Source organism: Micrasema longulum, unplaced genomic scaffold (genome assembly GCF_059751315.1).
Source record: "Micrasema longulum isolate JH-2025_06_02 unplaced genomic scaffold, ASM5975131v1 h1tg000982l, whole genome shotgun sequence".
Taxonomy (NCBI): domain Eukaryota; kingdom Metazoa; phylum Arthropoda; class Insecta; order Trichoptera; family Brachycentridae; genus Micrasema; species Micrasema longulum.
The window spans coordinates 455,117-518,072 of NW_028278172.1; the positions used below are offsets into that span (position 1 = coordinate 455,117).

The 62,956-nt window shown below is 36.0% G+C and overlaps 1 protein-coding gene across 1 annotated transcript; it reads left to right on the plus strand.

Moving 5' to 3' along the window:
* The first annotated feature begins 1,096 nt into the window (after positions 1-1,096).
* Positions 1,097-36,740, plus strand: Vmat (Vesicular monoamine transporter). Its single transcript, XM_088232402.1, has 13 exons — positions 1,097-1,210; positions 19,811-19,918; positions 26,784-26,948; positions 27,311-27,443; positions 27,524-27,582; positions 29,350-29,471; positions 30,737-30,881; positions 30,968-31,069; positions 31,993-32,127; positions 33,635-33,726; positions 34,965-35,148; positions 35,766-35,899; positions 36,496-36,740. Exons 2-13 carry the CDS (start codon positions 19,813-19,815, stop codon positions 36,559-36,561), a joined length of 1,443 nt encoding a protein of 480 aa, XP_088088528.1. The 5' UTR covers positions 1,097-1,210; positions 19,811-19,812; the 3' UTR covers positions 36,562-36,740.
* Positions 36,741-62,956: the final 26,216 nt, after the last annotated feature.

Consider the following 62,956-nt stretch of genomic DNA (forward strand, 5'->3'; position numbering starts at 1 on the left):
TCAATTTATAGTATGCATTACTTACATTATATCATGTACCTCCTGTGTAGGCACAAATATATGATTTTTTTTTATAGCTTACCTGTAAATAAAATCACCATTCGCCACTGATGGATGGTTAGGATTCTATTTAATTTACGTAATAAAAAAGGTAATATTACCACCGTCTTGCAGCCACAAAACGTATGGACAATTAAAATTCTAAAAAATAAAATCAAGAAAGGGATCCAGCGAGGGTTTGGACATAGCAATATAGGTATAAAGGATAAAGTGAATGGGCGGCGAAAGAATGGCCGAAAAGATTGATTCAGAAAACGGGGAAGACTGAGGAAGACAATGTGGCATCACCAAATCCAATATTTTTTTTAATATGGACATGTCATGGTATAATCGACGTGCATGTATGAGAAGATTCATATAAATAGAGGAAGCGACGTATGTATGCAAAGACAGGGTGATATGGCATTCTATCGTCTCTATCTACCACAGTTTGTAAAGTTTTATCACGCGTTCGCCCGAAATATGGTAATTCGACAGCATGCAGCCTTGTTTTTCCGAACCCATAACTCGTTTCCACACACAAGGGTCGTATCCATCTTTCAAATATAATTTATCTGGGTCCTGCCGGATGCAAATTACAGTTCTGTGTGTGAAAAAGCACCAAAACCCCGGACAAGTGTTTTTGACTCGATGGCTGCCCTCGGGTAAAAATCTCAAATAATCGAGTGGAGATGAGTTTGCTTCGTTGCATAGTGGTTGATGCGCTCACCTATCATTATTCAGATCCCCGGTTTGATCCTGACAGGGTTGAAATAAAATATTGACTTAAAAGGTTGTTTGAACTGCAATATTTCATTGTTCCTGGACTTGCAACTGAAGCGTAATGTTAATCATCCTACGTTCACGTAAACGCTGCATTTGGTTTATCAAGGGCTCAATGCACCACTGAAATTATGATGGTTTAAATATATTTTATAAAACTTTTAATTTTCTCATTTTTTCTAGGCCGAATAATATTACAAATACATTTGCATTCGACGCAATAACTGGTTCTCGAAATTGATCGACGTATTCGATTGTCGCGAACAGGTCGCGCATTACTAGAGCGAGCGTGTGGATCCTCAGTCTAGAAGAGCGCCTCCAAGCGCTCAGAACACCGCGAACCCCGTCCTTCGTGCCGAAGAATACACCTGCCAACATCATTTTCAAGGTAAATCTGTCATTTTATCTAGCCAACGTGTAGGGGACATATTTTTACTACTAATATTCGGCTGAACGAATTTCTCATCATTTTCAGAGGTCGTGTAGAGCGACCGCTTTATGCTCCGTGTAACATTCACATAAAATTAAGTATATTTATGCGTAAAGAAGAATTTGATTATAAATATTAATATATTACAACAAGTAGTAGTGGTTTAAGTAGCCAGTTTACACATCGTCTAACATTCACCATTCTGTCTACGTTTGAACATCTATATTCCTTCAATGCATCCATCTTTTTATCTTTGTGAAGTAACTAAGCTGAAACCTTTATTGATGCGGGTGACATTCTGATATAATTATTTTACTTACATGCTAGGCAACGCTTGAAAATACTTAATATTTATAATCAACTCTTAAGGGGGTTGAATCCAGTTCTTATCTAAAAACAATTGACACACACAAAATATTTTTGATTATAAATTCTGAGATTAATTGCAAAGGAGAGGGAAAAAATTGATAGGGAATACGAAAGTCTAGGCGTTTACAGGGCTTATGGCCCGTCTTTGGCTGGTTTATGTGACCACTTTCACATCCGCCATTCCAGCTATGTTTGTACATCCATCTTTATTTAACGTTTGCACTTGTTTTGCGATGTAAACGAGCAGAAACCTTTATTGATGTGGGTGAAATTTATCTGACCTACTGTTAACTTTAATACCAGTGAGTTTGATCAACGGTATTTTTAATTTGTCCAAATGTTTGCAGACAAAGAATTTTACCCCCTAAGAAGTAAATGAGTAATCTCAAACGTTAAGTATTACTTACAACCTTTATTGATCTGGGTGAAATTTATCTGACTGAATTATTTCATTCTTGTTATTTTTATACCAGTGCGTTTGATCAGCGGTATTTTGAGTTTGTCCAAATGTTTGCAGACAAAGAATTTCACCGTCTAGGGAGTGAATAAGTAATCTTTGACGTTAAGTATTACATACGACAGAGACGCGGAATTTTTTTTATAAAGGAATATGGAAGTCTAGGTGTTTACAGGGCGTATGACCTGCTATTGGCTTGTTTATTAAATACTTTGAACACAGTGTAACATTCACCATTCCACCAATTTTCAAACACCCACATTTCCTCAACTTTTCTACCGGTTGCCTTTTATGAAGTAAAAGAACTGAAACCTTTATTGATGTGGCTTAATTATATCACAGGCAACGCCTGAAAATAATTTTTAGATTATCTATATTTTTTAACTGTGTCCGGGTGGATTAAAAGGAAGCGCCGTATGTCTTTTTTCCATAGAAACGTATTCCCGTATTTTCTCCCCCGATTATGGCACTATAGCAATTATTTTTACACACTACTAGCGGACCCGACAGACGTTGTCCTGTCCGAACGTTGGCAAAAGACTTTTCATTGATAAGTAAGTACCTAGATACTTGTTTGTAATTAAATTCCAAAACTAAAAATAATTAATATTCAAATTTTGAATTCAAGTGGGTTCCTAGGTACTTGTTTATGGTCGAATTCCAAAACATAAAATAAATATTTTTTCAAATTTGGCATTCTTTTTGCAAATGTCAAACCGGTCTTCTCACCAACAGAGGGGTTTACTTATGTAGGAATACGATTTTTTTTTAATGTATTTAATTTAATATGGTTGGTCGGTTGCAAAATAATAATGTGCTGTTCCTCGATCAACACAGCACAAACTAAGGCTCGCATGCGCCAATGTCCCGATTGTGTCGTATTGTAAACTCGAGACAAGATCTGGACTTTTTTGGTTTTTTATAAGTCTTCATAGTTTTAAAAATTCACTATGATAGACCATTTTATTTAGTTGTATTTTATTTTATTATTGACTGTATTTATTATAGGAAATTGTATTTACCATCGTTAGAATGGACTGCACAAGTCCGTCAAATAAATAATTAAATATTGATTTCGTATTACCAAAAATCCAGTATAAAGAAATAAATGGGTAGTAATTATAAGGAATTTAAGGAAAGAATCTGATTGAGATCCTCAAAAAACAAATGCTTTTTGTAAATATTCAAAAACCAACTTTTTTTAACACGCACAGTGCAAAGATCTATGTTTCTCTGAAAACCGCACGTAAATCGGTTAAGCCGTTTAGAAGAAGTTCAGTGATATCACACGTTCAGAGGAATGATATATATATATAAATATAGATATTTACCATTGACGTGTCTTTATCGTTTTGATTTTCTAATCAATTTTTCTCATGGGATATAGTGCCATCCCAAAACCCATGAAAGCGCACAGTATCTGCCATCTTCGACGCACGGTATTTATATACAAAAATGATAAATAATTTTGAAAAATGTAAAATGCACCAATACAGAATATTTTGTACTGATAACTCTTTCTAAAAAAAAATCTGATCAATTTTGGGGTGCGGAAAACGGGACAGCGAAATCTCGATTTTGTTAATATCACTTGGATTTATTTAACACATTATATCTTTATATATATATCCTTTGTACATATATATAGTTGGATAATTTATATAGCGCCATTTTGGTGAAAATCACCTCAAGGGCGCTGTACAATTAATAAATATCCCAGTACGTCTTGGACGGTTGGGATTCTAGTTCCTCGTTTTCAATTAAGGCCAATAAAAAATTATAACAGATAGGAGCTAGATTACAGGACGTCTTGCAGCTACAGAGCGCAGACTGTTAAAAATTTAGTCCCATTTACACATTTTAAAAATTGACAAATAAATTTAGTGTATTAATGATATTTAAAAAAATATATATGAATAATAAAAAGGAGTAAGATTACAACACGTCTTGCAGCTACTAAGCGCATAGACGATTGGAATTCTAGACCCCATTTCCAAAATTTTGGTATTTTAAAGTTGATATATGAAAGCTAGATAACCAATCATCGTGCAGCTACAAAGCGCATGGATGAGTGGAATTCCAGCAAAGTTAAAATGATATCAATAAATTTATAAAAAATAGAGCATAGTAGTAAATTGGTCAAGTGTTCATGCCAAGAAGTAAGCAATAAAAAACTTAATAAATCAAACACTGTTCAACCCAACTCGATAGATGTCCGAAGAGAAGCTTTTGTAGACAGTAGGTAGATACCGTCGCCATGTGGCCCACTGGCCGCTTGATAATTTCTCGAAACGCACGTGTGTAGTTACTGGGGGAGTATGCCTATTGTTCCAACGACTTGGTGTCCATTTTGGTCCGTATTATTTCGTTTTATGAGACGCAAAATTCCTGTTCAATTCACGTGTGATGTCACCAAACTCCTCCTAAACGGCTTAACCAATTTACGTGCGGTTTTCAGAGAAATGTAGATCTTTACGCTGCGCGTGTTCGTAGGTATTAAAATCTTCAGTCTAATATGTAAAAAATAAGTTAGGAGCATAAATGTTTTATTCATCGATCTACCAGGGTTGCATTTGAGGACAATGCATTTACAAAAAAATGGCAAGATGTTGTTATTTTGTGCATAAAAAAGTTTGTTTTTGAATGTTTACAAATAGCATGTATTTTTTGTGAATCTCAATCAGATTCTTTCCTTAAATTCCTTATAATTTCTACCCATTTATGAATTTTTACTAGATTTTGGGTAATACTAAAATAATATTAAATTAAATACATTTTGTAAAATCATATTCCTAAATAAGCACACCCCTCGTTGGTGAGTAGACCGGAGTTTGACGTTTGCAAAAAGAATGCCATATTTAAAAAAAATATTTATTTAACGTTTTGGAATTCAACCATAAACAAGTACCAAGGTACCTACTTAAATTCAATAAAACATTAACGATTTTGAGTTTTGGAATTTAATCACAAACAAGTACCTACTTATCGATGAAAAGTTTTTTTCCAAGCTAATAGCAGGCAAGCCAACGTTCGGGAAGGTCAACGTCTGTTGGGTCTGCTAGTACTTTATAAAATGAAGTTTTTTTTTTTTTAAACATCAAATTGAAAGGGGTCTAAAAAGTTACATTTTGGATCACATTGAACGTATAAATTATTAAAAAAACATTCCACACTACTTTGGCCCTCAATCGAAGGTTAAAGTTTATTAATCTGAATATTTTTTAAATTATCTATATACCCAAATATTGATAAAATTATTTTTTGTTATTAAAGATATAACTAAATCACATTTCAAATTCGAACACGTTTCAAAACTACCGAAACGAAAAAAGTTTACACTCCGCGGAACTGATTCCGTTGAGCGCCTGGCTAATATTGACGAAAACAATGGCTTATTAAAATAATGCTACACATTTATTACAAAACAATGTGCGACTCACGCCCTTAGACGCTTATTTAATAAAGTTTAATGCACATTAACAAATTTAATTGGACCGATTTTCTTACTTAAATACAAAATGACATTCAATTTAGCGCAAAATGTCGACTTTTTCGAAAATTTCAGGCTTTGGCCAAAAGTTGCATCAAATATTTTTTGCATTCCGAGTAATCCAAAAGGCAACTTTTTAGACACCTTTCATTTCAAAATTCGGAAAAAAGTTATATATAAGTCAACAATATTTTGAGTTTGTCCAAATTTTTGTAGACAAGGACTGGATTAAACTCCCTGGGGAGCTGTTTATATTAACATATTACAACAGAGATGAAGAACATTTAAGGGAAGGTAATATAGAAGACTGGGCATCTACGATCAGGTTAACGAAGTTAGTCGTAAACTTTATAGCAGTTTGCACTCACTTAAAAGATTACAGAATTTCTTGCCAATTAATGTTAAGCAAACATTAGTCCAGAGCTTTCTTCTTCCACTCCTTGACTACGCGGATGTATGTTATCCAGATGCTAACTCTGAATTGCTTGATAAGTTAGAACGATTGCAGAATATTTGTATTCGTTATATCTTTAATCTTCGCAAATTTGACCACATAACCGAGTATCGCACGCAACTACACTGGCTCAGCATCAGGCATAGAAGAAACATTCACATTCTATCACTTCTTCACAATATTTTAAATAATCCCACTTCGCCTGTTTATCTGAGAGAGCTCATCCAACCTCTTCCACAACACGGACTATCTCTTCGTTCTAGTAACGAGAGAACCCTTTTAATACCCTGTCATCGCTCTAATTTTTTTGCCTCCTCTTTCACAGTAGTAGCCGCTCGATTGTGGAATAATCTACCCACTAATGTTAGAGACGCCCCTTCTTTATTTACATTTAAGTCAAGATTGAAATGTCACTATCTAAATATTTAAATTGTTCCTTTATCCTTCTTCTTTCCTTCCCATCCCCTCTCCTCTCTTCATAGTAAAGTGTTATTTTTTTTATACATATATTTATTTTTGTTAATCTTTGCTTTTAATATTTGTATAAAATTGTAAGATTCAATATGTCCATGTATTTATAATTTTCTCAAACTGAACGATTTGGGTAGGTAGGAAGAAATTGCCTTAAGGCAATATGCCCGCCCTTATATGTATATTTATTGTATATGTATATAAAGTGTCAAATAAAAATAAATACAGGGCTTATGACCTGTCAATGGCTGGTTTAAGTGGCCACTTTACACACTGTGTAACATTTACCATTCTGCCTATATTTAAACATCTATATTCCTTCCATTCTTTCATCTGTTGATGTTTGTGAAGTTAAAGAGCTGAAACCTATATTAAGGAAGAGAAAGGAGATGTTTCTTCAGACGTGATTTTAACAGAGATAATGTAGTAACATCTTTGATGGTGGATGGGAGATGATTCCACAGTGGAGCCGCATGGACACAATATGAGTTAGAGAAGAAAGAGGAATTGTGGATGGGTATTAAGAGAGTGCCTTGAGAATTAGAACGAAGAGGTAAACCATGAACTGATAAGCGTTGAAATTTTTCACGCAGGTATATGGGAGCGTTAGGACTATGAAGTGCATTGAACAGAACTGAGAGGGAGTGATAGTCTCTCCGCTGTCTAATTTTGAGCCATTTCAGTTGCCTACGATAATCAGAAATGTGGTCATATTTCCTAAGACCAAAAATGTACCTTATGCATGTATTCTGAAGTCGTTCAAGTTTATCGAGTTGCTCACAGCTTAAATCTGTCATGGAAACATCAGCGTAATCTAGAATGGGTAGTAGTAATGCTTGTACAAGGGTTATTATTAATTATTCCACTTTCGAGCAGCTACTACCGTGAAAGAGAAGGCAAGAAAATTAGAGCGGTGAAGGTGTATTAAAAGGGTTTTCTCGTTACTAGAATGAAGCGATAGTCCGTGTTGTGATAGAGGTTGGATGAGCTCTCTCAGATAAACAGGCGAAGTGGGATTATTCAAAATATTGTGAAGAAGTGATAGAATGTGCATGTTTCTTCTATGCCTGATACTGAGCCAGTGTAGTTGCGTGCGGTATTCGGTTATTGGTCAAATTTGCGAAGATTCTGCAATCGTTCCAATTTATCAAGCAGTTCAGAATCAGCATCTGTCTAACGTACATATATCTGCATAATCAAGATTCGATTCCCCTCTCAGAAAAGTTTTTCCTCTCGGTTGTAATAAATTTCAATCTTAATAACCCTTTGGTAGGGAAATCCAACCTTGTCTTCAAGGATTTAGACATACTAAAAATAATATTGTTTTCAAATAAGCCTGTATAAGATCGTTAAAGAATAAATGATCTTTCATCTTCAGGGAATAAAGTCAATCGTGGCTTTAAAAATAAATCCTCTTTCTGCGGGGTCTTTTTGTCCGATTATATTTGGAACCAGGTACGGGGAGTCGTAGAATTACGACCCATTCGACTTACGACACATTCGACTTACGAACCATTCGACTTATGAACCATTCGACTTCGATAAACAGGTATTTGAGTACAGTTTTTCTTTAACTCTCTCGCAGATGCCGTGCGAAAAATACAACTGCACGTCGGACTGATTATGCCTAGCTGAAATCGACAAATAGAGGTCTCGTATTTCCGTTTTCCGCGCCCTGAAAATGTTCCGATTGATTTTTTGTTAAAAAGGAGATCGGATATTTACTCAGTGAAAACCAAATGCCGCCTGTATAACGCCTGCAAAACACTTATTCTCCTTTCTCTTGACGCTCGAATTAGTAGAACGATAAGTTCATGCTTCTACCAGCTGAGACAAATTAAATGCATACGCCAAAATTTGCCGGTTGATGCCGCCCGTCAATTATTAAATGCCTTTGTAGTGTCTAGAGTCGATTATTGTAATGGTATCTACGCAGGGCCTCAATTATAATAAAGACGTCATACCTTCACCTTGACGGTATAGTTGAAGATAAATTCCCTCTAGCGATTATAAAGATATACTACCGACCCCCCCTCTTCAAGTTTTGGGTAGGTAGATCGATATGAATCAAGGGGAAGCGAACGTCACGGTACACATATCTACGCTCTAAAATGACACAGCTTCAGTATGACGTCATAGTTGAAGATAAAAGTCTCCCGACCGACTACAAAGGTATAGTATCGATACCCCCACCATCAAGTTTTGATGTAAGTACATTATTTTATACCGACGAGTCTAGAACCCCTCGATACGTTTATCTACGCATTAAAAGTGACAAAAATTTTGTTCCACCGAGCAATTTTTCCTTTAATTATGATTTATTAAAAATTTTAATCGTTTTGAGGTTGGTACTTTGTTTTCTAAAAAGCCTATTTAAAATATGAGAGAGTAATAAGTAAGTTTTGAAGTCGAATTGAATTACGACATAACTGTCACTTAAATAAAACGAACGCCTAGATGTGGAAATAATGTCGCTAGGTTCACTCCTATTAACAAATAAAAGTATCTAGGCGTCAGACACAGATTATATGCGTCAGAAAGTTACCACTCTAAAAAAATAATTTATTTCTTATATTTTTTTCATCTGTTATACTATCTTTCCGAGTGTATGTATCGAGACGTTATGGGATCCGGCTTTGTAGTCGATCGGTACAGATCGGTAGATACATACAGACGATCGCTAAGCGTACCGTCTAGGTGATTTCCAAAAGTCATGCAAAATTCATGTTCAAGCGAGCATTTTTTGCTTGCATTAGGATTTATTGGAGTTTATAATCACCTATTTAAAATTAAAATAAGAACTATTTTATATGTTAATGACGTAAAGAACGCGGAATAATTGTTTGCGGTCATTCATTGGCTTGTTTCGATCATGATGTCGATATGGCAAGCTGGTAGAACATACCGAGGTAAGATACAGATAGTACAGAAGTAACGTCTCGATATATTATACAGGTGAAGATAGCGTTCATAATCGAAGCACAGGTCTACCAATTAACAAAATGGCTCGCCTACAGTCTGTATTGAATGTCGCAGCGAGACTTATTTTCTAAGTTCAGTCATATCACTCCACTACTTCAGGAATTACACTGGCTACGTTTTCCACACAGGGTGGAATACAAACTACAGAGCCGACAGCGGCTCACGTATAAGTCACTGTGCAACTCTGCTCTGGAATATCCGAGGCAACTGTGCGTTCCAGTATCTCAATCACAAATAACTATCGACGGGCCAATAAGCGACGTGATAACAATATCTCGCCATGGTTGTTTATCGTATTCGCAATCACAATGCAACATCCGCGAACACCTAATAATAAATGTAAAAATATCTACGTTTCGCGACGAATAATCCTGCTGCGCAATCACATATATGAATTTCACCGGTGTAAATATGTCAAATATTCCAAAACTGCTATTTTTATTTATTTATTTATTATTTATCACGCTATTCATTGCATTTAGCCGACGGTTAGCGAGCCAAATGTCAAGACAAGCAGCCGCCATAGTAATTGTCATTAAATTTTCACTTTTGTGTATTAGATACTCCTTACTATTTTACAAATGAAATATATTGTATTATTTTTTATAGCAAACGCCAATTTTTCGCCAGTGAACTGTATTTATTTACGAGGAAAACAAAAAACAAACCGACACGAACGTTGACTTAGAGATTACAGACGCGTTGACTTATGACTGCGATAACTTAAGCATGTTCATTGTGATCGATCAAATGCTTAGCATCTTTTTAAGCACGTCGATAGTTTTTTTGTGTTTGAGCTACATATGAACTAGCTGACAGGTGTCGCACGCTTAGATCAGCCACGTCTACGGCGAGAGAAAAAGTTATTATACCTCTACGCAAACAGCGCACTAAATTCGGCGAACGCGCATTTGCGGTCGCGGGCCCTACGGCATGGAATGCTCTCCCAGCAGAGGTCCGAGGCTGTGAAAGTGAAGTGATGTTTTGGAAAAAACTTAAAACCCACTTGTTCTTTAAATAATTTGAAAAAATTAAATAACAAAATATGTTGTTTTAATGAAATTAAAAATTTAAAAGATTCAATTGAATTTATTTATTTATAGAATCACTATGCAAAGAGCCTTTGGGGTATTGTATTACGAAAATGGCGCTTTATAAGTTATCCATAATAAAAATTACAACGTAAATATTTATTGTTCAAAGTATTTTAGGGCTGAACCGCGAGGGAAAATTCCTCATGGTAACTTTGTAAAAATTCTTATAAAAAATTCAGAAACTCTTTTTTTAAAAATATGATATGAAAATGGAGTAAAATTGTAATTTCAGCACCCCTTCCACAGACCCCTACGAAAATGAGATAAAAACGCATTTGACCAACGAAGCGGTACGCACCCTACCCATAAGGGAGAGTTGGGTTTGTAGCAGGGATGCTTTTCAGTAAAATAAAGGATTTACTCGATTTTCAAATAACAGAAAATAAATTCTGGTCCGACCGAAACTAGATTTTCAGCCGAAACCTTTTCAAACAGAGTTTCGGCTTCTTTTCTTGTTTCGGCCAAACCCCACCATCAAGTTTTGATGCAAGTACATCGGTTTATACCGACGGGTCTAGAACCCCTCGGTTCGTTTATCTATTTATTTATTTAACTTTTTGTACATAATCAAACTTCTCGGTTTTATCAATAGAGTGACGGCGGACTTCAAAAATATTAATACCATAAAAACTCTTTATTGCTCACTAGTTCCGCCCCATCTAGAATACGCTTCTCCTATTTGGTCTCCATTCTACAGGACTCACGTTGACCATGTCGAGTCTGTCCAACACCGTTTTCTAAGAAAAGTGGCATGGTCGCTCGGATTACAAAGGGGTAATTATTCCTATTTTGAAATAGAGCAATCTCTCAATCTGTCTTCATCGGAGAGACGCAGAAATGAGATGGACCTTATATGCATTTTCAAAATACTTAAGTGATGTCCCATCTCTGTTGCGATCAATTTCTTTTCATGTTCCCAACCGTGTCACCAGAAGTCAAAATCTGCTATTTATAAAATCTTCTAAGAGCAACTTTGGTTTTTATGCCCCAATGTCCAGAATGTGTAGATTAGTCAATTCATCACACGACTTGGAATTCTTTGGGATAGATCTTCCGGCTTTTCGTAGATCTCTTCGCGACTAAACAGTGTGGGATGAAGTTGGATTGGCATGGTTTAGCTCGAAGTCTTAGGTCTTTCGTTTTTTTTTTAAATATATTGTATACAATTATTGTTTTGCCCTTGTTTGTCTTTGCTAAATAGTTTTATGTTCTTTTTGTTCAGTTTCTTGCATTTCTTCATGTGACTGTTGTAATTGGCTTAGGCCGTATATATAATAAATAAATAAATAATTCTACAAATAATTGTACATTGGCGGGCTTATTGCCAAATGACAATTTCTTCCAACCAACCAATAAAATAAAAGTTTCATTTTTATAATTCAAGTTACAGAACATATTCAATAGAAAATAAAGATTAAAAAGCTAAAGATACGATTAACAAATTACAACAGGGATGGAGAATACCTTAAATAAGGGAATATGGAAGTCTAGGCATTTACAGGGCTTAAGACCTGTCATTGGCTGGTTTAAGTGGCCACTTTACACACTGTGTAACATTCACCATTTTGCCTGTGTTTTGAAAATACATATTTCTGAAATTCCTCCATCTGTTGATTTTAGTGAAGTTAAAGTTGTTGGTTATTGGTTGGTTGGAAAAAAATGCCATTTGGCAATAAGCCCGCCAATGTACAAATAACGTTATGTACAAAAAGTTAAATAAAATAAAATAAATGAAGAGTTGAAACCTTATTGTTGCGAAGAAATTCGTCTGACTGAATTATTTCACATACTATATTGTTGTAATTTGTTAATCTTAATGACTCCTAAGGGGGTGAAATCCAGTCTTTCGTCTACAAACATTTGGACAAACTCAAATATTGTACTAAAGATACAAGTATATAAAAATAGGACTAAACGTATTTGTTTATAAATTACCTTAAATCAAAACTATTACTCAATGGGAAAAGGGAAAAAATAGGAGAAAGGAAAGGAGGAGGGATTAAGGAAGAGTGAGGACATGTTTCTTCAGGCGTGATTTAAACAGAGATAATGTAGTAACATCTCTGATGGTGGATGGGAGATGATTCCACAGTGGAGCCGCATGGACACTATACGAGTTAGAGAAGAAAGAGGAATTGTGGATGGGTATTAAGAGAGTGCCTTCAGAAATAGAATGAAGAGATAAACCATGAACCGATAAGCGTTAACGCAGGTATATAGGAGCGTTAGGACTATGAAGTACATTGAGCAGAAGTGAGAGGGAGTGATAGTCTCTCCGCTGTCTAATTTTGAACCATTTCAGTTGTATCAAAGTGTCAAAAATTTTGTTTCACCCAGCAATTTTTCCTTTAATTATGATTTATTTAATATTTTCAATTGTTTTGGGGTTGTTGCTTTTTTCTTAAAAGCCTTTTAACAATATGAGAGAGAAATAAGTAAATTTTGAAGTCGAATAAAATTCCGACACACCTGACAGTTTAATTAAACGAACGCCTAGATGCAAAAAATAATGTCGCTAGGTTCTGTCGTATTAACATATAAGAGTATCTAGGCGTTAGAAAGTTACCACTGTGAAAAAAATAATTATTTATTTTATTTTTCCATCTTTCTGAGAGAACGTATCGAGAGCCGGCTTTGTTATCGCTCAGTACTACATCAGTAGATAAATGCAGACGATCGTTAAGCATATCGTTTTAGCAATTGTTAAAAGTCATATAAAAATCATATTTAAGCGATCTTTTTTTGCTTGAATCGGGATTAATTGGAGTGTATAATCGCCTTGAAGTGAGCACTTTCTATCACAGAAGCCCATTTAAAATATGAATGAGCTATTAAATAAACTATTTTTTATGTTAGTGACGTAAGGAACGCGGAATAATTTTTGCGGTCGTTCAGTGGTTTGTTTCGATCATGATGTCGATATGACAAGCAGGTAGAACGCACCGGGGTAAGATACAGACAGTACAGAAGTTAAGTATACCGTCTCGATATATACAGATGAAGATAGCGTTCATAATTGAGTCTGGCGTCGAAGCAGTCAGTGATAAAAAATGTGTCTTTGATATGCTTCTGATAGAGAAACCATAAACATTAATATCAAATCACATTTTTGATTGAATTTCGCCCGCACAATGAAAATATATTTGAGAGATATAAACAAGGCTCTTTACAAAAGGAATCAATCGTTTATTTTTAATAACACTCTCACGAAGAAAACACTTCTGTTTGTGAAATTAAAGCGGAAACAACCGATTTCCTTCGAGTACCAAATAGAAAAATTGATGTAGTTAAGTCCATCAGAGATTAAGGAGTCGTTTTGGACTATAAACTGACATACAACGAGCATATAGATAATAAAGTAAATAAATCACTGAAATCACTCGGCTTTATTAACATAATATCCTCTGATTTTACTAATGTTCGTACAATCAAAAATCTTAATTGTTTGACTGTTCGCCCTCTTCTAGAATAGTGGTCTGGTGTCCATTTTATGTCAATCGCATAAATCACATTGAATCAGTCCAACATCGCTCGCTTCGAAAAGTAGCGTGGATGCTCGGACTAGAGAGAGGTAATTATTCTTATGCTGATATACGAGGGCGGATTACTTGTAAATAAATTTTGGTTCTTAAATATATAATTTAAACATTGAAAACAATATATTTGTCTTAGGTCTAAAAGTTTAGCTTCTTGGAACAATTGGAAAGAGGGAAAAGTGCGATTTTTGTTAAGAATTATTTTTAATATAAATTTTTGAACAGTTTCTAATGGTTTAATATGGTTGTTGTAAGCTCCCCCCCATCCAATTATTCCATAGGAAAGCGATGACTGTACAAGTGCATAATAAACCATTTTAATAGTATTTAGCTGGGCGTAAATACTTAGTCGTTTGAATACATAGGTTAAATATCTTAGTTTATCAACAATTACTTCAAGGTGATTAGTCCATTTAAGTTATCAGTCAATGATTACTCCCAGGTATTTTGTGCACCTTTCAGACTTTATATTTTTGCAGTTATTACATACGAGGGCGGATTGATAATGAAGCTACCTAGCGCTGAATGGCAGCACAAACACAAAAAAAAAAATTCCAAATTGCGATCTGTCAAATGGCAGCTGTTGAAATGTCACCCAAATTCATCGATTAGTTTATTTGTTGTAAACAAGTAAACAACCTTTGTGTTTCTTAAAAATGGAAAACAGCGAATTTCGTGCAGTGATTAAACACTATTATTTGAAAGGGAAAACGGCAAAAAGACAAAAAAAAGCTCGATAAACATTACGGTGAGTCTGCTCCGTCAGATTACATGCTCAAATATTGGATTGCTGAATTTAAACGCGGCCGAACGAGCACTGCAACAATACCATCAACAGGAAGGCCAAAAGAGGTGGTTACTGAAGAAAATATCAAGAAAATCCTCGATATAGTTATGAATGATCGCCGAGTGAAGTTGCGTGAGATTGTTGAAATGGTAAACATCTCATATGAACGTGTGTTCAACATTTTGCATGAACATTTGCATATGAAAAAGCTATCGGCGAGATGGGTGCCGCGTTTGCTCAGTGTTGAACAAAAACGAGTTCGAGAGACCACTTCGCAGCGGTGTTTGGACATGGTAAAGCGTAATCCTGTTGATTTTTGGCGTCGATTAATAACTGTCGATGAAACGTGGGTGCACCACTATACACCTGAAACCAAAAATCAATCGAAACAATGGGTGGAAGCTGGTGGAAAGGCAGTGAAATCGGCCGGCAAGGCTATGGCCACTGTATTTTGGGATGCACTCGGAATATTGCTCATCGATTATCTTGAAAAAGGATCCACAATCACAGGAAAGTATTATCTGCGCTAACAATATTAGTTGTGCAGATGATATGGTATTATTGACTCCATCTATTAATAGTATGAGATTGTTGCTCAATATTTGCGAAAAATATGCAATTGACCACAATATGATATACAATGCAAAAAAATCTGCCGTACTTATATTTAAACACAAGACGTCACTTTCTGAGTTCGTGCACCCATCACCACATGTACTCCTAGACAACAACAGTTTAACGGTAACTGCGAAAGTCAAATATCTAGGGCACATACTGACTGATAATTGTAAAGACGATCAGGACATAGAGAGACAGAGAAGAGCCATCAATGTCAGGGCCTCTATGCTAGCGAGACGCTTCTTTCAATGCAGTAACGAAGTGAAGAAAATCATATTTACTTCGTATTTGACGTCCATGTATACAGCGGAACTTTGGAACAACTATACGCAAGGAGCGTGGAATAAATTAAGGATCACGTATAACAACTCATACCGACAATTATTCAGATGCCTTGGTACTGCAGTGCCTCTGAAATGTTTACAGCTGGACGATGAACACCTTCGCTGCCCTGCTTCGCCAAAGAGCCTGGAGCCTATGGGAACGCCTAAAAAAGTCTAATAACGAAATTCTCCAAGCCACTGCAGAGTGGATCCAATCACCGTTGTTCAAGCGATGGCGCGATATGCTAAGACCACCATAAGTGCTGCAATACAAAATTTTATTTTATGTTTATATTTATGTTTATTGTTATATTTATGTTTATTGTTATTAATTAATTAATTAATTAATTATGGATAACTTATATAGCGCCATTTTCGTAATAAAATACCTCAAGGGCGCTTTACATGGTGATTCTATTGTTAAGTTAATTTAATTCAAGCTTTTAAATTTGTAATTTAATTAAAATAATTTATTTTGTTGTCACGTGCTACGGATTTATTCAAATGATTTAGAGAACAAGTGGGTTTTAAGTTTTTTCCGAAACATCACTTCACTTCCACAGCCTCGCACCTCTGCTGGGAGAGCATTCCATGCCATAGGGCCTGCGACCGCAAATGCGCGTTCACCAAATTTAGTGCGCTGTTTGCGTAGAGGTATAATAACTTTTCCTCTCGCCGCGCCGTAGACGTAGCTGATCTAAGCGTGAGACGCCTGTCAGCTAGTTCATCTGGAATGCATAGTTCCCTTAGATATTCCGGAGCCGAGTTGTGCAGTGACTTATACATAAGCCAACAGAGTTTATATTCGACCCTCTGTGGAAAACGTAGCCAGTGTAATTCCCGAAGTAGTGGAGTGATATGACTGAACTGAGAGATTCCGAAAATTATATTTTTGTTTATATTTATATTTATGTTCATGTTTATATTTTTATATGGTAGAATTGGCTCTGCACTTTATAGCCATTTTACTGGAATAAAAATTTTAATAAATAAAATTATTGGATCAATTGGTTGAATGATGCAATCAAGGAAAAACGACCACATTTAAAGAAGAAAAAAACTTTTGGGCGAAATATCCATCCAGGGTAAAACTGGACGGTTTTGCGGTAATATGAATTAAAAACAAATTTTAAAAAACATACTTGAAATATCGTTAGTAAAATATGCGTTTCGGGCCGTCGTGCTCTGGACCAACTTAAATGAACTTTGAACTCACTACGAGACACAGTTTCCGATCCTTTGAGCTCAACATAACTTCAAACCGCCATACAAAATAACCACTCAAATGTTTTCCTTTGAATGAATACGCTAATGCTAAATGATAGTTTCTCAATTGCGTTTTTAATTAAACGATATTAATTGATAAGATTAGGAAAGAGTCTCTGAATGGGTTTGGTCACGTAGAACGAATGGCAGACGAAAGAATGGTAAGACAGGTGTGTATTTATTACAATATTTGAGTTTGTCCAAATCTTTGCAGACAAAAGACTGGATTTCACCCTCCCGGGAGTCATTAAGATTAAAAAATCGCAACAGGGATAGAGAATACCTTAGAAAAGGGAATATGGAAGTCTAGGCATCTACAGGGCTTATTTATTTATTTATTTATATATCAACGGTTCAAAGAACCTTTTACAATAAAAAGTTTTACAGAAATAATCACAGCAGTGATTATGTAATATACAATATGAAATATAACTATATAATTCTACTAAATAATTCAAACTAAACAAATTAGTTTTTTTTTTTTTTAAACTGCAAAAAAGTAAAAAAGAAACATACATTATGACCTGTCATTGGCTGGTTTAAGTGGCCACTTTACACACTGTGTAACATTCACCATTTTGCCTAAGTTTGAACATCCTTATTTCTTCATTTCTTCCATTTGTTGATTTTAGTGAAGTTAAATAGCTGAAACCTTTATTGTTGTGAAGAGATTCATCTGACTGAATCATTTCACATACCAGGCAACGCCTGAAAACAATTTTATTCTCCATCCCTGTTGTAATTTGTTAATCTTAATGACTCCCGGGGGGGTGAAATCCAGTCTTTTGTCTGCAAACATTTGGACAAACTCAAATATTGTAATAAAAACCAACTGGTCCAAGAAGAAGTTTAAAAATTGGAAAATTGTTTTCAGGCGCTGCCTAGTATGGGAAATAATTCAGTCAGATGAATCTCTTCACAACAATAAAGGTTTCAGCTCTTAAACTTCACTAAAATCAACAAATGGAAGAAATGAAATGATGTTCAAACATGGGCGAAATGGTGAATGTTACACAGTGTGTAAAGTGGCCACTTAAACCAGTCAATGACAGGTCATAAGCCCTGTAGATGCCTAGACTTCAATATTGCCTTCTTTAAAATGTTCTTCATCTCTGTTTTAATATGTTAAATATAAATATATTAAATACAATAAAATTATTTTGTCCAAAAAAAAAAAAAAAAATAGTCATTATAAAAACAATTTTAATAAAATTAAAAAGTAAGTATACACGGAAATATGGTCATAAGCCCCGTAGAGGCCTAGACTTCTATATTATTACCTTATTTAAAACGTTCTTCATCTCTGTTGTAATATGTTAATGTTAACAGCTCCCCAAGGAACTAAATCCAGTCCTCGTATACAAAAATTTGGACAAACTCAAAATATTATTGAGTATTAATATTTTATAATACATAATTCACATCATCTATGATTTTATTATTTTTTAATGGTTTTTCTTCCGCACATTCTATTTGGCCATAAAATGCGGTTTAGTTTACGCCTTTCCAAGTTTTACGCCTTCAATAATGAAGTTTTATGACCATAAATGTCATATATCAAATTACGGCAGTATTGTGACTTATGACACAATAAAGGTATTTTGCGAACCAGGGTATTCTCTAAAATAATATTTATATATATAATTCCTCTGTACGTGTGATGTCACCAAACTCCTCCTAAACGGCTTAACCGATTTACGTGCGGTGTTGAGAGAAATGTAGATCTTTGCGCTGTGCGTGTTCGCAGACATTAAAATCTCCAATCTAATGAGTAAAAAAAAGTTGGGAGCAGAAATGTTTATATCAACATTTTACAACAGAGATGAAGAACATTTAAGAGAAGGTAATGTAGAAGTCTAGGCATCTACTGGGCTTATGACCTGTCAATGGCTGGTTTAAGTGGCCACTTTACACACACTCAGAATTTTGTACAACTCGTTGGTTCGCTCGAGGCTTGAGAGTGCATCGGTGATATGGAGTCCGCACGAAGCGAGATACTCCCTCATGTTGGAGAGGGTATCTCTACATGAAGGAGTATGGTAGTTATCCGTGGCTCTATCCCACTGGGTCCCTCTCGGGTATGCTTGGGACCGATCGTTTGCAACTTAGAAGGGATGGGTCTACACTGACCCATTTTTTCAGACTGTTTAGGGGTTTCATCGGTAACTCGGCCATTTTAGGGAGTATCAATTTTAATGTTCCTGATGGCTATCTCCGACAGCGTCAGCACAGACTGTTTTACCTCCCGGTTTCCAGAACCAACCTGCCTCTGGAAGAGCAGTCAAGCAGCTGAACATTATCACTTTGGAGATCGACACCTTTCAAATTAGTGAAACTATGTTTAAGAGGCAAATACTCTTGCTATTAGAGAGTATTATACCTTAATAATGCCGAACCATTGCTCGAGGGTTCTTGGTTTGATATAAAGTTCCAATTTAACGTCTTAAATCCTTTGTTATTTGCTATGTTACTTTGTGAATAAATAATTTGTATTTGAATGACGACCACGTGTGAATCCAGTCCAATCTCGTCATAACACTGTAAAGGTCACCACCATCAAGCCGTAAAGTTGGCAGGGCTGAACGCCGTCGGGTTACGCGTTGCGAGCCAGAGCGGTGTTCGGCCCAGCCAACTTAACGGCTTGGTGGTTATGACCTCCACAATGCCATTGTTCTTAACAGAAGTTGACGTCACTGTTTGTACCCTTGCAGGCATGGCAGTTGGCGAGCGGCTGCAGAGATGGCGCGAGAGCCGCAAGCTGGTCCTGGCCATAGTGGCCATCGCGCTCCTGTTGGACAATATGCTGCTTACCACTGTCGGTGAGTGATTTTCATCGAATATCTTCATTCCGGATATGAACAATAGGGAAAATATTCTGAATTAATGAAAAAAAAAACGATTAAAAAATATTCGATTATAATAACACGTTAAAAATATTAGATTATTATAAAACAAAAAAATATATTCGTTAATAAACAAACAAATAAACCATCACGCCGTTTTCCCGTAGGAATAGGCAGAGCGGATAGAACGCCATAACAGCTTACCCACCACATACCGCACGCCGCATCTGAGGACATAAGTCTCCTTGGCGGTGCCCACATACACGGAAAATTTGCTCGTTGTCAAACGAGAAAAGCTGCCCGAAGGAGCTCTCTGAAATCTGGTAGCCTTAGCATCTTTGTGCTGAAAGAAAGTAATCCAGAAGTACATGATATGTACTTCATTGGATTGAGAAGAGAGGGAAGTGAATTCTTCACTGACTGGGATTAAATTGATTGGACATGATCAATTCGCCGAAATGATTACAAAACTTTTTAAAAGCCTTGAAATTGTTTTTAGAAGCCACCAGAACGCCATAACACTCTATCTTGGCATACAGACCTCGCTTTTTCTACATTCATACATCTTCTCGTGCACGCACGCCGATTATTCCTACTTTTGACATGGCCATCTTCGAGTATATGATGGACTCGATCGTGCCATGTCTTTCTCGATCTTCCTCGTTTTCTGCATCCATCAACATTTGCATCGTAGATCCTTTTAGCCGTTTTTTCGCTGTCCATTCGCTCTGCATGTCCTAACCGACGCAGCGCCCCTTTCTTTATTCTGTCGATAATTCATGTCTCAGCTTTACACACTTCACGGTTCTCGACATTTGTGCACCTATCATACATCGTTTTACCACACATTTGCCTGAGGGATCGCATTTCGACAGCATTCAACCTACTTTCATGATCATTTTATTTCCAATTCCATACTTCGCTTTAATTCTTTAATAATAACAGGTTAAAAATATTTTACAATGCTAACGAGTTAAAAATGTTCGATTATTATAAAACATAAAAAATATTCTAAAATAATAACAGATTAAAAATATCAACTGTGTTTACAAGTTAAAATATTCGATTGTAATAACAGGTTAAAAATATTTAATTGAAATGAAACAAAAAATATCGAAAATAAAAACAAGTTAAAAATATTTTACTATGCTTACAAGTTACAATATTCGATAATAGTAAAACATAAAAAATATTCGAAAAAAATAACAGGTTAAAAATAGTTTACTATGCTAAGAAGTTAAAAATATTCGATTGTAAAAACGGGTTAAATATATTCGATTAAAATAAGACAAAATAAAATCGAAAATAATAGCAGGTTAAAAATATTTTACAATGCTTACAAGTAAAAATATTTGATTGTAAATAACAGGTTAAAAATTTCGATTAAAATTAATAAAAAACAATAATCAAAAATAATAACAGGTTAAAAATATTTTATTGTGATAACAAGTTAAAAAATATTCGATTATGATGATGGATCAAAAAATCAGCATCATTCTTTTTTCCGAACCCAATTGTGCATAGGGTACTGCATCGGTAAAGCGAGTGCAGCGTATTTAAGGTTTTAAATTATGTTTTTCCAGTAAGCTTTTAGAATTTAGATCAGAATTTAGAAAAAAAACTTCATTTTACAGATTCACTTCGATCTATAAATATATAACATAGCAAATGAAATAAAATATTAAAGATATTAAATTGGGACAAAATATCATACTTCTGTACTATCTGTATCTGCCTCGGTATGTACTACCGACTTGTCATTTCGACGTCATATGATCGAATCACACCAATAAATAACGTCGGAAATTTAGTCCACGGTCACTTCAAAGCGATTATAAATTCCAATAAATCCCAATTCAAGCAAAAGATGCTCGCTTGAATATGACTTTTAACAATTATTAAGACGGTATGCTTTGCGATCGTCTGTATTTATCTACAGAGCGATTAAAAATCTGGCTCCTTTGACGTCTCGATACGTTCGTGCATAGACGGAATGCTTGATTTCCGTCTGTATTTATCTACCGAGGAATTTTGCAAATTTTGATTTTATTTTTTATTCAAATCTGACTCTTTTGGCACCTCGATACGTACACTCACGAAGATAGTAAGACAGATGGATATAATAAGTAAATTGTTTTTTTATAGTGACAACATTTTTACGCCTAGATGCTCTTATGCGTATGTTAATAGGGCTGAAACTAGCTACATTTTTTCTGCATCCACAACTTTTTATTCGAAGTTTCTAAACGTCAAAAGTTTGGGAAACTGAGACGGCCATTTTGTTTCCATTTCCTTGGGCCTTCAGTCTATGGAGTGTTGGTTCCATTTTCTCTACCTACCACAAGGTAAAATGGCGGTATATTAATTGGACTAATATTCTTTGGTTAAATTGATTTTAACATCAAACGTTCAATTAACATGCAATTAAGAGAGTTTGATCTGTATTAAAACGGTATTTCAACAGAGAAGAAGCATTTTTAATTTATTTATATTGCACATAGCCACGAAAGTGAAAATATATCGTTTGAGGGTGGATGCTAACTGGTTTACTCCAGATATAATGTAATTGATCAAATATAAACAAATTGTGCACAATGAAAAAAATAATATATGCTTCAGATACTATAAAAATAATTAAATTAAATTATCCACAACAATGATAATACTTTTTTTAATCTAAACTACCTAATAATAGTAAAACCTTCATAATAGTTTTCATTTAATTTATATTAATTATGAAAATTAGAAAGTGACAACCCTAACACATTTTTCGTTTGGGCAAAATTGACAACCCAGAGGCTCAACTTATGCGGGTTAATTTGCCCATCGTCATAATCTTGATTGAAACTACTGACAGCACATGAATGTGATGATAAAATGGTCATGAAATGATCTGAAATGATCGTGGAATAATCTGAAAACCTTTGTGTATATCATGCATCAAGAAAAACTTACCTCTGTCTTTGCTATCGAGCAATATTAAAATACACAGTCATAATTGGCCCGCAACAAATTACACGCGCACTATGATAGGTTCTGACAAGCCACTGAGTAAAGTTAGTGACTAAAGCTTCTGAGGGAAGTTAGTGGTATGAATCTACTTTTCTACTTAATGTACCAAATTTACCGAAACCAAATGGAAATATATTTTTTAAAGGTTAAGCATTGTTTAGACTCAGAGGGCAAAATGTCCATTAAGGGCGAAATTGGACGGTTTGGCGGTAACTTACAAATCGTAATTTTTAAATACTTTCTGGAAAAATTTTCATAAGTGCCGTGGCAGGGAGATGGGTCTGTAATAAATAAATAATATTTCTAATTATTCCTTGTACGGTTATGATTTGAGTCAACATCTCAAGCGACGCTCTCCGCAATTTCCACTTTTAAATAATCAAAAAGTCATTAAGATGGGCATTAAAATTAATTAGTTCAGCGAGCGATACGAGCGCCATCCATTTTGGCTTCCGGGAACATCGGGGACAGCTCTAATTACAAATATACAGCGTGTTTAAAACTAGAAAAAAAAACAAAGTGTTTCAAACTAGAAAACAAAAATATACAGCGTGTTTCAAACTTTCCAAAAGTCATTCAAAATTCATGTTCAAGCGATCATTTTTTGCTTGAAGTGGGATTAGTTGAAGTTTATAATCGCTTTGAAATTAGCACTTTTTATTACAGAAGCCTATTTAAACTATAAACAAGAACTATTTTAAATGTTGATGACGTAAGGAACGCGGAGTAATTGTTTGCGGTCATTCCATTGGCTTGTTTCGATCATATGATGTTCTCACTTAGTACAGTTAGTTAAGTATACCGTCTCGATATATACAGGTGAAGATAGCGTTCATGATCAAGGCACTGCTCACAGCAGGCAAGCCAACGTTTGGGCAGGAAAACGTCTGTCAGGTTCGCTAGTAAATATGTATAAATAAATATATATATATATATTCTAGCGCTTCAGTTCACAGGGAACAATACCCACATCAAAATGCCTGTCAGTGACAGCAGCCGTATCAGAAAGGGTTCACATGTAATTTCAATTAAAAATTATATACTTAACCCACGCGGGAAGGAAAAATCATTTTATGAGAGAGTCACGATTAATTTACATATTGCAACAAAGACGGAGAATCCCCATATAGAAGTCTAGGCGTTTACAGGGCTTATAGCCTGTGCCGGGAAGCATCGGATTCATTCATTACCAAGTACGCGGTGCGCCTAAATTCATATTTCTATTTATTTATGTATTTCACAGTTTTAAAATGTACATAGTTTCTTTGTTTCACGTCCCGACTGGCTAGGAAATTCCTGTGTTTAGGAAGGACCTTCTTTTTTACATGTGTTTTTTTTATTTCATTAAATGATGCTTAAAAATTTAGAATTAAAAAATAAAATTAAAAAAATCAAAATAAATATAAATTAGAAAATATGCAGGTAATAATAATGAAAATTGAAGCATAAATATAAATTAGAAAATAAACCATTGATGGTTATGAAATAAGTATTTTTTTTATTTTTTTATTCATAAATTTCATAAAAAGTACAAGTTTTACTTATTACTCTTACAAATTTTCTTCATTTTTAATATTATTTCCATTTGTAAATACTCACTACAAACTACAAACTTTAAAATATATTTTTTTCCATAATATCTTATATAAGTAAAAATAAATTGCAGAGTCATCTGCAGGCGTTTACTAGTACTTAATTTAACTCGGCTAATGAGTCTTAACTACATAAAATAAAGTAATCTGCTAATTAAATACTTAACTTCAATATCAATGCATAGATGGCGCTTCCAACTCGCTTGTGGATGGGTTCTTGATTCGTAGCATATATACAAAAACCAAAAATGTTACCTGGTGTGGATATTCGCTAAAAATAAGCGTAATGGGGAATGTTGTAGTACCTACATAAAAGTGGCCACTTAACCCAGCCAATGACAGGTCATAAGCCCTGTAAACGCTCGAATATCCATAATCCTGAATCTTGAATTTGAAAAAATTCTACCTCATCTCTGTAGGGATATAAATAAAAATATCTTTTTTTCACTTAAATTTTATTTTTTAAACAACTTTCATTTATGTTTTTCTTTTTCCTTCTCTTTTTTATACTTTCATAATTAACCTTACATATAATTGCTTTATAATATGGAAACTTCACTGGTCCCTTAGAATTAAGTCTAATTGTGTAAAATATTAAACTTTGGAACTGTACTGTATGTTTCCTAAATAAAAGAAAATAAATAAAAAAAAATTAAAAATAAATATGTATGTAGAACTGTTGGTTTTCAAATAAAATAAAATTATTTGGCCGGTGAAGGGGTGTTAACAGTTCTGGCTCTCCCGATCGGACTTGTGACTTCCGGTTTCCTAACGCGCTTATGAACTAACATACCCTATCGCCGTCAGAATTGGGAAATTCTGAATCAGGTAGAAGAATGTGTGTACCTGGGAAGCATGTTTACTAGGGACGGAAAGGCCGAGAAAGATATTGAAAGGAGGGTGAGTGCCGGGAACAGGGTGAACGGTGCTCTAAAATCTACTTTGGCAAACACATGTTTATCGCAGGAGGCTAAACTAGCAGTTCACAGCGGAGTTCTAGTGCCAACTCTAATGTATGGGAGCGAAGTATGGAATTGGAAAAATAATGATGAAAGTAGGTTGAATGCTGTCGAAATGCGATCCCTCAGGCGAATGTGTGGTAAAACGATGTATGATAGGTGCACAAATGTCGAGATCCGTGAAGTGTGTAAGGCTGAGACACGCATTATTGACAGAATCAAGAAAGGGGTGCTGCGTCGGTTTGGACATGTGGAGCGAATGGACAGCGAAAGAACGGCCAAAAGGATCTACGATGCAAATGTTGATGGATGCAGCAAACGAGGAAGACCGAGAAAGACATGGCACGATCAAGTCCATCAAATAATTGAAGATGGACATGTCAAAAGTAGGAATAATCGGCGCGCGTGCATTAGAAGATGTATGAATGTAGAGGAAGCGAGGTCTGTATGCCAATATAGAGTGTTATGGCGCTCTATCCTCTCTGCCTACCCCTACGGAGAAACGGCGTGATGGTTTTTTGTTGTTGTAAATGTAAATTCTAAACATTGGTCGTAGGGAGTCAGAAAAGTTGATACATGCCACGGATTGGAGAACCTTACTGGATGTCAAAAATAAAATATTAAAAATAAGGAATAATTAAAAAAAATATATATTTATAGATGACAACCATGAAGTTTCGCATAAATAAATTGTCTATGTTTTTATGAATGTATGTATGTGTATGCGCATGGGTGTATGTACATGTGTGTGTATGTACATGTGTATATATGTGTATGTTTATATATATGTGTGTATATATGTATATGTCTGTATGTGTATGAATCAAAATGTGTATCCGAATAAGTTTATATTTTGTTTGTCTGTGCTCTATATTAATTTGTTAACTATTATAATATATTAAAATGTAATTGCCTAGCTTGGAACGGGGTATGTACCCTTGTTAGCTGGGCAAAGTGAACATGGAATTGTATTTTGATAAAGAGTGTGAATAAATAAATAAATAAACAAAAAAAACGTAAATCTTTTGAAAACAAAGAATTTTTTGAAGATTGAAATTTACTGTTCATTACAGCTAAAAAAATGGTTTTATAATGTGCAGATTTGAAAAAAGCCACAAGCTTTTATAACAGATCCGAATAAGTGTGTAGGGCTTTTAATTTACCTAATTTACCTGTGAGTAGCTATCTAATGAAGAAATACATTTCTATTAGAACTGTTTACTTTATTTCATTAAGCACCGACGCCATTTACAAATAAATGTTTTTTTTCTGTTCTAGTGCCGATAATTCCCGAATTCCTTTACGACATTCGCCATCCGGACGCTCCGCTCAGCGGCCCGGTGTCGCCAGGGCTCCGGGCGGAGCCCACGCCCTGTCCCTGTGCCCCACCGGGGTACAACGCCAGCGCGGCGGGCGTAGGCCCCCCCAGTAATGAAACAGCAGGTAATAAATAATAATAATACATAAATAATAATAATAATAGACATTTTAGCGGTAACTTTATATAGCAAGATAGTGGTACGAATATTAGTTGTTGTTAGTTTTTCATGCGGATCACAGAAGACTTCATTTGTTTGAAGAAAAAATACAGCTGTCAGTTTTATTTGAATATAGAATTTGTGAATTGTTGCAATGCGGTACGTACTGCCAGGCTGCTCAGGTTCCTACTTCTCGAGGAAAAGCCGACAGCCAAAATATATAAATGGCAGTCAACATTCACGCGTAACCAATTTTTGTTATTATTATAACGCACACCCACATAATTCGCAACCAAGCGAAGTTACTTATATTTTTACTTGTTTCAGTTAACGCCACGGCATTGGAGGAGACTCGGCACAAGGAACTCGTTGGAGAAACTGTAGAAGTCGGGGTGATGTTTGCTTCAAAAGCCTTCGTCCAACTTCTTGCGAATCCAATTGTTGGTCCATTGACACATAAGTAAGTGTAAAACTAGTTAGTCCCGAGTGCTGCTTAAGTGATCAACTTCGAATATTCTAATTTTCTTTTATATATTTTAGGATTGGCTACAGCATCCCGATGTTCACTGGATTCATCATTATGTTTCTGTCAACATTGAGTAAGTATTTTGATTATTTATATTAGGATTTAATATTCAATCTAAAGATAAAAGTTCAAAGTGACAAAAATCAGTTTTATCTAAAGAGTAATGACTATCTTTTTTTAAATTTATTTATTTGACGGACTTATGCAGTCCATTCTAACGATGGTAAATACAATTTAATACAGGCACTAATAAAATAAAATACAACTAAATAAAATTAAATCTAGGACAAGAAAAAAATACTACCTCAAGACAAGATCCGGTCCATCTTAGTGAATTTTTAAAACTATAAAGACTCACACCAAAAAAGTCCAGATCTTGTCTCGAGTTTACAATACGAGACAATCGGGACATTGGTGCATGCGAGCCATAGTTTGCGCTGTGTTGATCGAGGAACAGCACATTATTATTTCGCAACCGGCGGATCGGAACATTGGATGCCACCTGTTCCAGTAACGATGGTACATCAATTAAGCCACTAAGCAAATTAAACATAAATATGGAGTCAATGTTATTTCTACGTTTTTGTAGACTTGAGATTTTGAACATTGACTCCATTTCTCCGTAAGTGTAGTCTCCCCTCTCGAGCATGGATGATTAGCCATGCCACTTTTCTTAGCAAACGATGTTGCACCGATTCGATATGATTTATCCGGCCTACGTAGAAGGGAGACCAGATCACGGAGGCATATTCTAAAAGAGGACGAACAAGTGAGCAATATAGTGTTTTAACCGTGAACATATTAGTAAAGTCACTAGATGTCCCGCTAACAAAACCCAAGAGTTTTAGTGACTTGTTAATCATAGTCTCAATATGTTCATTAAAGGTAAGTTTACAGCCCACGATAACTCCGATCAAGATACGCATAATGGATGTATAAATTCAGTATTCTACACGCCATGTGAATCTATACGAGTTAAAATAAAAACAAAATATTATGCACAGAAATCTTTAATCCGAGTCATTTAAAAAAAAACATTTCGTTATCCAAGTGACTTGCTCTTCAAATAATTCAGAGTACTGAATATTATTCAACAGTATATATTGAGAACGGTAGTGGTTACGCACATCAATAGAGACATTTACCCGAGCGTCAACCACACCATAATACAAGATACTCTAATAGGGATCTGATAATAAGTGAAGGGGTCAACACTGTTCTGGCATCGAGACAACACTATAGGCAAATACGTAGGCAAAAAGGTCCATAACCTTTTGCCAGAATCGTGGAAAGACGGGAGTGTTGTCAAGTTACAAAAGGTGTTGACCTCGCTCTTTCATGACATTGGTCGTAGGGAGGAAATAAAATATAAAAAATAAGGAATAATTTAAAAAAAATATATTTATAGATGACAACCATGAAGTTTCGCATAAATAAATTGTCTATGTTTTTATGAATGTATGTATGTGTATGCGCATGGGTGTATGTATGTGTGTGTGTATGTACATGTGTATATTTATATATATGTGTGTATATATGTGTATGTCTGTATGTATATGAATCAAAATGTGTATCCGAATAAGTTTATATTTTGTTTGTCTGTGCTCTATATTAATTTGTTAACTATTATAATATATTAAAATGTAATTGCCTAGCTTGGAACGGGGTATGTACCCTTGTTAGCTGGGCAAAGTGAACATGGAATTGTATTTTGATAAAGAGTGTGAATAAATAAATAAATAAATAAAAAGAAGGGCCCAAATCCGTACCCTGTGATAGGCCAAAACTAACAATTTTTGTTTTCTTCTGCATTCTACTTTTGGATTTTTTCTCACTTTAGTTTTTGCCTTTGGGAGATCGTACAGTGTACTCTTCATCGCTAGAGCGCTTCAGGGAGTGGGATCGTCTTGCTCCTCGGTATCTGGCATGGGAATGTTGGCGGAACGATATCCGGATGACAAGGTATCTGTTTATCTTTTATTACCATAATAATTTACATCATCAATTGCAATTTAGCGTATGGCAGGAAATAATTGAAGACTTTGTTTTAAAAAAAGAATGGGAGCAAAAATGAGTGATATAACTGTTAACTGTCTTCTGTGTGCGGACGATGCCGCGCTTCTTGCTAGCAGCAAAGGAGACCCGCAATTCTTGGTAACAAAAGTCTACGATGTATGCAAGAAAAGCGATTTGCTTATGAATGTTGATAAATCGAAAGTGATGGTTTTTGAAAGGGATGAAAATATAACTAAATGTGAGATCAGCGTGAACGGAGATATTTTGAATCAGGTAGAAGAATTTGTGTACCTGGGAAGTATGTTAACGAGGGACGGAAAGGCCGAGAAAGATATTGAAAGGAGGGTGAGTGCCGGGAACAGGGTAAACGGTGCTCTAAAATCTACTTTGGCAAACAAATGTTTATCGCAGGAGGCTAAACTAGCAGTTCACAACGAAGTTCTAGTGCCAACTCTAATGTATGGGAGCGAAGTATGGAATTGGAAAAATGACGATGAAAGGAGGTTAAATGCTGTCGAAATGCGATCCCTCGGGCGAATGTGTGGTAAAACGTTTTATGATAGGTGCACAAATGTCGAGATCCGTGGAGTGTGTAAGGCTGAGACATGCATTATTGACAGAATCAAGAAAGGGGTGCTGCGTTGGTTTGGACATGTAGAGCGAATGGACAGCGAAAGAACGGCTAAAAGGATCCACGATGCAAATGTTGATGGATGCAGAAAACGAGGAAGACCGAGAAAGACATGGCACGATCGAGTCCATCAAATACTTGAAGATGGACATATCAAAAGTAGGAATAATGGTTAGTGGCGTGATGGTTTGTTGTTGTTTTAAAATTCTCAAATGTAAAAATCAATATTTTTTCTGGAGAGTGTTCAAACTGTATTCCAAGGTTTTATTGTGGTTTAAATTAAATAAAATCATAGATATACTTTTTTTGCTGTTTCTGATCTATTTATATTTAATTCAAGTGTCAATTTGTCCTACCCTTTGGAATCCGGTGGCCTTTGACTTGAGTTCCACAGTCCTTGACATCATACTTTCCCGGCGGCGAGTCAAGAAAGCGAACAGTAGTTTTTGTAACATATCGTAATGATAATAGATAATATTTTGATCTTGGTGATTTATAGTGTAAACTATGAAGAAATGAGTATGAGGGGAATCCCTTTCAAATACTTCTCCGCCTTTATTGAGGTGTGTTTTCTGCACAGGAACGTGGAAACGCGATGGGTCTGGCGTTAGGAGGGCTCGCTCTGGGGGTGCTGATTGGTCCACCGTTTGGGGGAGTCATGTACGAGTTTGTTGGCAAGTCCGCCCCCTTCCTGATACTATCGGCTCTGGCTCTAGGAGACGGACGTAAGTACAACAACTCATTTTTATATTCTTTTTATCAAAAAGCTCTCAATTTGATTCAATAAATTTTATTATATATTTTGTTCCAGTTCTTCAACTTCTGATGCTGCAGCCCGCTGTAGTCCGCCAGGAATCGGATCCCCCTTCCCTAAAGGCCTTGGTTATGGACCCCTACATAGTCATCGCCGCTGGTGAGTCCTAGTTTCCATTCTAGAATTGAACGTTCAATGATCGGTCCAGCGCATTTGAGAAATAGGCATCTGTGGATACTGAAACATTAAAGAGAGAAAAGATCCAGAGTCACTTATCCAGGGCGATTACAAACGCTATCTTCATCGGTTCGTATCGATACGGTATACATAACTTTTTCACTATCTTTATCTACCTCGGTATGGTGAATTTTGATCTACCGACATGTCATTTGATCAAATTCAACGAATATGCGGCGCTGAAACCTTTACCCCGCGTTTAATGCTCAGTTAGAATTCAATTATTTCTCTTATGTATTTTAAATAGGCTTCCGTGATAAGTAGCCACTTCAAAACGATTTAAAATGGAAATAAATCACAAATTAAAGCAACAAATGCTCGAATAACTGTGGAAAAAATATGTTTATCATATTGGCAATATTTTTTCCTATCTTACGCATGCGCTGTACGCATGTAATCAACAACAAACCAAAAGTATTACGAGTTTGTCCAAATCTTTGGAGAGAATATACTGAATTTCAACCCCAACAGGGAATTATTAGATTAAAAACATACAACAATAGATGGAAAAGATTTTAGAGAAAGAAATGTGGATATCTAGGAATTTACGGGGGTTATCACCTGTTATTGGTTGGTTTAAGTGGCTTCTTTACGCACTTAAAACATTAAAACACCATGGAAAACCAGCGTTTTAATAATTGTTTTATTTTACGTTGACCTTGTTGGGAATCAAACCCATGGGCTGCAGGCACGCTTTGCACTAAACAGTTCATCATAAAGCGGACTTACCCCCACTCCGTATCCTTTTTCAGGATTTTAACCCGAGAGTAGCCCTAACAAAATGCTGCACCTACATTTTCTTCCTAAATCCACGCACATCTTGATAATAAGTTTTTTTGTTCTAGGAGCCATCACCTTCGCCAATATGGGAATTGCTATGTTGGAGCCGTCTCTTCCTATCTGGATGATGGATACGATGGGAGCTGGTCGCTGGAAGCAAGGAGTCACCTTCCTTCCCGCCAGCATCAGCTATCTTATTGGTGAAGCCTTTTTATAATTTAAATATTTTTTTCGTTGATTTATTACATATTCACATAACATATTTATCACCGGAAAACCTATAAAATATATGAATCATAATCATACTGCTCCAAATGGTGCATAGGGCACTGCATTTTAAAATCAAGTGCAGCGTATCTCAACCATTTGTTCCAGGAAGATAAGGTGATCAGTCTTACGCTTCAAGTAAAAGGAAATATTGTCATCTAAAACCATGTTTCAAACAAACAGTTAATGACGGTATTGCTAGGAATCGAACCAAGGACGCTTGATTTTTTTTCAGTGTTTACCTGAGAGTCGTCATCGCGCGGAAAATACTCATCCAGGGTTCCGACTCTATTTTGCCCACAGAACAGTATTCTCCATCCACCCAGACACAATAATTTATGAACAAATATTTAATCTAATCGCATAACATATTTGAGTGTTTAATTATTAACACAGTGGACTGGCATCTGAAGCGTAAGACTCATCTTATTACCTTCATGTAACAGGTGATACCGGTTTAGACTGGTGAAGACCTTGGTTTCTCATGTTCATGTACAGTGTGGAGTGTTGGACATAAAGAATCTAAAAAGAAAAAAAAACGAAGCTTTCAAAATGCGGTGTTTACGGCGAATGCTGCGGATTCCGTAGACAGCTAAACGTACAAATATATTTTTACTCCAGGAACTAGACTTGAAAGAAAGACTAACAGCCATGTGCGAGAAAAGAATCCTACAGTTCTTTGGAGATATTTCGAGAGGATATTCTGATAGTTTGACGAAAACTATCCCTCTGGGAAGTGTCGAGGGGACAAGGCTGCTTGGACGTCAACCGACAAGATAGAGCGGCTTAGTCACTGTATTATCAATACTGCAATAACAAATGCCTACAGAATAGCACAAGACCAATCCAGATGGAGGGGGACTTTCCACAGACGAGCCATGCCTGGAGTTGGACGTGATCACCATCCTCATACACGAGGCGAGGATTAAAAAGAGAAACAGATGGTCCAGATACGCTGAATTTAGTTTATGCGTACATTGGACAAACAGGGCGCACAGCAAAGCAAAGCAAAACTTGGGCACCCTGAAAAATCTGCAATAGCGGAACACTTTATAGACACGGCACATCTTTTCGCCTTCGAACCGAAGATTTTGCTAAACCTAGAAAATACAGTGCAAGAATAATAAAAGAGGCAATTGAAATACATGAACACCAAAAAAACATAAACAAAGACAACGGGCTGAAATTAGTCACAACATGATTACCGGCATGGTACAAATTACTAGTACATAAACACATATTTTTTTCTACAAAACCCACAGTTTACCTCTCTTAGGTGGCTCCTGCAATGGTAGCCGAAATACCGAAACGAATCCAACTTTTACGGGATCACTCAATTGATAACAGTAGCCGTGAAAAACCTACGCACCTTCTCATTATTCATGTTTGAGATTTATAACTGATATTTGAGACTCATAATCTGTTTATACATTTTTCTAGGCACAAACCTCTTTGGACCCCTGGGACACAAGATGGGACGTTGGCTGGCGGCTTGTCTTGGTCTGATTATCATCGGAGTGTGTCTTATCATGGCAAGTGTTCACATTTTTAAAATTATTTGCTAACACAATTCAGTTGACTACGACACTTAACTTTGAAAATGGAATAATAGACAAAAAAATATTTTTGCGGGCATTAGTTAAACATGAAGGGCATGACGTCAGGAGCTTTTTACATAGTACTGAAAACATTGGCGCGTACGCGTCACACCCGCTAGTTCTAGTGGTGTAGAGAGGTCGGCGGGCAGGGCGGAGACGAAGAACAGGACTGTAGGATTTAGGTTGTTGAGATTGTTGGTTGGAGCTCTTACCCCAGTTAGAGATTAACAAAGAAGACACGAGGTTGCTGTTTAATGCGTATTTATTACATGTCGAATAAGATACAGCACTTGGTTGTGTAGCGCGAGCGTAGCGGCGATGATGGGTTGAAGAGACTGCACTTGAACTACATGCTGGAACTGAGTGACGTCGTCGAGCTGGACTGACTGACTGAACTGAATTTGTTGGGCTGACTGACTGGCGTTGCGTCCTGTGGTCTCTTTATAGACGACGTTCCTTTGTAGTTAATTTCTTCATGGTAGGGACGATATGAATGTACTGCAGAACAATGCTCCCGGTTTAACGTGCAATGCTATAAGAGTTGCATTATACGAATGTATTGGATTCGATAGAAAATGATGACATTGCATCGTCGGTCATTAGTTTACTTTAGGTGAAACGTTTTAGCACGTGTGTGTCATCGATTATGGACTATGAACCCAACAGGACTAAGACAGAATAAAAGGCGATATTCGCTCCTCAGAGACACAGCTCAACTGATTTGTTAAAATTTAGGGACACACGTTTTACAGCGCCGTGCGTCGGGTTCGAGCGACACGCTCCGTACTCGGCACCGAGTGAGACGGAGGGAAAGGGATCTTACTACCTCCACCACTCCCGGTTCTACCTCGGCCGCTGAATCCATAAATAGCTGGGCCTAGCGCCCGCATGAGCCATTTTGCTAATAAATGCGGCACACACAACATATGCAATACAATGGGCATTTAAAGCGGCCCTTCTTAGAACCCCAACACATTCAACGACGCTTTTAATAATCTCGTTCTACTCATAATATATATTTGCCCCAGAATCGCCAAGGCCAGACCCAAAAGCAAATCTCATTGAGAATCTTGTACGGCCAACAAATAATGGTATTCTAGACATAATAAGATTGTCCTATTCTCGCGCGTCCGGAGCAAATATAATTAAATAAATTTGTCAACATCTTTTAGATCCCCATGGCCACATCTTTGAACCACCTGATCGTCCCTAACGCCGGACTAGGGTTCGCCATCGGGATGGTGGACTCCTCGATGATGCCGGAACTCGGGTACCTGGTCGACATACGGCACAGCGCGGTGTATGGATCGGTCTATGCCATCGGAGACATTGCATTCTGCCTTGGATTTGCTGTTGGTAAGTCAACTCCCGAGCGTTTCCACTTTTTTCTGTCCCCCGCTTTTTTCACTCATGTTCTACAGGCTCGAGGCAATGTCGTCAGCCCATCTTTGTGTGGCCTTCCAACACGTTTTCATTTTGCCTTTGGGCTCCACTTCATTATTCTGGGTATCCACCTATCATCATTTTGTCTCGCTGAGTGTCCTAACAAACGTTTGTAATATATATACGGTGGTTGGACTTAGTAAGAAATGAAGTAATGTCATCAAGCGGAGGCGATACGGTTGGCTTAGTCATGTGCTGCGGATAGCTCCTGAGAGCCTTAACCACGCTCGCCTATTTTGCGAGGCATCAAACTCGTCATCAAAACGTCCTGTACGTACGTTCACTGCTGACTGTTCGTCTGCAGTTCATGTCAGAACTACGGGACGCAAACCTAACTTGGGAGGATGCGCAAGAGCTGGCAGCCGACAGAAATGCTCGGAGAATCTTAGTGGACGCCATATGCTCCAATTATGAAGCAGAAATGGAATGATGATGGTTTTCTTGATTAATATCTGCTCAGTGGATTAAACCAGCGTATTTTCTTGTGTACGTATATGCTCTGAGGACTTGACTAATATTTCTTTCAACAGGTCCCGCTATGTCTGGAACTCTGGTAAATTCAATTGGCTTTGAATGGATGCTCTTCGGAATTGCCATTTTGAATTTCCTGTACGCCCCGCTATTGTTTTTCCTGCGCGCCCCGCCTACAAAAGAAGAAAAAAAGGTACGTGTTTCAGTAGAAGAATTTGTGTATCTGGGAAGTATCTTTACTTGGGACGGAAAGACTGAGAGAGATGTCGAAAGGACGGTGAGTGCCGGGAGCAGGGTGAACGGCGCACTTCAATCTACCTTGGCAACAATTGCTTGTCCAGGAGGTAAAATACCAGTTCGCAATGAGGTTCTGGCGCCGACTCTTATTTAAGGGAGCGAAGTATGGAATTGGAAAAGCAATGATGAAATGTTATCGAAATACGATCTCTCAGACTAATGTGTTTTTTTAATATTTTTTTTTTATGGGAGTTGCATTATTTTTTACCTTGCTTATATATACAATGTTTATATTTCAAAAAAAGATTTTTCTGCTATTATATTACTGTTGGGATCAAGAAGAATATAATTAATCAATAATGTATTCCTTTTCATTATTTTACAACAAATTAGTCAATAATCAGCAAGCGAATTGCGAAGTACGTAAAACAGATCATTTCATGTCAACCACGTCGGGAGTTTAACCCAAGTCCTCTTGCGTGATAGGCACCACTTCACCACGATGCAGACAATTTATACAAAATGTATAATAATGTTTTTTTTTCTTTTCAGTCGCTCATCATCGGTGACAAGTCCTCTGTGCGTTATGTCAGCTACCAGAACGACGAAGACGAATAGCTAAAGCCCCCCGCCATATTAATCTACTAAGCGCAAGGAAACGGAAGCAGCAACCATCCTGTCGAAACTACAAACACTATTAAGAAAAAAATATTTTATGCATTTTACTAAGTAATTTCGGATTTCATGTTTTTTTATACTATTTATGTCATCTAAGCAGTGAAAAAACGAAAAAAAAATCGTCTTTAAAAAAAAGGTATAAAAACCGGTATTAAAAAAAATCGGTATTTAAAAAAATCGGTATTTAAAAAATCGGTTTTGAAAAATCGGTTTTAAAACTTAAAATTTGTTTTTTAAAAGTATTTTAAATAAAATTAATATTGAGGATTTATAACTTATAAAGGATCTATTATAAAACGGTTAGTTTGAAAAGCAGCATTTAAATTATGCTATCATCAATAAACCCTTAATCTGCACCTAATGGTGTACAGGGCACTGCATTGGCGTATCTCGAACATCCAACTTGCTCTTCTTAGTAATCGAGCTCGGGACATCAAGAATGGCGGGCGAATGAGCCAACCACTACTCTACGAGGTGGACTCTTGTATTTATAAAGGAGAAGCCATAATATTAAACTGTGTTCTTCATTCGCCTGGACACAGGCAACACAGGGTCGATAAGCCACAGATAAGTTATTTTATAAAACCGAATATTTTTTTGATGCCGATTTTTTTTTTTCAAAACCGATTTTTCTTTCATTTACGAATTTTATGTTTGAACATACAAACAATGCTACTAGTTACAAAATAGTATCCTAAGAATCAGTGCAATGTCAATAAATAACATAATTATTCCAATTAATTGATCCAGCGTAGGGGAGTAAATTGAAATCCCGGCAAAAAAACCGGTATTTTAAAATTGCCTGAAAATCCCGGAATTGAATTGTTCAAAACCGAATAAATTATGAGTTATCTTCTTGCATTTATATCCGATAAAACGCAACTTTTAAGTCACATACGCTGAATTCACGTCAAATCCGGTTGGTCTAATTTTTATTACAAACACATTTATTACAAACGCTTCTAAAGTGTTTTTTTATAAAATTATTTCATTTAAACAAGTGTTAAAATGCTGAAAAATTAATGATTAATATGGCGGAGTTTGAAAATGAAGAAGCGGAAAAGTAAAATCGGTCTATACGAGGTGCTTTAAAAAATACGAGCATTTGTTACAAATTATGCTTTGGCATAGAATTGTATGAAAAAAATATACATTAATGTCTTTTAGAGCACATAATATTATTTTTTAAAGGTCATACTGTTTTTAATTTTGGATATATTGTTTTTATCTCGGGTCTTATTAAAAATCCAAGTTTTCTAATTTGGCAAGCCTGTTCGCGCGCATTTTCGCTCGACAACTCTTGACCCGAACAATCAACAAAATTGTTATTTTATTTTTTTGTACGACACAAAATTTTCTACAATTTACGAGAATAACGTGGTTTTCCAATACGGTTATCAAAATTATTAAAATATAAATCGAATTATTTCAACAATAATTTATATGCATCGCTCTACAGTTAAATATTATTTGATACGTTGGTCAGTTCGCACGTGTGCTACTTGCTGTTGAGTCGTTTATTTCCAGCAATAACCACAAAAATCCGGATTGAGATTTTACGCGCATTCCCCCTCCCAACTCGCCGCTGTACCTCCTCGCTAACGAGTTGCGTGCCTTTTTATATATCGTTCCCTTTCCGCACCTAATGGTGCATAGGACACTGCATCGGTACACTAATCGCAGCGTATTTTGATCATTTTTGTTACATGAAGGTAAGATGATCAGTCTTACGTTCCAGGTACCAGTCCAGGGACTATGAAATATTATTGTGTGAAAGCACCGTTTTAAATAAATATTTCATATCAACCATGTCGCTGACCATCACATCACGAGGCACATGCCTTTAGATCAGTGTTATTCAACGCGTATCAGCCATAAAGCATCCCCTCGCCACAGTATTTTGTGTCAAATGTATGAATTTTGCAGAAAACTTTAAATATTATGAAACAGATCTAAATTTGTTGCAAAAGAGAGTAAAAACATTTTCAGATGGGAATATGGAAGTCTAGGCATTTACGGGGCTTATGGCCAGTCATTAGCTGGACCAAGTGGCCACTTTACACACTGCGTAGCATCCACATTTCCTCAACTCTCTCATCTGTTGACTTTTGTGAAGTAAAAGGGCTGAAACCTTTATCACGCGTGTGAGATTCATCCGGCTGAACCAAATCAGCAACGCCCAAAAACATTTTTTCAATTTCTATACTTCTTATACCGGTCAGTTTAATCACCAATGTTTTGAGTACGCCTAAATGTTTGTAGACAGGCTGGATTTCCTCCCTGGGGAATTGTTAGATCAAACGCCTAGATTTCCACGCCAAGGGTCGAAATGGTCAAAGACAAAGGATGAACTTTTGATTAGGAGAAAAAAATCTCTGTGCTTATGAAAATATGTTTCAAGAGTAAATTGCAGAAAATTTTATGTTTTACAATAAATTACTTTAAATATTTTTCGTACAACGCAATAGTAAAGAGTTGTAGAACAAAAATCTTAAAATATGACACAAAAGTGGTCATACAGACGCGCGCACAGGCTGCCAAATTACTACCACTACTGCTGCCATCACGCCATTTCCCTGTAGGCAGAGAGAACGGACCGCCACACACGTCTATCCCGGCATACATTCCTAGCTTCTTCCACATTCATACATCTTGTCATACATGCCCTTCGGTTCTGTCTGCTTTTGACATGACCAGACTTAGCACTTTATCCCGGAGCCGCGTAAACACGCGATTATATAACCACGCGTTGTGCCAGCTGTCTAAAAAAGTGCACTTTATTGACATCTAGTGACTTTTATTGGTACTTTTTCGCTGCTGGTAAACCACGTGAAAACACGGGACCGGGACACAACGCGTAATTTTTATATTATTATTATTATGGATAACTTATATAGCGCCATTTTCGTAACAAAATACCTCAAGGGCGCTTTACATAGTGATTCTTTTAAATTTGTAATTGAATTTAAATAATTTATTTTGTTGTCACATGCTACGGATTTATTCAAATGATTTAAAGGACAAGTGGGTTTTAAGTTTTTTCCGAAACATCACTTCACTTTCACAGCCTCGCACCTCTGTTCGTTCGTTCACTAAATTTCGTGCGCTGTTTGCGTAGAGGTATAATAACTTTTCCTCTCGCCGTAGACGTAGCTGATCTAAGCGTGAGACGCCTGTCAGCTAGTTCATCTGGAATGCATAGTTCCCTTGGATATTCCGGAGCAGAGTTGTGCAGTGACTTATACATAAGCCAACAGAGTTTGTATTCGACCCTCTGTGGAAAACGTAGCTAGTGTAGTTCCCGAAGTAGTAGAGTGATATGACTGATTATAATCACGTTCGGGATACAAAGCACAAAAAAAGGAGTCAGACTCTGAATATATGCGAACATTGCAATATGGCTCTTCATAAAGGCTAAACTATCATGCAAAAATAACTCATTTAATTGTTTCAAATAAATATGTGAAGTTTCAATTGATTTAACTTGGCATTTCCATAATTATGACACTTTTAAGAAACCCTTTACAAAGCATGAAATGTCACAAAAATGGGCCGGGCACCGGGTAAATTCCATGTGTATTCGACCAGTGATCAGTGTTAAGATTTTGGTTTATCTGATCATGCCACGTCTTCCTCGATCGTCCTCGTCTCACGTTGCCGTTCATTTTCGCCATATATACTGGTTTCACCATTCTTTTGTCGTCCATTCGTTCTACGTGACCAAACCACCTCACAGGCCCTTTCTTAATCGTATCAATTATACGTGACTCAGATTTACACTCTCGCCTGATTTCATCATTCGTAACCCTGTCGTACATTGGTTTCCCAAACCCCGAGATCGCATTTCAACCGCGTTCTCTCGGCTTTCATCCTTCCTCTGCCAGTTCCAAGTTAAACTTCCATACAGTGTCGGGACTAAAACTCCGCTGTGCACTGCCAGTTCGGCTTCGATTGACATATTTTAATTATCAATTAGTGTGCTTAGTGCGCCGTTCATTTTTGCAAATTAGAAAACCCGGATTATCAATAAGACCCCAGCTACAAAATACATTTAAAATCCAGAAGAGTGTGACATTTTGCAAGCAGGTTCTCTTTTGACTTTTTACTGGGTTGTTTTTATAAAATTAGTGTTTTTATATTTAATTGTTTGGCCAATTTCAAAAACGATTTTAACGCATATTTTTTTCTCGGTATTTTAAATATTTCTCTATCAACACCAGTGATGCGTAGGGTACTGAATTTGCGCTTCAATCACAGGGTATCTTGATCATTTTTGTGTGATAAATCTTACAATCGAGCGCCAGTCAGTTGGGTAGTTTTACGTACATGGTTAGCGAACGCGCCAACCGCTACAGTTTTGCGCCTTTTTCAGTGAAATACGCTCATCCGAGGATTGGTTCCATTTCGCACACAGAACTGTGATCTTCAGCCTGCCGGACGCGAACTCTTGAAACTGAAAACGCGCTTCTCAATTATCAATCCGAGTTATTCTTGTCTATCTCATGGTGTTTTGCGCATGCCTACCATGCAAAGCTATCGGGTTCGAATCCCGACAAAATCGACATTAAATATTTGTTTAGAACGGTTTCTTTATTTCACTGTCCCAAACTGGCACCTGGAGCGTAAGACTGATCATCTTACCTTCATGTCACAAAAATTATCAAGATACGCAGCGATTGGTGAACCAATGCAGTGCCCTATGCACCATTCGGTGCGGAAAGGGATTGATGATTATGATGATGATTTTACCTTTGAAACATGCTGTATTTTTTTAATTTAAAATGTTAGATTTTTTCGGCCAGATTATTCGTAAGAACGTATTTATATAATGCAATATATCTAATGATGTCCGTGTAAAGCAATATCGAATTTATTTTAATAGTAAAATGTATATCGTAAGTGCTTTTTTAGGCTAATTTCATTTGGCTCTTGACATCTTCTGTATCTTTTTAGATTTAGAAGAAAATTAAAATTATTGCGTTATTTTAATCGATTATAGCGATCGGTTATATCATCGAATATCTTTTATGGCCTCCGGCATCGCACATGAATCTTCTACCGGTTTCCTCAGGACACAGTCTTTTTTAATAATGAGGGTTACTTCCTTTTTATCAAACACGGTCGCTATCAATAAACATGTTCAGTGGCGTTGATTTAACGAAATTTTCGCTTTTAAATTAATATTAGTGTAAAATCCTTGGCTTGGATCCTTAAATACTCCAGGCGCAAGTGATCACAATTTAATAGGTTCGATAAATATGCGTGTACTGAATAAAACTCTGATATTCTGTATAACAATAATTATATTCTTCTATATAATTCCACGCACAAGGACGCGTGACCGACTAGGAAGGCAAAACCCGAATGAATAGAGCCGGCCGCCTCGCGCCGCTCGCAACTTAAACATAGATAATATTCCTATACACTAACATATAATGCACGGATACTACAAATAGGTATTCGCCGGATATTGAGCTACTGTTCGGTATCCGGCCGGACAGTAAAATTAGGCCGGATACCGGAGAGGTTCCGGATATCCGTTTAATCTCTAATTTAGACATTTCAAAACAAAGTATCATAGGCGGTACTGAGGCCTTTACAAATTTTATTTCCCTTTGAAGGTAGGTTGGTTGGAGATCAAATCGAATCTGATATTAAAGAAATGTCTTTTCTCCGACAAGCTGATCAAAAAATACAGTGAATAATTTTAGAAAACATCTCGCCAGGCCGCGATTACAAACGGTATTTTCATCGGTAAATATCGACACGGCACGAAGAATAATCGATCATTATGTACGAAAATGTCAATGATGGTCAGAAAGGCGAAGATTATTCAATATACAGACTCTGGTTTATTTAAAAAAAGGTCTGAATCTGAGTGCCTCGGAATAAAGTACCTTCGGCCTGGCTGCCGATCGTTTCATTACAGACGGCTCCGCTCATCTAGCCTAGTAGCGACATCTAGCGTCAACGGGTGTCACTACTTCACTACGCATATTATATTTTTCATACAGAACACTTAATTTTGTGACGTGAGATGTTCAGTTTTTCTGTAAGCTCTCGAGTCTTTTTGCACATTTTTGAGGTCGGAAGACGTCTGGGCCGTTGCTCATCTTCAACTTATTCATTCCCACTTTTTAATCGCTCATACCACGTGTAAACAGTTTTCAGAGTCACCAAATTGTCGCCGTACATTGATTTAACATTTTATAAGTTCTTTCGGTACTTTTTTACTAATTAAGACACGGTAAACACGACCTTCCGGCTCTTTAACAGACAAGTGACAACTTGTTCAAACTTGACACTGACTATCTCAACGGATCGGGCTATTCAGTCAGCAGTTCCTGCTTTAAAAATGCGCTCACCATATTTTTTGATCAGCCCTCGCAGCTACACTATTTTTTTAATGCGGCCTATAAGATTAATTAAGAATATTTAAAAGTTGAGAAAAAAAATATCTAATACACATAATTTTTAATGAGAAAGGAGATTGAGGTTTTCTCCTTTGAAATAAATAGTTTTTTAAATATTAAATTATCATATTTATCAAGAAAAGATTTACAGGTTTTAAAATATGTATACAAAATGTTTAGTTAAATATGTCATCGACTATCACTTTTCATACGAAAATTGTATGAAAAATTGCCCTGTGAGAGTTGAAATCATATTTTTATACTAATATCATCATCATTATAGCCTCGCACCAGATGGTGTGTAGGGCACTGCATTTTTTAACCAATTGCAGCGTTTTTCGATCATCTGTGACACGAATCTAGGGTGATCAGTAGCATGCTTCTATTGGCAAATATTTTAATGATAAACGAATAAAAAATATCAAGACTATTAAAAAAATATTGGTGGGCATGCGTTTCTTTTGAGATATGTGAAAAGCAGTGAAAAAACGGAGTTTATTAAAATTAATTCATTTTTTTAATGTCAAAAACATTTTTTACTTTATAGGATGTCTCAACAATAAGTATTCACGAATATATTTGATAACATGCACAGTTTTAGGGATGCGACAACCATAGGCTCTAAACATGCACTAATTGCACCTAAATTCGACCAAAATTTTAAGACTAAAAATGATAATATTTTAATGACAATACATTGAAAATTTAACAATAATTTTTAAAGACGCGATACAATAAATATATTGCGTCAATGTTGGCCGGTTCCGGTACCCAACTTTTTTATCGAGGTGTTAAAAGCGTTAAAATTTATACGTTGGGGGTGCGGAATCCGAAGAAGATCGTGAAAAAGTAAATAAATGCGGGATACTCGGAAATATCGCCCTGAGTAGCGCTTGCTAACGTCACTCAACATAAACATTCTCGTTTTCATTGCTACGCCATAAATGTCTTGTAAAATAATTTGATATGTTTCGGTTATTACTGGGGTGGGTAACGCGTCAGTATCTCCATCCGATACGTCTGCTATTCACTTGTTAAATATAATTACTGCTATCGAAAAACAAAGTAAAAAGTAAACATTGAAACGGCATGGACATTAAATTTAATGCAAATACAGTGACGCAAAAAAACAACCAATATTCATTGGAGAGACAAAACTCCCTGAAGTACAACAGTTCAAATCTTAGATTAAATGCTCACAGCCGACGCAAATATTGATGCTGAGTCGCTCACAGGACCCGAGTAGCCTGGCAGATGTGGAGATCTCTCAAAGGAGTCTGTTTACCAATAGTGCAATGAAGAAAAGCAGGTGAATGAACTCTACTCAAGTGAGATGCAGATGCTCAGGTTTGACAAGGCTGGATAAAATAAACGCACAAGGCTGGTATTTACTGCGAAATGTATGTTCTTTCTAACTACTCTAACTGTTGTGTGAGGATCTGGCGAAACAATCAGCTGTGGTCTTGTCCAGGAACTTCTCTGCATTTGCTTTAAGAAGAGGAAACCACAGAATTCAGAAGCCGGACTGTTGACAGAAATCAACAGACCTCCCGTTCCACTTAGACAGTGTTTGGCATTTTGTGTCTTTTAGGTTGTTTCAATAATTGCTTTTACTATTATTATTGTGATAATATACTTATTACGGATGGATATCTCTCAGGTCCACATTTTGACTTCTGCATCGCGTATCTAAGCTGACAAATGGACGATGCATCAAAAGATGAGGAACAGGGGTCTCATCTTCGCATAGGCAGCTATTTATTTCTGAGAGCTCAAAGCGGTGAAGATGAAACACCGCGATCGCTGAGGATTTAGGTCAGTTCGTAACCAATTTGCTGTGTTTGCTCGAACTGCCTTTGATTTCAAGAATGCGCACATTAAGAGCAACAGTGGCTCCAATTATAAAGAAGATGACGGAATGCAGACTGGGATTGAAACATTTAGCGAGAGTGAGAAAATGCGGTATTTAAGGCGCTAAAACACGTGAGGGCTGAAGGTAAAGAGGTAGAGGTCGACCTTGTGCCACATGGAGAGTGCCATAAAAATAACATAAAGAAGACCCAGTTGGAGAGTGAAAAGGTTGGACAAGAGAGCCGACCCCGAATCACCACGAAGCCAATGTTAGAAATATACATTTCATAGTCTTTTGGGTGCCAATTTAGTAAGAGAAAAGTGCTCGTCGGTCAGAGGAAAAATAAGTGAAATTGATTTAAGAAGTTTGAAAGATACTTTCGTGTTAAATAATCAAGTTGAAATGATATTTTAATCGTATGGCTGCGGTTAAATATAGTTTCGACGAATTTATTTATGTACCTATATAAAAATATGAAACTTAAGAGAAAACACCAAAGTTTAATGAAACAACTGTCAGACCTGCACTTCTACTATATGGCAATAAGAAACTGCTGGAATGCGAATGCTTGGATGGGCCGGGCCGCTGGAGTGTCCCCACGCGACAAAATAAAGTCTCATTCGTAAAGGTCTAGGTGTTACAGACATCAACAGTAAGATGAAGATGGTACGGGCACACTGGACGTAGAGCACTCAATCACACTGTGAACCGGGCGACGATCTTTCTCAAATAACAACCAGAGAAAGACCAAAAGATTCGTGGAAGTGCAAAGAAATAACGAGATGCACAGGTACGGCCTGAAGGACGAGATGAGCTGATCCCAAAAGTATATGCGGACAGTGAGTTGGGATGGAGCCAGGGAGAAGAAAGAGAACTACTTGATTTTTGATGGACGCTCAGGGTTTTTGCATGATACAACTTAAAATTGATATAAAAGACGCAAATATTTGTTGGAATTAATAATTTTGTATTGTGTTTTAAAGAATGAAAATACATGTTTATTTTTTGAAAATGGTTGGTCCAATTTTCGTCTACTTTTCCCAACAAATCCAGCGTTATTTCATTCAAAAATGGTGCGTGTTATTGGCTTCCAACGCCCGTTGTTGGTCTGTTTCCATTTACTAGCGACTTAACGCAGCCTAATAGGAAATAATCCAACGGCGTCAATTATAAGATCACGGAGGCCTATTAACGGGATTTGTCGCCAACATGTTACGCATTGAATTCATAGTTTCACGAAGAGCCTTATAGGTTTGGCGAACTGAATACTGATTTTTAAAGTGAATTCCTAAAATTTGCAAGGGTTGTTCGAGTGTAAGGCGTTTCAGTTTGAGAAGTGTTACAGAGCGCTGATATAAAAAAACTGTCATCATTATTTTCGCATCTAAAAACATCATGTAACTGGTGAATTTAATCATGATTTTTATGATGATAATGATTTTTATCAGGTCCAGCGTGTCTGTGAGGGACGCGAAAATTTATAAAACTCAGCAGTTCAGAGCAACCAATGCTTAATCCTTAATACTGTTTTGCAATGACTAAAAAATGTGTTTTTTACTTTGGCGGTTGAGAATTTTTTTCATGGAAATCTAGACATTTAATGATCACAATTTCACCGTCCGCACTCAATGGTGCACAGGGAACCGAATTAGTCAGAATGCGGCGTTTCGCGTTCGGATGTTGGGCGATACTATCTCGTGGAAAAAATACTGAAAATGTTGTATCAGTCGGGAATTGAACTGGGATTCGTAGCTCGTAGCTCAACGCCCTAACCAGTATACAATCCTTTCTTTCTTTCTGCATTGGGATGCATCAATTCATTAACCAGATGCAGCATGTCTTGATCATCTGTTCGGTGAAGTAAGACGATCAGTCTTACGCTTCAGGGGCCAGTGTTAAACCACGTTTTTAATAAATTCACGTTGACTCCGTCAGGAATCGGACCTGGACTTTCAAGCATGTTAGCATCCATTGTAAACCAAAGGCAGCGTATCTCGATCGCGATGTAAGGCGATCTGTCTTACGCTTGAGGGGCGGTAAATGCTGCAGTGTTAAACCACGCTTTTAACAAATTCACGTTGACTCCGCCAGGAATCGAACCTCGAACTTCAAGCATGTCAAGTGAATGCTCCAACCACAACAGTATGTAAAACTGCTAACTGAACCAGCCCTGTAAGTGCCTATATTTCCATATTCCCTTCACGAAAAATTCTCTGTCTCTGATGTAACACATTTCAATATAAGCCACGAACTATCGTGTAGATTGATTTATTTTATTTACTTTTAGAGTTAACAATCAATTCGACCAAATCGATACAAGGCAGTAGAAAAATATATATATATTTTATCAATAATCTATTTACAAGTTAGATTATACGAACATTATAGAATTAATATATTTATATGATATTTCTCATATCTATAAGATAGAAATATTTACAATTTTAGAGGAAAGCGTATTTATATAAAAAATATAACCTTGTATTCTTGGTTAATAATGGCCTATGTAATAGCATAGCATTCAGTATTTAATTATGATAAGTATTGACTGAATGAATCTGACACGGGTTATTGCGTCTCTGTATAAGGACAGCGCAGCATGTGGTAGTGTAAATGGATTATACACATCGTTGGCAAACAGGGATGTTGCCATGGCTGTTCAACGTATACGTCGGTAACTGTGTGAAAGAACTGAAAGGTTTAAAATGGCAGCAAAATGGGTGATTTAACTGTCAATTGGCTGATGAATGTTAATAAACGAAATCTCACGACAAAATTCACCTGTTTGGCAAATAAATTTTTGGCGCAGGAGGCAAATTAGCAGTTCACAATAAAGTCCTTAAGTAAGGGTCCTTATGTACCGGAGTTGTGTATGGAGTTGAAAAAACAGAAGGCTGAATGCCGTCGAAATGCGATCGATTCGAATGAGATTCGTGCCGTATGTAAGGCTGAAGCGTTGTCAAAAAAATCTAATCACCTTTTTTTGGGAATGAAGTTATCGTAATTAAATATTGTATGTATTCTTCCTAATGTTACGCGTCTTTTTAAAGAGAATTGCTGAACAAATCACTATTTATTCTGGAACCTCTTATTAAATACTTTTAAAAATGTATATAAACCATATTACCGTAATTTTAAGATGCACGCGAATGATTTTTAGAAATCGCGTCACGTCTCTTTCGCGCCGCGCCGTCTTGTAAGCGAGCGAACGAGATTAAAAATCAAAATGTACCACACTCCCGCCATGCGTGGACGAGTAGTCAAACTCTGAAGTTTTGGCTAGTGGTTCACAGATGGCACTAATGTGTATCTTGCTTATAAATGTGATTGTACTATATCGTATGATGTAATATTATTATATAGATGCGTAGTATTTAAGAATTGACTAAAAATGGCTATACAAACATGTAAACGAATTATAATCATATAAAAATAGATTAACCTTAATAATTATACGTAAATATTTGAATTCTTATGATATTTTTTGAATGTGTATACAGGCGCTTCATTTCAATCGTGTTTTTATTTTAATTTGTACGTTTTGGGGGATCGAAAACGCGCAAAAATGTATATTCGATCAATTTATTAATAGGGTATTATCACAAACGATTACTAGAAATATCAACTGTGGATTATGAAGCGTTATTTTCTAGAGAGCCCAATTAGGAAGTTCAGTGGTTTTTTTAATTGATTTATTTATTTCACAGTTTGTAAGGGTAAATAATTCCATCTCAAACAGCATGAATATATTCAGGTGTACCACAGGGTGCTCGCCTTGCTCCTTTGCTGTTCAATCTATTCATCAATGATCTAAAAAAAATCTTACTTCATCAATTTGGCTGTTTGCTGACGACACTAAGATTCTCAAACAGATTGACAACCCTTCCAATTGTTCACTATTATAATCTGATTAACTGTCTTTAGCACCTGGTGCTCATCCAATAATCTACATCTCATTCATTCATTTTTGTCTGGAAAATCCAATCATGAACGATGTACCACATCTGTGTCTAGTGTACGAGATTTGGGTATTATACTTGACACTCAACTTTCTTTAACAATTCATATTGAACATGTTATCAATAAATCCTTAAAACTCCTTGGATTTATTAACAGAAGCACAGCTGACTTCAAAAATATCAATACCCTTAAAGCTCTCTTCTGTTCCCTAGTTCGCCCGCACCTAGAGTATTCCTCTGTTATCTGGTCTCCATATTATGATGTTCACATCAAAAATATTGAATCAGTTCAACATCGATTTTTAAGAAAGATAGGCTAGAGGTTGGGCATATCCGGAGACCAATATACGTACAATGAGTGGGAAACTACCTTAAATATATCTTCTTTTCAAGACTAATTGCATTGGTGAATTACGGCAGTGCATCCAGGTTTTTTTGTTTTCTCACCGGGAATCAAACCTGGAAACTTCCGCGTGCGCGTCAAGCGTCTTAACCACTACACGCGGAGGTCGGCTCATACATTTGGGCCTATTTCATACATTTTAGAGAACTGCGCAATTAAATACTCTAACTTTTACCATTAAATTTAACACTGAACTTCTCGTTACACTTTAGCTCCGCTATTCTTTGACATGTCTGCGGTGCTGTTCTGAACCGCTCTCGCGGTCGTAGAAAACACTTTATCTCGCGTATTTTGTATGTAAATAAAAGCGTTTTCTGCGGCCGCAACAGCGGCTTAGAATAGCGCCGCTGGACTGTTGTTCTGAACGGCATAGCGCGCGTAGAGAACGCCCTTTTCGCGCATTCACGTACTAAATACACGCTAGCAAAGCGACCTCTACGAGCGCTATAGCTTCCAGAATACCAGCCCTGGCTTTTAAAATTCTTATTTCTTTAGCGTAAGATTAAAAAATATCGCTTTAATATCTAATCGCGATAATACCCAATTAATTAATTATAATAGGCTAAGGATTATCTATTGGACCACGATGATATTTTAATAATATAGAATCCCCTACATATCGTTATAAACAATTGAATGAAAATGCCCTCCCCAAAAATCATTAAAAAACTATTGATGTTTATACCATGGGAAACGGTGGTGCATAGAGCACTTCATTAGTACACCAAATTAGGGTTTTTAAAAAAACAAGCTAATTTTTGGAATCATCTGTAACAGTCTCATAAAACTGTGAATAAAAAAATGTCAGGGTATCGAATATAACTGTTTTTTAAAAAACAGTTTTAAGGAGGGTGGGTAAAATTGTGGCCCCCTCATGAAAACGAAAAATTAGACTAGATGTATGAAACTGTTTCTGAAAATCGTATCTTCATGTAACAAAAAATGATCAAGATACGCTGCGATAGGTGTACCAATGGAGTGCCCTATGCACCGTTAGGCGCGGAAAGGAAATGATGATGATGCTGACATTTTTACGCCTAGATGTTCTTATATGTTAATAGGGCAGAATCCAGCCACATTATCTGTGCATCTAGGCGTTCGTTTTCAAAACTGACAGTTATGTCAGAATTTTATTCGGCTTGAAACTTAGCTGGTTTCTCTGTCATGTTTGAAATAGGCTTTTAAGGAAAAAACTGGCCACCTAAGAACAAATGAAAAATTAAATTAATTGTAGTTGAAGCAAAAACTGCTCGGCGGAGCAAAATTCTTGACACTTTTAATGAGTAGATACGTGTACCATGAGGTACTAGACCTGTCGGTACAGACCGATGTACTTGGCTCAAAACTTGAAGATGGGGTTCGGCAGTGTATCTTCGCAATCGCTCGGTATAATTTTTCTTTAACTACACCGTCATGGTGAAGGTATGACGTCATTAGCTTGGTCGCGAAAGTATCGGGTTATTGCGTAGGGGGCGGGAGCTTTAGCATCCTCAGGTTTAACCAGTAGTCCTCCGAGGATGAGGGTCTTTTTATGATGTAAAGCATTCACATTCACATAGAACACGTATAGGTGTTTCCTCATCTACACTGCAGAACCTACATCTAGAAGTTTGGGAAAGGTTCATTCTAGCAAAGTACGCAGATACGCAGTGCCCGGGCAGTGATAAACAACCGTTTCCCTTATAATCAAACATTTTAACAATTAGTTTTATTCGTTTGAGCATAATGAAATAGTGTATATATGGCGAAATGAGGGGATTCTCTAAACTGTAATTAAATATTTATTATGAATGTACTAATAAAAAAGCTGGATTGGGATCTCAATAATGTGTAATGAATTATACTTATACTATAATTGAAAATTAATAATTTCCATTGCTTTTCTGTGTATCTATGTAAACGTGACACTCGTAATATTGTGGCATTGTTTCAGACGGAATTTTACAAGACTAATTCGTAACTTTACACGATTCAGACCGAAAAGACTTTCTGTTTAACTTTACATTATTCAAACGAAATATTTCGTGACCTGTGTAACTTTGCATTGTTCAAATGGAATATTACAATACTACATGTTTAACTTTACACGTTTTAGACGGAATATTACAAGACTAGAGCGTAACTTTACACGATTCAGACGGAAAAGGCTTTCTGTTTAACTTTACATTATTCAAACGAAATATTTCGTGGCCTGTTTAACTTTGCATTGTTCGAAGGAATATTACAATACTACATGTTTAACTTTACACGTTTTAGACGGAATATTACAAGACTACTATTTAACTTTACACCATTTAAACGGAATAGTACAAGACTTTTTGACGTAAACGTTTAAAACGGAATATTTTAAGACTTTCTGTGTACACGATAAAGTCGAATTATAGTGAAATTACAGATAATTTCACACGATACAGACGTGAATAAAAAAACGCACGATTTAGACAGACCGTCTGTGTAACTTGACACATTTAAGACGGATTATCACAATCCTTTTTGTGTAAGGCAAAGCATTTTAAACTGAACATTTTGAGACGTTCTGTGTTAGCTTTGGATATACGTTGCAAACGGAAAATTTTGCAAGACTTTCTGTGTAACTTTACACACAATTCAGACGGAATATTACAAGACTTTTAAACTTTACATGAATAGTACAAGACTAAATTTTTCACAATCAAGACGGAGTGTCACAAGACTGCATGTGTAACTTTAAACGATTCAGAGGGAATTTTACAAGACTCCGTGTGACTTTACATGCTATTCAGACGGAATATAACAAGACTGTTTAACTATACACGAATAAGACGGAACAGTGCAATATTGTTTTCGAACCTAGGGATAAACATTTCAGACGGAATATTACAAGACTTTACATTATTCAGACGAAGTATTACAAACAATGTAAACATGTGTCACTTTCTCGTATCAGACGGAACATTACAAGACTCTCTGTGTACTTTTACATAACGTATACGAAACATTATTCACATTAACGCATACGCAACATTATTCAGACGGAATATTACAAGACTTTTTGCGTAACTTTACATTATTCAGACGAAGTATTACAAACAATGTAAACATGTGTCACTTTCTCGTATCAGACGGAACATTACAATACTCTCTGTGTACTTTTACATAACGTATACGAAACATTATTCACATTAACGCATACGAAACATTATTCAGACGGAATATTACAAGACTTTTTGCGTAACTTTACATTATTCAGACGAAGTATTACAAACAATGTAAACATGTGTCACTTTCTCGTATCAGACGGAACATTACAAGACTCTCTGTGTACTTTTACATAACGTATACGAAACATTATTCACATTAACGCATACGAAACATTATTCAGACGGAATATTACAAGACTTTTTGCGTAACTTTACATTATTCAGACGAAGTATTACAAATAATGTATTACTACACAATTTAGACGGAATTTTGAAAGACCCTTTAATTTGACAATACCTTTAAAATTATACTTCCGACATACTGTAATAATAAAATTCTTTCGAGACAAAGCTACTATATTACTGTTTTTTTCTGTTGCTAAAATTGTAATGTTAAATATAATTTGCAAAACAAACCTCTTATAAAACTGTTAGGATTAAAATATATATTTATATATATTTTCAAATTGTGCCTTACAATTTGATACACAAAATTAACTTCTAAATTCGAATATCGTCTCAAGTACGCATGCCGTTTATTCCCACTTTTGGCACGTCTACTATTTAAAGTCAAGAATTTATTCAGACTTTTTTCGTGCAAATCGTCTTTCACCCTTTTTTAAATGGCTTTAATCTTAACAGTTTCATAGCTAAAAAAATGTTAATAAACACGCCGTTTTCAAATCGATCACTACACCAAATGGTACATAGGGCACTTCGTTTATACAGCATTGGAGCATATTTTTCTCAATCATACAAGGAGTGATAAAACAACATTTTTAAATCAAAGCTGGCCTGGCGATCAAACGCTTTACCCACTACACCATGAGACGGACACAGATTGCCGAGTAATTTCGTTGCATATTTTTTTATTGTGTTCCACGTCCGTTCCCTCGTTGGAGCATATGGTGTGCACACACATCTTTTCACTCAGCTGCCAACTTCTGTGCGTCCTTCCGTAGTTCAGACGCGAGCTGCTGGCAGCTAACGCCTAGGACAATGCCAAGGATTTAAAAAGGCATAAAGAAAAAAATATAAATAATTACTTTAATAATTTTTGCTTTAGTTTTATTTAAAAAAAAATCTTTTTTTTATTTATAAATTTGTATATTACGTGATAAAAAATGTAAACAAAAAATTGCAAATAAATAATAAATATTTAAGTCTAGGCACAGGGCTTATGAACTGTCATTGGCTGGTTTAAGTAGCCACTTTACACACTGTAACACTCACCATTCTGTCCATGTTTAAACATCCACATTTCCCCGATGCAAGCGTGTTCAAGGCTTGTGAAAGTAAACGCAACGTGTCCCGCTTTCCGTTGCCTCTGCTTTCGTTGTCTTATTTCCACATTTATTACATAACTAGAATACTTTTGAGGCGCCATTAGCATGCACTGAAGAGAATTGGTTCTGCGCGCGCGTTACAAAGGCGGTATTTGGTTTTTACTTGTTCCTTTTGTAAACCTGAAATTGATTTGAAAACTGCGTGATTATTATCTATGCTTTTTCGTGTCTAGAAATGATTTATCTATGATAGTTTAAAAATAATTTTAAATTTAGAACTGCTTCAAAATACAAACAGGAATTGACAAAAATGGCTGACCAAAGATCGAAATGTTTCAATATTTTCGCATAGGGCACTGCTATTCGACAACGATTGCAGTACATCATTATAATATATGCAGGCAAGGCGATCAGGCTTACGCTTCATATGCCAATCTTACCTAGAAATTGACAGTAAAATCCTAGGACATCTGTCTCACGCTTCAAGTAAATTCATCGTCATTATCATACCTCATTCCACATCCAGTGATCGTCTGTGACATGAAGGTACGGTGATCGGTCTGACGCTTCAAAAGTCATTCCAGGAAAAATCAAATATTGCACTTTTAAAATCAATGTTTCACGTTTGCCCTGCTAGGGATCGAGCCCAGGACCTCGAGAATGATAGGCGAGCGCCGATGACAACTTTGATCCGACGTGTGTTTTACTATTTTTTCGTCATCCATTCGTTCCACATGACCGAACCATCTCAATTATACATGTAGCTCTGCTAGGGATCGAGCCCAGGAGCTCGAGAATGATAGGCGAGCGCCGATGACAACTTTGGTCCGACGTCTGTTGTACCATTTTTTCGTCATCCATTCGTTCCACATGACCGAACCATCTCAATTATACCTGTAGCTCCGCTAGGGATCGAGCCCAGGACCTCGAAAATGATACGCGAGTGCCGATGACAACTTTGATCCGACGTCTGTTGTACCATTTTTTCGTCATCCATTCGTTCCACATGACCAAACCATCTCAATTACACCTGTAGCTCAATCACAAATAACTATCGGCATGCTTGAAAACACGCTAAGCATTTGAGCGATCACAATGAACAAAAATAAACATGCTTAAGTTATCGCGCGCGTGTAATCTCTAAGTCAACGCTCGTGTCGGTTTGTTTTTGTTTTCCTCGTAAATAAATACAGTTCACTGGCGAAAAATCGGCGTTTACTATAAAAAATAATACAATATATTGCATTTGAAAAATAGTAAGGAGTATCTAATACAAAAAAGTGAAAATTTAATTATTATTAATATGGTGACTTCTCTTGGCTCGCAAACCGCCGCCGCCGGCTAAATGCAATGAATAAAAATAGCAGTTTTTGAGTATTTTCCATATTTACACCGGTGAAATTCAAACATGTGTTTGCGCAGCAGGATTATAAGTCGCGAAACGTAAATATTTTGTCATTTAATATGTGTTTACGGATGTTCCATTGTGATCGCGAAAACGATGAACAACCATGCTGAGAAATTGTTATCACGTCGCTTATTAGCACGTCGATGGTTATTTGTGATTGAGCCACAGGAGGCATCCGCAGTAATGGCTCAGCCAACCTTATCGCCTCCGCTTTATAACAGTTGTCACCGGAGTTTGCTGCGCCCGTTCTCTCATTACTTCATTCCTCGCAAAGTCAAACCACGCACACCCGAGATTCTCCTAAGACGCCTATTTTCAAAACTCAGTATTTAGCTGTTTTGGGCTCTGGTGAGGTGCCACGATTCGGATCCGTGGAGGAGAATAGATTATATAGGCGGCATTTGATCTTCAGTGCGTAAATGTCCGATCTGCAGACAGCCTTCATACTGTTGAATGTGGCGCCTGCTATTTCTAGCCGCACTCCCAGCAATGGCTAATATAATGATAGGGTTAATTTAAATTGTCTTTTAGCCCCTGGTGCTCATCCAATAATCTACATCTCAACTTAAGTGCACGGTTATGAGATCTTTTCGTGTGGAAAATCCAATCATATACGACTACTCACTGAACGATGAATACAATGAACACTGAACAATAAATCCTTAAAACTCCTTGGATTTATTAACAGAAGCACAGCTGACTTCAAAAATATCAATACCCTTAAAGCTCTCTTCTGTTCCCTAGTTCGCCCTCACCTAGACTATTCCTCTGTCATCTGGTCTCCGTATTATGATGTTCGCATCAAGAATATTGGACCAGTTCAACGTCGATTTTGAAGAAAAATAGGCTGGAGGTTGGGCTTATCCGGAGACCAATATACGTATGAGTTAAAAACTCAAATATATCTTCTCTTCAAGACCGTCGAAATAAATCCGACCTTCTAGTCCTGTGTAAAATTCTTAACTCACTCTTTGATGCGCCTGAACTACTGAGCTCGATAAATTAAATATCCCAACTAGAAACCCCAGACAAAACTGACTCTTTCATACCGATAACCATAGAACTAACTATGGTTTCCATTCCCCTGTGCCCAGAATTCTCCGGTCTGCCAACAAACATACCAGTCTTGATTGCTTTGATAACAAGTTGTCTTCTTTCAAACGATCACTGAATCAAATTCAATTATAAACACCTTTCTCCGAGTCTACTATATACCATTGTGTCTTTCTACTTTCCTTTAAAATAATTTTCTACGTATAAATATGTCTTTAAAAATGCCCATTGGGCGTATATATAAAATCGCTTAATTGAAACTTTTCGATCTTCGGTTTTATGTTGTCATTCCGAGATATTACGAACTTTTGCAGTATGTAGAATTTTATTATTCTTTTTGTACTATATTTGTTTTATATGATATTTACAACAGTATTATTATAATTTTATTTTACTTATAACTTATTCGTTGTTTAAATCGAAGGGGTAAGGTTTTTTGCATTTTATATGCGAAAAAGAAAAAAAAAAGACAGATATAGTGACGCCAATACAAGATTGTATTTTGCGTCCCTTTCACGATTGTTAATTTTTACATCTGTCAAATAAAACAAAAGCGATAGTCCTTAAAATATAGCTGGATTAGAGTGACATTTGTCAGAAAAAGTTACGACATAACTTTGTAGTAACGTCTAAGAAGTTATTTATATTGACACGCGAAAAATCATTAGTAGCTGGCGTGTTAATTTATTTTTTTAATACAATGCTTGACATAAATAAATAACATAAACATAAATATATAAAATCAGCTTTAAAACAAAAAAATAACCTAATTATTAACGACGTTCTTACAAGGTTACATCATTTTGCAAAAACGTTAGAAATGGGACAAATTGATAAATGTAAATTGATAGAATAACTTGCGTCCCTTTCCCAAGTGTTGATTTTTGCATTTGTCAAATGAAACAACAGCATACTTCTATGCTTTATCTATTGAATGCATTTTTTAATTACAGAATTGTTGACGCCTTTACAACGTTGTATTTTACGTCCGTTTACAGTAGTAAATTTGTTAAATAAATCAATATCTCTTTTTATCATTATTTAGAAATTTTAATAAAAAAATACAGAATTGTCAACGCTAATACAACGTTGTATTTTGCGTCCTTTTTACACTTGTTAATTTTCATATATATCAAATGAAACAACAACATACTAATGCTGTATTTTGCGTCCGTTTACAGGAGTTAATTTGTTAAATAAATCAAAATCTCTTTTTATCATTATTTAGAAATTTTAATAAAAAAATACAGAATTGTCAACGCTAATACAACGTTGTATATTGCGTCCTTTTTACACTTGTTAATTTTCATATCTGTCAAATGAAACAACAACATACTAATGCTGTATTTTGCGTCCGTTTACAGTAGTTAATTTTTTAAATAAATCAATATCTCTTTCTATCATTATTTAGAAATTTTAATAAAAAAATACAGAATTGTCAACGCTAATACAGCGTTATATTTTGCGTCCTTTTTACACTTGCTAATTTTCATATCTGTCAAATGAAACAACAGCATAATATTACGCTTACATCTGGTTATTTCTCAAACGTAATTTTTAAATACGTCACGTTGTAACGTCGAAACAACGTAGTATTTGACGTACCTATTTCTTGTTGATTTTTTCATCTGTCAAATGAAACAACAGCATACTATTATATGTACATTAGAGTGAGCCGATGATGTATGAATTTTTTTTTAGATATCAAATTGAAGGGGGTCTAAAAAGTTGTCTTTTGGATCGCATTGAACGTAAAAATTATTTAAAAAAATATTCCATACTACTTTTGGCCCTCAACAGAAGTTTGAAGTTTATAACTGTCTGAACATTTTTTAATTATCTATAACTTAATCACATTACAAATTCGAACACGTTTTAAAACTACCGAAATGCAAAAAATTTACACTCCGCGGAACTGATACCGTTGAGCGCCTGACTAAAATTGACGAAAACAATGCTACCCATTTATTACAAAACAAAGTGCAACTCACGCCCTTGGATGCTTATATAATAAGATTCAATGCAGATTATACAATTTAATTAGACTGATTTTCTTACTTAAATACGAAATGACAGCCGGTTTAGGGCAAAAAATCAAATATTTTTTTATATATTTTTTGCATCCCGAGTAATTCAAAAGGCAACTTTTTAGACCCCTTTCATTTCAAAATTCGGAAAAAAAAATATCAGCCACCCTAATGTACATCTCTTTTTTCTCGTTATTTCTTGTAGGTAATTTGTCAAAATACATAATTGTTGACTCTTTTACAAATATTGATGTTTTTTGTTGAAATTTCTTGATAAAACTCCATAGTTAATGATTATGGTAAAATTATAAATAAACTTATCAATGAAACTTCTTGGTTTGGTTCGACTTTTTATTATTTTGACCAACGAGCGCTTTCTTAACAATGTATTATCTAAGTATGTATCTTCAAATATTTCGTTATTTATCTATTGGTTTCTATATAACTTCCCTGTCAAAAATGAAGTATTATGCTAATTTTACCACTCTGTTGTATCGCCATGTTGTATTCCCACCTTTTAAATAATAAAAGCTTAATCCCAATTTCGGTCCAAAAACTCCCAAAAATTAACTGTTGAGCAAACTATGTAGTTGTAAATATTTATGTTTCTGTCCCCTGTTCAAATACTTATTTGATCGTATCTCCAAAATATGTTAAAAATAGTAAAAAACTGTAAATGTTGTAAACAATTCACCAGTCTTGAAGATGCCTACTTAGGCGAAAGCGCTCGTTGGTCAAAATAATAAAAAGTAAATCTAAAACAAGAAGTTTCATTGATAAGTTTATTTATAATTTTATCATAATCATCAATTCTTTTACACTTGTTATTTTGTGCATCTGTCAAGTCAAACAATACGCTTAGGAATATATATATATATATATATATATCTTTATAGTTATTTCTTAAATGTAATTTAAAAACACATAATTGTGGACGCCTTTACAACGTTGTATTTTGCGTCCTCTAACGTTGTTAATTTTTTTATTTATTTATTTTTGTTTTTTTACAATAAACATAAGTGATAAAACAGAATATTCAAAAAATAAAGCATAATTACATAGCAATGAAATACATATTAATAGTAAAAATAGTAAACAAAAAATCCCACAAAGGCATTGCCTGTTCGTGGGTATACAAGAAAATGTTAATAAAACAGTAAGCTTTAGTTATTTCTTAAATATAATTTTAAAATACGGAGCTGTACGTCGGTACAACGTTGCGTTTTGCGTCATTTTTACACTTGTTAATTTTTGCATCTGTCAAATGAAACAAACGCCATTTTATGCTCATTATTTTTTAATACATAATTATTGACGCCGACGCAACGTTGTATTTTGCGTCTCTTTCACACTTGTGAATTTCAACGATGTTTTGAGTTTGTCCAAATTTTTGTAGACAAGGACTGGATTCAACTCCCCGGGGAGCTGTTTATATTAACATATTACAACAGAGATGAAGAACATTTAAGAGAAGGTAATTTTTTTTTTCAATTTAAATTTTATTTATTTATTCATATATATGTACATTACAAAATGGAATATCTTAATTCATACATATAGAAAAAATTAAAATGATTAGGTATATATAAACAAAAACACATTAGTATACATAATATCCAAAGAATAATACGTTAAAAAAGTAAAAGAATCTTGTAACGAAAAACTCCCTCGGAGACGTGAAAAATGTCAATCTCCAAAGTGATATTGTTCAACATAGAGATAGCCCTTCCAACAGGCATAACCATAATATAGAATTCTAGGCATCTACAGGGCTTACGACCTGTCAACGGCTGGTTTAAGTGGCCACTTTACACACTGTGTAACATTCACCATTCTGCCCATATTTGAACATCTATATTCCTTCAATTCTTTCATCTGTTGATGTTTGTGAAGTTAACACAGTGTGTAAAGTGGCCACTTAAACCAGCCATTGACAGGTCATAAGCCCTGTAGATGCCTAGACATCTATAATACCTTCTCTTAAATGTTCTTCATCTCTGTTGTAACTTGTTAATTTGTACATTTGTCACATAAAACAACGGCATAAAATAATGCTGCTCTTTCTTTCTAATATTTTCGAAAGTTCTATAGGGTGTTTTTTTAACGTGATACAACTTTAAATTGCAGAACGCTTTTCTTTATGCAATTAGAGCGAAATGGCATATCTACAACCGCGTTCACGGACGGAGCATATGAAGCGAGTGAGGCTGGGCCTCACTAATAAATCATTGCTATCCACCAGTACCTAATACGTATTAAAATTCGCATTATATCAACACATTATGAAGAAAAACTAGCAACCGATATAAAAATGCTCAAAGATGCCTACAACGTGGTTCGTACCGTGTTATTTACTATGGGCGCCTACTTAAAATGTACGCATATTATATTTATCCTTAAAATCTGAGCTTCACTAGAAATTTGGTATCAAAGACGCCACTGCCGCGTCATCACACTGAGGTTTCCATAAACCGAGGACTTAACATGGCCCAATGAGAAATAATCGAATGGCGTCAGACCACAGATTCATGGGGCCCAATTAACTGGACGTTGTCGCCAAACTTGTCGCGCAGTTAATTCAGTTTCACAAAAAGCACTAAATGCTGATTAAAACAAACAAACCATAACGCCCAACACTCAATCTTTGCATACATATCTCGCTTCCTCTACATTCATACATCTTCTCATGCACGCGCGCCGATTATTCCGACTTTTGACATGTCCATCTTTAAGTGGTATTTATTGGATTTGGTCATGCCATGTCTTTCTCGGTCTTCCTCTATTTCTGCATCCATCCACATTCTTAGCCGTTCTTTCGCTGTCCATTCGCTCTAGATGTCCGAACCGGCGCAGAGCTCCTTTCTCGATTTTGTCGACGATACTCGTCCCAGCCTTGCGTAATGTACGGATCTCGACATTTGCGCATCTATCGTACATAGTTTTACCACACATTCGCCTGAGAGATCGCATTTCGACAGCATTCAGCCTACTTTCATCCCTGTTTTTCCAAGTCCATACTTCGCTCCCATGCATCAGGGACGGGACCGGGACTCCGTTGTGAACTGCCAATTTTGCCTCTCGCGACAAGCATTTATTTGCCAAGGTGGATTTAAGTGCACCGTTCACTCTGTTCCCGGCACTCACCCTCCTTTTAAATGCTGATTTAAAAGAGAATTTCAACAATTTGAGTATTTTTACAGACCACAAATTTTCATAATTAGTTTGACAAGACAGTATAGCCAATATAAAGTTCTATCACAATAAAAAAAACGCCCGTGGAAGTGTGCGGTACTTCACATTTTTATGATATGTACGTGGGTGACATCTATCGATTATTTAGAGAAGTTTTTATAGTAATTTGGACGAATAATTCTATTGGCTGATGGAATTATTTTGGATTGAACAGCAAGCTCTCTGATTTAAACCTGTTGATATTATAATGTGTAAGATGATTTGAGTTTTGGGAGGATTAATTATAACGTATTAAAAAATAGACATGTTATTTTAAGCAAACATTTAATTGATTCGTGTTTTTCTTTGACTGGGTGCCACGTGGGCTTCTGACGACATTGATTGTGACAGTTTTCTGTGAATAGTTCTCGCCTTCCAAGCCCAGTAGCTCAATCACAAATAATTATCGACGTGCTTAAAAACAAGTATTTGAGCGATCACAATGAACAATAATGAACATGCTCAAGCCAACGCGAGTGTAATCTCTAAGTCAACGTTGTTTTTTGTTTTCCTCGTAAATAAACACAGTTCACCGGCGAAAAATCGGCGTTTACTATAAAAAAGTAATACAATATATTGCATTTGCAAAATAGTAAGGAGTATCTAATACAAAAAAGTGAAAATTAATTTATAATTACTATGGCGACTGCTTTTCTTGACATTTGGCTCGCCGACCGCCGGCTAAATGCAATGAATGGCGTGATAAATAATAAATAAATAAAAAATAGTAGTTTTGGAATATTTTCCATATTTACACCGGTGGAATTCAAATATGTGTTTGCGCAGCAGGATTATGCGTTGTGATCGCGAATACGATAAACAACCATGGCGAGAAATTGTTATCACGTCGATAGTTATTTGTGATTGAGCTACAGATCCTTAACGTTTCATTGATCTTAACGACGAAAAAGTTCAGTGGTTTTTCATATTTTTTTATTTGTGAAAAGATTCAAACTAAGCCATTTAAATAATTTCGTAAGAAACTGGTGTCACAAGAGTAGCGTCACGTCTGATCACGACGAGAGTCCGTCAAAGAATGAAGGCATTGAAATGCCATCTATTACGCGCTTGTAGCGTGTCTATTTTTAAATACGTCATCGAGTAAAAGTTGATCTGTGAAAAAATATATAATAATCATTTGTTACCGTTACTTTTAAAATGTGCAAATAAACGTATATGTGGGTATATGAATTTGTCGTTTTATTTGTGTACATGTTGTGAAAAAATACTATCAAAACGGTCCCTTGGGGATTAACATGTAGGATTAGGCTGCCGAGGTTGGAGGAGCTCCTACCCCAGTTAGAGATTGACAGACGAAACGAGGGTAATGTTTAATGCGTATTTATTACATGGCGAATAAATAATGTATTGTGTCAATTTTCATACATTTTTAAAAAACGGATTCTTACACAAAATGCACAACTGTTGGTATATAGAGCAGAGTTTGACATTTGCAAAAAGAATTCTAGATTTAAAAAATATATATTTACAGTTTTGGAATTCAACCATAAACAAGTACCTAGA

Bases quoted from the DNA above. Each gene is read 5' to 3' on its own strand.
- Vmat (XM_088232402.1), top strand. From the start codon at position 19,813: ATGGCAGTTGGCGAGCGGCTGCAGAGATGGCGCGAGAGCCGCAAGCTG. The intron at 27,444-27,523 runs GTAAGTGTAAAA...TATATATTTTAG, and splicing joins GTTGGTCCATTGACACATAA to GATTGGCTACAGCATCCCGA. The intron at 33,727-34,964 runs GCAAGTGTTCAC...AACATCTTTTAG, and splicing joins TCGGAGTGTGTCTTATCATG to ATCCCCATGGCCACATCTTT.